The following is a 56654-nucleotide window of genomic DNA, read 5'->3' on the forward strand; positions in this document are numbered from 1 at the left end:
TCAGCCAGCCCAGGCGTGGTTTAAGACATTAGACTCCTACATCTCACAGTTTTTGTGGAAAACCAAGCCACCACGAATTAGTTTAAAAACTCTTCAAAAATCCAGACGCTGCGGCGGCCTAGAACTACCTAACTTCCACCACTATTTTCTTGCCAATAGACTGAACCATGTCCACAAATGGATAAAACCCATGCCAGCAGACTCCTCCTGGATAGACATTGAACAAACATTTTGTGGAAATATCAAAGTTGCAGATCTGCCCTTTATCAGCACCAAAATCAAACATCATAGTTGTTACCAGAACATTAGCATAAAGCATCTCTGCAAGCCTGGTGGGAGTTTCTTAAAATTAATGGGTCTTCGCTTACTCTTTGCCAAAACACACCTCTCTGGAACAATCCAGACATCATACAAAACAAAAAGGCAATACACTTTCCAACTTGGCATATCAAAGGGATAACACATCTGAAACATGTTTTCACAAGAGACAAGTTTACCTCTTTTGAAGAACTAGTGTCTCACTATGAAATCACTAGTGCCAATTTCTTAGAATACCGACAACTAAAGTCAAAACTTAATGTAAAAAGTAAGAATACTGCCATCCACATGCAACCACCACCAGTAATAGAGCGATTTATTGATATATCAGGGAAAAGGACAGTATCCAAAATCTATATCTTAATTTCCAATGTAGACCAGACAGTGAGCCTTCCGATCTCTAAATGGGAAGCTGATCTCAATATCACCACTAATTACACGTTCTGGAATAACATATGTTCTAATTTATTCAGAATGACAAAAAATACAAATTTACAACTACAAAATTCTTCATAGAACTCACTATACAGGACAAAGGATGTTCCAAATGGGTCTCACAAACTCAAATATTTGCCCTCACTGTACAGATAACACAGCAGATAGATTCCTACATGCATTCTGGTCATGTTCACCTGTGCAGCAATTTTGGCAAAGAGTATGTGAACACCTGTCAACCCAGTTAAGCTGTCCAATCCCAGCAGCCCCTGCACTTTGTCTTCTAGGAGATCTAAGTGGGCTTGATCTAGAGACAAACTCATCACACACTTCTTTCTGCCCTCTGTGTCGCAAAGAAAATCATCCTCATGAACTGGAAAACTAAAAAAAAATTAAGCATTACTCAATACCTGAACAGCTTGTTAGATTATACCACCTTAGACACATTGTCTGCTTCATCAAATCAATGACCAAAACTATACTCTGATTGATTCCATTTCCAGGTAAGGATGCGTGGGGCTCGGGTGCTGCGTCATGTCTGGCACAGTGGGGGGGGGGTGACTGGTGGTTGGTGGTGCCTGCCTGCCTAAGGAACCGGGACGGGTTGGTGGACTCAGGGCTGGCCGCATGGGTCCCCTGCGGCGGGGGTGTGGTGGCTGCTGGGACCGGCGGCCCTGTGCCGGGGTGGGACCATTTTGGGGGTTGGCGTGTGCCTGTCTCCGGGGAGCCGGAGGCGGGCCTCCCTGCCGGTGTGCGGGGGCGGACCTGGGGGTGGAGACCTGGGTAACCTGCGTCCGGGGGACTCCCTCTGGGGGTGCCTGCCTGTGCCCGGAGGGGTGTCTCTCCCCTGGGGCGCTGCCCCTGCTCGGGTGGGGCGCTGCCTGCCCTAGCGGTCCGACGCCCTCTGGTAACTGCTCGGGCCTGTTGCAGGGGGGGTTGGCGGACTACTCAGGCTAGAACCTTCATTGGGCCCTGGGCGGAGGCTGGCCCTCAATGCACAACCGCAGAGTATGTGTGTGGGTTTGAGTGTCACACTACACGGGGCGAGCATGGGCATACTTGAGCGAGAGAATGGGTAAGTGTGAAAGAAGGGTGAGGATGGCTCTGGCTGTGCTGCGTGTGGCGCCTGGGCAGTAGTACTGCGGTCCCTGGGTCTCGGCTGTCCCTTCCTGGCTGGGGGTTGTGGGGGGTGGTGGGATAGGTAGCAGAGCCAGTCGGGAACCTGGCTCTGCGGACCCTGGTGCTCTGCTTCCCAACTACATTTCTCCGCATTCATCCACTTAGGTCTGCAAGGGGCGTCCTGCTGATGGAGGGACCAGGGCTACTGGGAAGTGGTTCCGTCCCTTCCAAGTGGGATGCTCTGCAGTTTTAATTGCATTAGTCATACACACTTGTCCAGGAATCTGGGGGCTCCTTCCGGGGGGGCCAGTAGACTTCCCATTGATGGCTCTGTCTGCTGGACCCCCCGGAGAATTGGGTATCTCCCAAAGTTCCTCATACTTAGCTACATACACATACATTTAGGGCCGGGGGTGGGCTCTTTCACTGGGGCCTGGGGCTCAGGCCAGTTGTGGCCTCGGCCACTGGCCCTGATGGAGAGATCACCACCCAGTTTTAACTGCAAAAAGACATTTAGGGCGAGGGGGGGGCACTGTCCCGGGGACACACCGTCAGCCAGCGGTTGTGCTCCTGGAGGTGTCACCCACCTTCAGTGCACTTTAGTTCCACACACTCACGTCCAAGCTGGGTTGCAGGGTTCTGGGGTACCTATTTCTACTGCCCTCTGCCTCCCCCGGGTTGAGGGGGTTGGTCGGGGCTCGGGAGGAGCTGCGGTCCCTGCCTGGGGCCACATGGACGGCAGGCCGGAGACCTACCCTCCCCACGAATGAGATCAAGCGAATGGTGTGGGTGGGAGAATGTATCTGAGAGTGCATTGGTTCACGTATGATTGACTAGTTTGTTGTGAGAGAGTCTATGGTGTGTGTGTGTTGATGTGATGATGTGTGTTGCACATGTGGATGGGTGTATGCGTCTGTGTTTGTGTGAGTTGGTATGCGTGTGGTGCGGTTGAAGTGTGGGGGGTCCGGTTTTTCGCCCGGGGTACGATGATCGTCTGCCTGGGTGGTCTCTTTTCTGCTGACCCCACCAATTGCTGGCCTTGTGCTGCAGGCCGCTGTAGCGCCAGGGGATGAGGTCGGGCCGATGGGGTAGGCCCCGCTCCGCCCGTGTGGGGGTGGTGGACTGGGGGCGGGCCCCACTCTGGGCGCGGGGGCATCTTCTGGCGGGCTCCCTACGGACCGTGGGTCCTCGGGCTCTACTCTTTCAGGCCCGCCCTCCCGCCGGGGGGAGTGTTTGCCCCTGGTTCTCATGGGGACAGCGTTGACCCCCGGTGGCCCACTCTGGCCTCGGGTGCTGTCTCTGTGGCTGCTGCAGCTCTGCCTGGGGGGCTCTGTGTGGGCGGCTTGGGTCGCACACCTGCCCTCCTGGAACTGAAGGTGTGTGGGCTCCCTGGCTGCTAGGATTCCTTCCTCTGCTTGCTGGATGGGTAGTGGCAGAGCCCCTCACATCACCCTGGCTTCCACAAGTGGCATTGTTCATGCACCAACGTCTGCCTCACCCTTTGGGTGAATAATGTTAAGCTACAGCCTTACTAACCTTGTAGTGGGACACTTTCCAAATCCAACTGTAAGTATTATTGATACTTATCACTACCAATATGAATAATGTGTGAATATGGAATTTGTGGTGTTGTATGTCATGACTTTTATTAAGTAGTATGGGATATGTATAATAATGCACATATGTATGTATATTGTATGTACATGTTTGTATTAGTATGTGCACATACCTTAGCACTATTATTGGTATTAGTATTAATCTCTAAGGTAAACCACAGTACAAAAATTGTTTAGTTATGAATGTGTTAGCCTAAGGTAAGCCTAAGGTATCCATGCTTCTTATTTATTTATTTATTTTTTATTATTTTTTTTTGCTCCGATTGTTTACTTAACAGATTTGCTTGGTTTCAGCAGCTGGTTGCACCCCTTATCCTCCCTCCCCCCCACCCTCCCGCATACACACCCTAAGTTTTTTTGGAACGCTTCTTCCTCAAGAACTGTCTCTCAAATCCTTGTCAGGTTTCTGTAGTGTAGTGGTTATCACGTTTGCCTTACACGCAAAAGGCCCCTGGTTCGAAATCAGGCAGAAACTTTCACATAATCTTTTGTCCGATGTAGATAATCAATGTGTGTGACAGTCCATGAGCGTTCAAGATGGCCAGTCGGAACTGCATTTCCTGTGAAAGACTCCCTGGATATGGCAAAGTGCACTGGCAAGTGTATGTTCACTAAAAGATTGTCCTGTCAACATTTTGTCACGTCTTGCTGACAAGGCACGAGCAACACAAAGTCATGTTGTTCAAAAGTGAGTCAAAGATTCTGCTTTAAAGAGGAAGTTCAATGTGCAACATGGTATGGGTTTCTGTCATGTAGTGGTTATCACGTTTGCTTCACACGCAAAAGGTCCCTTGTTTGATGCCAGGCAGAAAAAGGTAAGTTTTACTTTCAACTTTCTCCATGCAGGGGCAATTTTTATGCCACTGTAGCCATGTTCAACATATTTATATAGTAGAAATGCATGGCACATGATCTGTTGGTTCTTTCTAAAAAGCAACAAATCAAACGTTGAGGACATGGTTGCGTTTTGCATCTTAGAGTTTGGACATCTGTTGCTGAAACCTGGGATGGACCGAAGGATGCAGATCTTCAGTCTAACACTTCTCCCGCCTAAGCTACTCTAGCAAAAAAGAGTTACTTTGTGGTAGTCAAAAGCAGCAATCCTCAGCTGTTTTTTTTTTAAAAAGAAAGTAAATTCATGCGCCATGTGGTGGGATGACAAAGAAAAACACTCCCCGTCAGGGAATCGAACTCTGGTCTTCCGCGTGACAAGCGGAGATACTGGCCACTATACTAACGAGGACCAAAGTTCCCATTTTGTGGTCTGTAGGACACCAAGTCACACTTGACACACAATTTTTGTGTGGAATTTAAGCTGCAACAAACCAAGTTTGTGGTTCAAGTATTTTCCAAAGTGACCAAAAACATTTGGAGGCTACACTTTAGCTCCATTGATTCACATGTACCCATGGAAAGCATAGTCGGCACTTGCAACAAGTTTTTTTGGAACGCTCCTTCCTCAAGAACTGTCTCTCAAAGCCTTGTCAGGTTTCTGTAGTGTAGTGGTTATCACGTTTGCCTAACACGCAAAAAGCCCCTTGTTCGAAACAGACAGAAGCTTTCACATAATGTTTTGTCCGATGTAGATAATCAATGTGTGTCACAGTCTATGAGCGTTCACAAGATGGCCAGTCGGAACTGCATTTCCTGTAAAAGAGTCCCAGGATATGGCAAAGTGCACTGGCAAGTCTATGTTCACTAAAGGACTGTCCTGTCAACATTTCAAAAAGACAGGCTATCATTGGTTGCTTTCACTTTTAAACACACCTGAACACAAATTGCTTACCTGGCAGAACTCCAAGCTCCTAGAGACACTGCAGAAGAGGGTTGTCAATGGCTCCACTTTTTGCTAGCATGCTCATGTGCACTAATTTGGACTTGAGAAGAATCTATAATTAAGAGGTCAAAAGGGTCTTGAGAAGAGAGCAGTCAGCTGTTGCAGCCATCCTGGGTGGCTGCCATTGTTGGTGTGTCTGGCCAGAGCAGTGTGTGATGGAATGCAGATCATAGAGCTGTTAGGGTTTAAGGCTGCACTAGACCATTTTCTGTCCAGGAACCTTCACGTCTTGCTGACAAGGCACGAGCAACACAAAGTCATGTTGTTCAAAAAGTGAGTCAAAGATTCTGCTTAAAGAGGAAGTCAATGTGCAACATGGTATGGGTTTCTGTCATGTAGTGGTTTTCACGTTTGCTTCACACGCAAAAGGTCCCCTTGTTTGATGCCAGGCAGAAAAGTGTAAGTTTTTCTTTCAACTTTCTCCATGCAGGGGCAATTTTTATGCCACTGTAGCCATGTTCAAAATTATTTATCTAGTAGAAATGCATGGCACATGATCTGTCGATTCTTCTAAAAAGCAACAAATCAAACGTGAGGACCATGGTTGCGTTTTGCATCTCAGAGTTTGGACATCTGTTGCTGAAACCTGGGATGGACCGAAGGATGCAGATCTTCAGTCTAACACTCTCCCGCCTGAGCTACTCCAGCAAAAAAAAGTTACTTTGTGGTAGTCAAAAGCAGCAATCCTCAGCTGTTTTTTTATAAAAGAAAGTAAATTCATGCGTCATGTGGGATGACAAAGAAAAACAATCCCCGTCAGGGAATCGAACCCTGGTCTTCCGCGATGACAAGCGGAGGATACTGGCCACTATACTAACGAGGACCAGTTTGCCCATTTGTGGTCTGTAGGACACCAAGTCACACTTGACACACAATTTTTGTGTGGAATTTAAGCTGCAAAAAACCAATTTTGTGGTTCAATTATTTTCCAAAGTGACCAAAAATATTTGGAGGCTCCGCTTTAGCTCCCTTGATCACAAATACCCATGAAAAGCATACAAGCAAGTTTGTGGTTCAAGTATTTTCCAAAATATTTTCCAAAGTGACCAAAGACATTTGGAGGCTCCGCTTTAGCTCTATGATTCACATGTAACCCATGGAAAGCATAGTCGGCTAAAAGCAAACAATCAAACATGAGGTCATGTGGTGGGATGACAAAGAAAAACACTCCCCGTCAGGGAATCGAACCCTAGTCTTCCGCGTGTGTTATGGGAAAATTGTCTCTTCCTTATTTTTATGTGTCTTCCTTATTTCTATGCATTTCTATGCAGTTATTATACGAGTTATGACTTATGTTCTGCAATTAATATCTTATGTTTTGTCTTACTGTATGCATTTGACATTTCACCTACATGTTCAATGGTTGTCTCTGCCTGATAGACTCTCAACTCTAGCTCCCAAACCCAAGGTCGGGGAGTTGTGTCTCTGTCTGTTGAGACTCTGTGCTCCTTTCTCACAGATAGTTGGGACGTCAGCAATGCAGGTGTGAGAATGTAAATATCTTCACACACACTGCGACAGGGAGGAGATGGTGCATGTAATTTGATTGGGTTAGAAAGACATTCCACCCTAGTCGGACAGAGAAAGGGGTTAAAAGGCAGAGAAGCAACTTGAGGATCGTGGGCTCTTTGCATCACACCTTCGTGGTGTGTGCACTGATCTCCCCAGCTGGTTTTTGGTTTGTTGATGTGCACGATCAACATCCATGCTTTTATTTGCTTTCCCCCATTATTTTTATTTTCTTTATTATTTCAATAAATCGCACAAAAGGACAACTCTCTCATCTGCTTCTTTATGGAAAATTTCCACCACAGAAATTGGCGTCTACGAACAGGATCCCGCGGCAGGTCGTCTGGACGGTGTGACCAGGGACGATAGTCCTGAGGACTAGGGTCGCTCAGCCTCCAAACCTCTACAGACATTCAGAGCTGGGAGGACTGCTCACCCGTCTGGGTCGCCTCTGACGAGATCCACGAACTCAGATTCAAACTCAAATCCTAATTTGGCTCGGCTCGGTGAGAGAGATTCCTTTTGATTTGGGGAAAAACAAAAAGAAAATATAACTAGAAAAGAGAATAATAATATTCTAAAACGACTATGTGGCTGAAAACATCTAAAATATAATAATTAGGACCAAAAATTTTTTTTTTAAATTAAAAAATTTAATATTCGGGTAAAATATAATTAGGTCAAAAGTCTGCCCTGGTGGCCGAGACGGTGGTTGCTAAGGGTTGGCTCGTGGGACCGAGCTTGTTTTGTCTGTACTGAGGATACAGACCAGTGTGCAGATCTGAGCGCAGTCCAAAGGGTGTGGACAAGGAAATAAAGACGGCTTCTGAAATACGGAGCGCGTTTGCAGGGGGAAGTGGTTTTGAGATACGAGGGACCCGGGTCTTAGAGGGGCCTGACGGTGAGGGACCACTTCCGAGAACCCTGTCGCTGATCTGAGCGGTTCCCTTTCTACGGAGACGTCCGTGGAAGAGAAATTTCGAAAAAAGGTTCCGGCCGGACACATAAAAATCTAAGGCAGGAAACCGCCGGGACTCTGAAAGATGGGGTTCGGGGCGATCTAAGTCTCCCACCACCACTGCAGCATTACAAAAAGTAAAAGTAATTATCAAAGTAAAAAGTAATATGGTTTTAGTGCGTTTCAATGTTTCCATGAGTGGGAAACTGGTTGTGGGGTTCAAAAAGAGAATCACTTAGTGTAAAGGACATACGCACCTTAAAAGAAAAATTAGAGACAAAAGAGAAATACTTGAAAAAGCAAAACTATCAAAACTAAAGCCCTAAAAGAAACAAAAGAGAGATGAGAGTAAACAGAAAAAAAGGAAGATAACAACTCTGGGGAAGAATTGTTTGCACTCTGCCACATCACACACACACATACCACACACACACACACACACAACACACACACACACACACACACAACACACACACACACACACACATATCATGTCAAGAGCAAATGCTCCCATTGTTTCTGCTCTCTATCCTAATGCAGAACTGAGCGCGATGAGGGTTAATCCGGATCTGGACTCCTTTCCCAGCATCAGCAGAAGAACCGAAGGAGAAGAAGCGCCGACCAACAACCAGAACAGGGTGGAAGCTCTGACACCACAGCAGCTGGAGGACACAGACCACAGCATGGACGCCTCAGCGACTCCCACAACGTCTGCAAGCCATCACGTTCTGGGCTCATCAGATGAACCAGCTACTACAAGCGTGTGTGATCTGACACAGACACCTGCTTATGACAATCAGCAAAGGAAAACAAGGACAGAGCAACAGCAGAGTGAGAAGACGTGCTCTGACACAGACACTGGTTGAAACAACAGGAGAGGCTTCAGACGTGAATCGGCCCAATAGAGCTGCATGCGAGGATCCAGGAAAGGTCCTGTCATCGAGGAACAACTGTCCCATTGAAAGGCTTCACCCACTGGCACTCACATGAGACTGATGGTTGGGGAAGGAGGAAGGTGCGGTTCCTTTTCACGTGACGTACAGACGGTACCGGAAACACACACACACCACACACATTCATACACGCAATGAAGAAACACGCTTACAGCTGAGTACCGCTCAAATTCATGTTCATGCTTATCTGCTTGTCAATGAAGAATCGCTTTTTGCTCAAAAAAATCCCAGAGTGATTTTCAAATTATGACAAACAAGCTAATGACAACTGCTGCATGACCTTTACAGTCTGATGGGTTCAAACTATTTAACATTGCAACAAATTCAGTAATAAAGTCCTTCATGTTTCTAAAACTACTTGTGCACCACTATAGGTTTGTCTGGCCAGACTAGAAGACTTTAGGAAAACAAACAGACTATAGAAAAAAAAAAGAAAACTATAGGAAGACTGAAACCGACTGAAACAGACTATTAATGACTATTAAAGGGAAGACGATCTATTAGAGAGAAGTAATAATAATTACTGTACGTACCAACTATTAAAGAAAACTTATTTTTTCACTGTCTTATGCACATCTGACAGCGAGACACCTTGAGATTTATTGTTGCTTTCAAATTTATGCCCAGTTAAATTTTTAGGAAGAGATCTCATGTGTAAATTAGGTATTTGATTGATTTCCACTCCAGACGGAGTGCAGGTACATCTACAGACATTCTAAATAATCCCTCTTTTGTTGGTGTTAACTTCAGCTCAACTGTGCTCTTATCATTGGCTGCTGAGGGGGGGCTGTAACTGAGGCCCTCACACAGGCTGCATCACAGCTTGTTTATGATTTCACACACACACACAAACTGACCTCAACTTCCCTCTTTTGGGATGAACACAGGTCTGCGCTTGCGATTTCTTTTCCTAACGAACAAAAAGATTTTTGATTTTTATTCTACAGTTCCACACGTCCCTCTGTGAAAACATGATGGAGACAGATGACAGGACGTTGGTCCTTTCGTGAACAGATGTCAACGGGGTGGAGACTGGTGAACGACTTCTGACCCCATGTGATGTAGTCAACTACTTTGCATACTTTTAGAAAACTTTTTTTATTCTGCCCGTCATGTGCAGCAAACAGTGAACTGGGTACCTCCACATTCTAATGACACACATTACACGCTTTTGTTTTATTTTTATTTTTCAGAGGACGCTCTGACCCAACACTCAGCCTTACAGGAAGCCCTGCTTCCCTGTGGCTCACACACAGATATGATGTAGGTTCAATCAGAGGATGTGAACCAGTGGTCATCACAACCCAAATCTGACCACAAACATGTAAACAACAACACCCTCTTAAAGGAGCCATAGATGGTGTTACTGCAGACACCACTAAGCTACTGAAACATTGGATGCTACAGGCCACAAAGAGAGCCTGTTTAAATTACACTTTGTTCAGACAAGGTTATTTTCTGGGTCATTGTAATTACAGCTGATGGCAAATCCTCTCACCCACAGGTTAAAAAGCAATTTGAGACCTGCCTAAACCGTGCACGTATAAACAGCTGATGTCTTTTCTAGGTTTTTGTTCTTATTGTAGGACTTTCGTTCCTAACTTTATTGTCTTTGAGGCCCCACTCAGGGTTTCTGATGCAGACGTCTTCATCGTCCACTTCTTGTCTCACGTGGACGTCTGAGGCTGAACAACGTTCACCGACCTCATGCTTGCTCTTCAGTCGACTCTTACTTTGGGTCTTCCTGTTCTGACCCTACGCGACCTTTTACTCAAACAGTGCATGAAGATCAGTTGTACGACTTCTGTTCTTTGTCCTCATACTGTGTCTTTGATTCTTTTGGAATAGATCACATCTTTCTACAGCCAGATGGCTTAGATGCAACACCACTTTGCTCAACATACTAAACATTACTGTCAAGAGGTCGTCTTGAAGTCTGGCACATTGCTAAGACACTACTCTGCTCAGGCTGCAGAGTTGATCACATTGACTGAAGCTAGTAAACTAGCAGAAGGAGAGTCTGTTACCATCTACAGACTCCACAGATGCTTGTCACACGTTGGTTCTCTGTGGAAGCATGGAAAGCTTTGAAGTCTGATTGCAAACCTATCTTACATCATGATAAGGTTCTGCTTTGCTGGATGCTGTCCTGCTGCCTACAGCTAATGCTGTTTGTAACTGTCCAACATCAGTGACGACTTTGTTTGTGCCGACATGCAGCTGCAGACGCTGCTGCGAAGGTCGCCGCCCAACAACCCCTTCCTCTCCTGATCCTTGTTTCCTCTCCTGATCCTGTTCCCTCTCTCCAACTCTCTCTATCCTTTCCTTCCTCTCTCCCTGTGCTTTAAACATTTTGTACCTCACAGGAACTCAGACTCTGGCAGACGAATGGTTCCACCTGTAGCCATGGAGTCTGGTTTGGGCCTGATGGCAGCTGTGCCACCCAAACACTTTTTCCGCACAATTCAGATTTCCCAACAGGTGAAAACAGGCGACAGGACCATTACACCATCCAACCAGGGGACTGGGCGATCGTTAAGGAGTTCAGGAGGAAGCACTGGACCTCCAAACGGTGGCGAGGCCCCTTCCAGGTCCTTCTGACGACCCACACGGCTGTGAAGATCACAGAAAGAGTGACTTGGATCCACTCCATCCAGGAAGGTCCCGGATCCGACAGACGACCCCCCATCTACACCATACGAGAAAACCACCACTGACGAAAAGAACTGAGAAGGACGACCCTCGCTGTGCTCACACACGCACTGCGGCGAGGCTGCGTTGACCGTTCAGCTAAAGGTGTGAGCCAAGCGCCGCCTGAAGCTGCGCCGGTGAATCACACTATCAGACCAATATCTACACACACGCTCCTGAGAAAACACACACACGAGCAGCCTTGAGTTGCCGACGCTGGACGACGTGTAGACTCTTCACATCACGGGAGTGACAGTGACTCAGACGACATTGGGAGGAAACCTGACGGTGATAACGAATCCCAAGTGTCTGTGATCAGCTGATCACAACCTGAAGAACTCCAACGAACTGGCAATACATCAACACACAGGTTGGAAACAATCTAACGCTACTGTTCAACAGGAAGAGGCAGATTGTTACAAGACATCAATTGTAACCTTGTTGTGTTAGACTTCATTTTATGCTACTTGGATTGTTGCCTTTATCATATGATGTTTCTATGTAACTTTACACACTACTTTTGAATGAGAAAATTTCACATAATTCACAACACTGAGTTTAAATATCCTAAAGTTGATTTGGTGTTTAATTTGCTCACAATCACTTATTCACTGCTACAATTAGTTTTTATCCTTCATCTACAGATGACAGAGGTTATGAGACAAAACGCATCATCATTCTGGTTTAATCCCTGAATCTCCTATTCGCTCTAGACGCAAATGTACAATTAAAGATCCGAAAGCATTAAATCTATCTTAAGATTATATGATACAGAACCCCACCGGAAACCTATGGCTATCATACATTAATTATCTTTATTACATTACAATTGAATGGCCGTAGACACGTTGTTAGCAGAGAAAAGAGGCGTTTGTGTTATGTTTGGAGACGCATGTTGTACTTACATCCTGAATAACACTGATTCTAATGGTATTGTGGCGAAGGCGCTACACAGCCTTCAGAATCTCAACTAACTCTGGTATAGGTTCTTCCTCTTGGAATTGGCTAGACGAGATGTCTGGAAAATGGAAATCTGTTCTCATGTCCGCAGCTGTTTCCTTTATCATTGTGATGGCTGTGATTCTCTTGTTTGGTTTTTGCGTTATCCCACTGGTTAGAGGTCTCATCATGCGTGCGACCCCAGCAACACTCTCGTATCAAATGACACAATGCACTATGTTCAAAAACCCCAACTCTAATTTACTTAATGACTTTGACGATGGTCTTAGGCTATCTGACCACAAAATATAATATGATACAAATATGATAATGAGCTTATTTTCTTCACATGCCAATACAGAAGTTATTCTTGTATAACTACCCACCAAAAACAGCTCCCAACCTTTTGTCCCTTAGTTACTTCCATTTTATGTGAAGGTGTATTTTGAATCTTGATGAGTTAATACCCTTATTGTTTCATTTGCAAGGATCTTTTATTATTACAGAATGTGATGTTGACAATTTTTATTCCTTTATGGTTTGATTAATGTGTAATCAAAAGGGGGGAGTGTTATGGGAAAAATTTTCTCTTCCTTATTTTTATGTGTCTTCCTTATTTCTATGCATTTCTATGCAGTTATTATACGAGTTATGACTTATGTTCTGCAATTAATATCTTATGTTTTGTCTTACTGTATGCATTTGACATTTCACCTACATTGTTCAATGGTTGTCTCTGCCCGATAGACTCTCAACTCTAGCTCCCAAACCCAAGGTCGGGGAGTTGTGTCTCTGTCTGTTGAGACTCTGTGCTCCTTTCTCACAGATAGTTGGACGTCAGCAATGCAGGTGTGAGAATGTCAATATCTTCACACACACTGCGACAGGGAGGAGACGGTGCATGTAATTTGATTGGGTTAGAAAGACATTCCACCCTAGTCGGACAGAGAAAGGGGTTAAAAGGCAGAAGCAACTTGAGGATCGTGGGCTCTTTGCATCACACCTTCGTGGTGTGTGCACTGATCTCCCCAGCTGGTTTTTGGTTTGTTGATGTGCACGATCAACATCCATGCTTTTTATTTGCTTTCCACATTATTTTTATTTTCTTTATTATTTCAATAAATCGCACAAAAGGACAACTCTCTCATCTGCTTCTTTATGGAAAATTTCCACCACACGTGACAAGCGGAGATACTGGCCACTATACTAACGAGGACCAAATTTCCCATTTTGTGGTCTGTAGGACAGCAAGTCACACTTGACACACAATTTTTGTGTGGAATTTAAGCTGCAACAAACCAAGTTTGTGGTTCAAGTATTTTCCAAAGTGACCAAAAACATTTGGAGGCTCCGCTTTAGCTCTATTGATTCACATGTACCCATGGAAAGCATAGTCGGCACTTGCAACAAGTTTTTTTTGGAACGCTCCTTCTTTAAGAACTGTCTCTCAAAGCCTTGTCAGGTTTCTGTAGTGTAGTGGTTAATACGTTTGCCTAACACGAAAAAGGCCCCTGCTTCGAAACCAGGCAGAAACTTTCACGTTATGTTTTGTCCGATGTAGATAATCAATGTGTGTGACACACCATGAGCGTTCACAAGATGGCCAGTTGGAACTGCATTTCCTGTGAAAGAGTCCCGGGATATGGCAAAGTGCACTGGCAAGTCTATGTTCACTAGAGGACTGTCCTGTCAACATTTCAAAAAGACAGGCTATCATTGGTTGCTTTTTACTTTTAAACGCACCTGAACACAAATTGCTTACCTGGCAGAACTCCAAAGCTCCTAGAGACACTGCAGAAGAGGGTTGTCAATGGCTCCACTTTTTGCTAGCATGCTCAGGCGCACTAATTTGGACTTGAGAAGAATCTATAATTAAGGGGGCAAAAGGGTCTTGAGAAGAGAGCAGTCAGCTGTTGCAGCCATCCTGGGTGGCTGCCATTGTTGGTGTGTCTGGCCAGAGCAGTGTGTGATGGAATGCAGATGATAGAGCTGTTAGGGTTTAAGGCTGCACTAGACCATTTTCTGTCCAGGAACCTTCACGTCTTGCTGACAAGGCACGAGCAACACAAAGTCATGTTGTTCAAAAAGTGAGTCAAAGATTCTGCTTAAAGAGGGAGTCAATGTGCAACATGGTATGGGTTTCTGTCATGTAGTGGTTATCACGTTTGCTTCACACGCAAAAGGTCCCTTGTTTGATGCCAGGCAGAAGAAGGTAAGTTTTTCTTTCAACTTTCTCCATGCAGGGGCAATTTTCATGCTACTGTAGCCATGTTCAACATATTTATATAGTAGAAATGCATGGCGTATGATCTGTTGATTCTTCTAAAAAGCAACAAATCAAACATGAGGACATGGTTGCCTTTTTCATCTTAGAGTTTGGACATCTGTTGCTGAAACCTGGGATGGACCGAAGGATGCAGATCTTCAGTCTAACACTCTCCCGCCTGAGCTACTCTAGCAAAAAGGAGTTACTTTGTGGTAGTCAAAAGCAGCAATCCTCAGCTGTTTTTTTTTTTTATAAAAGAAAGTAAATTCATGCGCCATGTGGTGGGATGACAAAGAAAAAGAATCCCCGTCAGGGAATCGAGCCCTGGTCTTCCGCGTGACAAGCGGAGATACTGGCCACTATACTAACGAGGACTAAATTTGCCATTTTGTGGTCTCTAGGACACCAAGTCACACTTGACACACAATTTTTGTGTGGAATTTAAGCTGCAACAAAGCAAGTTTGTGGTTCAAGTATTTTCCAAAGTGACCAAAAACATTTGGAGGCTCCGCTTTAGCTCCATTGATTCACATGTACCCATGGAAAGCATAGTCGGCACTTTCAACAAGAAAGTTTTGGGAGACTGGGAAGGCAGTTATGCGCGGTAGAATTATTTCATATTCATCACACAAGAAAAAAAAGGACATGTTACTTGAATTAGAATTAGAGCAAAAAATAAAGCGGCAAAATGGGAGCGGCACGGTGGTGCGGTGGGTAGCACTGTCGCCTCACAGCAAGAAGGTTCTGGGTTCGATTCCCGGAGGCGGCCCTGGCGCCTTTCTGTGTGGAGTTTGCACGTTCTCCCCGTGCTTGCGTGGGTTCTCTCCGGGTTCACCGGCTTCCTCCCCCAGTCCAAAGACGTGCATTAGGTTGATTGGCCTCTCTCCATTGTGTGAGTGTGTTGCCCTGCGATGGACTGGCGACCTGTCCAGGGTGTACCCTGCCTCTCGCCAGTAGCCAGCTGGGATAGGCTCCAGCACCCCGTGACCCCGCACTAGGGAGTAAGCGGTTAAGAAAATGGATGGATGGAATAAAATCTCTAGAGATTAAATATGCAGCCTCTCCAACCAATGATGTCCTAGAAGACCTAAAGAATCTAAAGCTGAAATTAAATAATATAATTGATTGCAAAACTCAGTTTCAGATAGACCAATTACGCTGGGAGAACTTTGACCATGCTAATAAATGTGGTAAATTTCTAGCTAACCAATTAAAAAATAGATAAAGAGAAACAAATCATCCATTCAATAACTAATAAGGAAGGCAACATTACTCGTGATCCCCATGAAATAAATGATACCTTTAAAAACTTTTACCAAGAGTTATATACGTCCCAAATAGATCCACCCACCTCAGCCATAGAGGCGTTTCTGAATAAACTAGAACTGCCAAAGCTAAATGAAGAACAACTCTAGACTCATTGTTATCTTTGGCAGAACTACATGAAGCTCTGCAGGAGATGCCCAATAAAAAAGCTCCAGGACCAGATGGATTCCCAACTGAATTTTATAAAGAGTTCTGGTCCATGCTGGCACCCAGCTTTTACAAAATGTTAGCTGAAATTAAACAACAACATTCATTACCCACAAATATGAATTCTGCCTTCATAAGCCTGCTCCAAAAACCAGGGAAAGACCCTACACTCCCATCGAGTTATAGACCAATTTCACTAATAAATGTAGATCTAAAAATAGTGTGTAAAGCACTTGCTAGAAGATTAGAAAAAATCACTCCATATATAATTCACTCTGATCAAACAGGCTTCATTAAAGGTAGACAGTCAACAAACAATATGAACAGACTAATTAATTTAATTGATTATGTCACCATCCATAAACTAGAGACAGCCATCGTCTCCTTAGATGCAGAAAAAGCTTTCGATAGAGTAAACTGGAAGTTTCTTTTAGCCACTCTGCACAAATTCGGCATTGGGGAAACATTCATAGACTGGATCCAAATATTATACAACTCAGCAAACGCTGCAGTCAGAACAAACAACCAGATCTCACCAAGGTTTAATCTGCATAGAGGGACAAGACAGGGCTGCCCACTGTCCCCATCACTATTTGCAATATTTATTGAACCTCTAGCCGCAGCAGGAAGACAGCATGAAGGAATTACTGGAATATCGACCAAATCAGTAAATCATAAAATAAGTTTATATGCTGACGATGTGTTACTGTTTCTCCTTGAGCCACAGACGTCTCTTCCTACAACTATCAGCCTCATAGATGAATTCTCAGGACTTTTAGAGTACTCTATTAACTGGACCAAATCTATAGTGCTACCACTTAACCTTAAGGTGACTAACATCTCCTCTACCACACTCCATTCAGGAAACATTAAATACTTGGGCATTGAATTGTCGTCTAGGCTATCAGAGCTTATTGATCTAAACTACAATCCATTGTTAAAACAAATAGAAGCCAACCTCAAAAGATGGCAGTCCTTACCCATTTCACTTATGGGAAGAATTGCCACCATAAAAATGATGATCCTGCCAAAAATTAATTACATATTTTCAATGATTCCAACTCAGCCAGCCCAGGCGTGGTTTAAGACATTAGACTCCTACATCTCACAGTTTTTGTGGAAAACCAAGCCACCACGAATTAGTTTAAAAACTCTTCAAAAATCCAGACGCTGCGGCGGCCTAGAACTACCTAACTTCCACCACTATTTTCTTGCCAATAGACTGAACCATGTCCACAAATGGATAAAACCCATGCCAGCAGACTCCTCCTGGATAGACATTGAACAAACATTTTGTGGAAATATCAAAGTTGCAGATCTGCCCTTTATCAGCACCAAAATCAAACATCATAGTTGTTACCAGAACATTAGCATAAAAGCATCTCTGCAAGCCTGGTGGGAGTTTCTTAAAATTAATGGGTCTTCGCTTACTCTTTGCCAAAACACACCTCTCTGGAACAATCCAGACATCATACAAAACAAAAAGGCAATACACTTTCCAACTTGGCATATCAAAGGGATAACACATCTGAAACATGTTTTCACAAGAGACAAGTTTACCTCTTTTGAAGAACTAGTGTCTCACTATGAAATCACTAGTGCCAATTTCTTAGAATACCGACAACTAAAGTCAAAACTTAATGTAAAAAGTAAGAATACTGCCATCCACATGCAACCACCACCAGTAATAGAGCGATTTATTGATATATCAGGGAAAAGGACAGTATCCAAAATCTATATCTTAATTTCCAATGTAGACCAGACAGTGAGCCTTCCGATTTCTAAATGGGAAGCTGATCTCAATATCACCACTAATTACACGTTCTGGAATAACATATGTTCTAATTTATTCAGAATGACAAAAAATACAAATTTACAACTAATACAATACAAAATTCTTCATAGAACTCACTATACAGGACAAAGGATGTTCCAAATGGGTCTCACAAACTCAAATATTTGCCCTCACTGTACAGATAACACAGCAGATAGATTCCTACATGCATTCTGGTCATGCTCACCTGTGCAGCAATTTTGGCAAAGAGTATGTGAACACCTGTCAACCCAGTTAAGCTGTCCAATCCCAGCAGCCCCTGCACTTTGTCTTCTAGGAGATCTATGTGGGCTTGATCTAGAGACAAACTCATCACACACACTTCTTTCTGCCCTCTGTGTCGCAAAGAAAATCATCCTCATGAACTGGAAAACTAAAAAAAAATTAAGCATTACTCAATACCTGAACAGCTTGTTAGATTATACCACCTTAGACACATTGTCTGCTTCATCAAATCAATGACCAAAACTATACTCTGATTGATTCCATTTCCAGGTAAGGATGCGTGGGGCTCGGGTGCTGCGTCATGTCTGGCACAGTGGTGGGGGGGTGACTGGTGGTTGGTGGTGCCTGCCTGCCTAAGGAACCGGGACGGGTTGGTGGACTCAGGGCTGGCCGCATGGGTCCCCTGCGGCGGGGGTGTGGTGGCTGCTGGGACCGGCGGCCCTGTGCCGGGGTGGGACCATTTTGGGGGTTGGCGTGTGCCTGTCTCCGGGGAGCCGGAGGCGGGCCTCCCTGCTGGTGTGCGGGGGCGGACCTGGGGGTGGAGACCTGGGTAACCTGCGTCCGGGGGACTCCCTCTGGGGGTGCCTGCCTGTGCCCGGAGGGGTGTCTCTCCCCTGGGGCGCTGCCCCTGCTCGGGTGGGGCGCTGCCTGCCCTAGCGGTCCGACGCCCTCTGGTAACTGCTCGGGCCTGTTGCAGGGGGGGTTGGCGGACTACTCAGGCTAGAACCTTCATTGGGCCCTGGGCGGAGGCTGGCCCTCAATGCACAACCGCAGAGTATGTGTGTGGGTTTGAGTGTCACACTACACGGGGCGAGCATGGGCATACTTGAGCGAGAGAATGGGTAAGTGTGAAAGAAGGGTGAGGATGGCTCTGGCTGTGCTGCGTGTGGCGCCTGGGCAGTAGTACTGCGGTCCCTGGGTCTCGGCTGTCCCTTCCTGGCTGGGGGTTGTGGGGGGTGGTGGGATAGGTAGCAGAGCCAGTCGGGAACCTGGCTCTGCGGACCCTGGTGCTCTGCTTCCCAACTACATTTCTCCGCATTCATCCACTTAGGTCTGCAAGGGGCGTCCTGCTGATGGAGGGACCAGGGCTACTGGGAAGTGGTTCCGTCCCTTCCAAGTGGGATGCTCTGCAGTTTTAATTGCATTAGTCATACACACTTGTCCAGGAATCTGGGGGCTCCTTCCGGGGGGGCCAGTAGACTTCCCATTGATGGCTCTGTCTGCTGGACCCCCCGGAGAATTGGGTATCTCCCAAAGTTCCTCATACTTAGCTACATACACATACATTTAGGGCCGGGGGTGGGCTCTTTCACTGGGGCCTGGGGCTCAGGCCAGTTGTGGCCTCGGCCACTGGCCCTGATGGAGAGATCACCACCCAGTTTTAACTGCAAAAAGACATTTAGGGCGAGGGGGGGGCACTGTCCCGGGGACACACCGTCAGCCAGCGGTTGTGCTCCTGGAGGTGTCACCCACCTTCAGTGCACTTTAGTTCCACACACTCACGTCCAAGCTGGGTTGCAGGGTTCTGGGGTACCTATTTCTACTGCCCTCTGCCTCCCCCGGGTTGAGGGGGTTGGTCGGGGCTCGGGAGGAGCTGCGGTCCCTGCCTGGGGCCACATGGACGGCAGGCCGGAGACCTACCCTCCCCACGAATGAGATCAAGCGAATGGTGTGGGTGGGAGAATGTATCTGAGAGTGCATTGGTTCACGTATGATTGACTAGTTTGTTGTGAGAGAGTCTATGGTGTGTGTGTGTGTTGATGTGATGATGTGTGTTGCACATGTGGATGGGTGTATGCGTCTGTGTTTGTGTGAGTTGGTATGCGTGTGGTGCGGTTGAAGTGTGGGGGGTCCGGTTTTTCGCCCGGGGTACGATGATCGTCTGCCTGGGTGGTCTCTTTTCTGCTGACCCCACCAATTGCTGGCCTTGTGCTGCAGGCCGCTGTAGCGCCAGGGGATGAGGTCGGGCCGATGGGGTAGGCCCCGCTCCGCCCGTGTGGGGGTGGTGGACTGGGGGCGGGCCCCACTCTGGGCGCGGGGGCATCTTCTGGCGGGCTCCCTACGGACCGTGGGTCCTCGGGCTCTACTCTTTCAGGCCCGCCCTCCCGCCGGGGGGAGTGTTTGCCCCTGGTTCTCATGGGGCGGACAGCGTTGACCCCCGGTGGCCCACTCTGGCCTCGGGTGCTGTCTCTGTGGCTGCTGCAGCTCTGCCTGGGGGGCTCTGTGTGGGCGGCTTGGGTCGCAACACCTGCCCTCCTGGAACTGAAGGTGTGTGGGCTCCCTGGCTGCTAGGATTCCTTCCTCTGCTTGCTGGATGGGCGTAGTGGCAGAGCCCCTCACATCACCCTGGCTTCCACAAGTGGCATTGTTCATGCACCAACGTCTGCCTCACCCTTTGGGTGAATAATGTTAAGCTACAGCCTTACTAACCTTGTAGTGGGACACTTTCCAAATCCAACTGTAAGTATTATTGATACTTATCACTACCAATATGAATAATGTGTGAATATGGAATTTGTGGTGTTGTATGTCATGACTTTTATTAAGTAGTATGGGATATGTATAATAATGCACATATGTATGTATATTGTATGTACATGTTTGTATTAGTATGTGCACATACCTTAGCACTATTATTGGTATTAGTATTAATCTCTAAGGTAAACCACAGTACAAAAATTGTTTAGTTATGAATGTGTTAGCCTAAGGTAAGCCTAAGGTATCCATGCTTCTTATTTATTTATTTATTTTTTATTATTTTTTTTTGCTCCGATTGTTTACTTAACAGATTTGCTTGGTTTCAGCAGCTGGTTGCACCCCTTATCCTCCCTCCCCCCCACCCTCCCGCATACACACCCTAAGTTTTTTTGGAACGCTTCTTCCTCAAGAACTGTCTCTCAAATCCTTGTCAGGTTTCTGTAGTGTAGTGGTTATCACGTTTGCCTTACACGCAAAAGGCCCCTGGTTCGAAATCAGGCAGAAACTTTCACATAATCTTTTGTCCGATGTAGATAATCAATGTGTGTGACAGTCCATGAGCGTTCAAGATGGCCAGTCGGAACTGCATTTCCTGTGAAAGACTCCCTGGATATGGCAAAGTGCACTGGCAAGTGTATGTTCACTAAAAGATTGTCCTGTCAACATTTTGTCACGTCTTGCTGACAAGGCACGAGCAACACAAAGTCATGTTGTTCAAAAAGTGAGTCAAAGATTCTGCTTAAAGAGGAAGTCAATGTGCAACATGGTATGGGTTTCTGTCATGTAGTGGTTATCACGTTTGCTTCACACGCAAAAGGTCCCTTGTTTGATGCCAGGCAGAAAAAGGTAAGTTTTTCTTTCAACTTTCTCCATGCAGGGGCAATTTTTATGCCACTGTAGCCATGTTCAACATATTTATATAGTAGAAATGCATGGCACATGATCTGTCGATTCGTCTAAAAAGCAACAAATCAAACGTGAGGACATGGTTGCGTTTTGCATCTTAGAGTTTGGACATCTGTTGCTGAAACCTGGGATGGACCGAAGGATGCAGATCTTCAGTCTAACACTCTCCCGCCTGAGCTACTCCAGCAAAAAAGAGTTACTTTGTGGTAGTCAAAAGCAGCAATCCTCAGCTTTTTTTTTTTATAAAAGAAAGTAAATTCATGCGCCATGTGGTGGGATGACAAAGAAAAACACTCCCCGTCATGGAATCCAACCCTGGTCTTCCGCATGACAAGCGGAGATACTGGCCACTATACTAACGAGGACCAAATTTCCCATTTTGTGGTCTGTAGGACACAAAGTCACACTTGACACACAATTTTTGTGTGAAATTTAAGCTGCAACAAAGCAAGTTTGTGGTTCAAGTATTTTCCAAAGTGACCAAAAACATTTGGAGGCTCCGCTTTAGCTCCATTGATTCACATGTACCCATGGAAAGCATACAAAGCAAGTTTGTGGTTCAAGTATTTTCCAAAATATTTTCCAAAGTGACCAAAAACATTTGGAGGCTCCGCTTTAGCTCCATTGATTCACTTGTACCCATGGAAAGCATAGTCGGCACTTGCAACAAGTTTTTTTGGAACGCTCCTTCCTCAAGAACTGTCTCTCAAAGCCTTGTCAGGTTTCTGTAGTGTAGTGGTTTTGTCCGATGTAGATAATCAATGTGTGTGACACACCATGAGCGTTCACAAGATGGCCAGTTGGAACTGCATTTCCTGTGAAAGAGTCCCGGGATATGGCAAAGTGCACTGGCAAGTCTATGTTCACTAGAGGACTGTCCTGTCAACATTTCAAAAGACAGGCTATCATTGGTTGCTTTTCACTTTTAAACACACCTGAACACAAATTGCTTACCTGGCAGAACTCCAAAGCTCCTAGAGACACTGCAGAAGAGGGTTGTCAATGGCTCCACTTTTTGCTAGCATGCTCATGTGCACTAATTTGGACTTGAGAAGAATCTATAATTAAGAGGGCAAAAGGGTCTTGAGAAGAGAGCAGTCAGCTGTTGCAGCCATCCTGGGTGGCTGCCATTGTTGGTGTGTCTGGCCAGAGCAGTGTGTGATGGAATGCAGATGATAGAGCTGTTAGGGTTTAAGGCTGCACTAGACCATTTTCTGTCCAGGAACCTTCACGTCTTGCTGACAAGGCACGAGCAACACAAAGTCATGTTGTTCAAAAAGTGAGTCAAAGATTCTGCTTAAAGAGGAAGTCAATGTGCAACATGGTATGGGTTTCTGTCATGTAGTGGTTTTCACGTTTGCTTCACACGCAAAAGGTCCCTTGTTTGATGCCAGGCAGAAAAAGGTAAGTTTTTCTTTCAACTTTCTCCATGCAGGGGCAATTTTTATGCCACTGTAGCCATGTTCAAAATATTTATATAGTAGAAATGCATGGCACATGATCTGTCGATTCTTCTAAAAAGCAACAAATCAAACGTGAGGACATGGTTGCGCTTTGCATCTCAGAGTTTGGACATCTGTTGCTGAAACCTGGGATGGACCGAAGGATGCAGATCTTCAGTCTAACACTCTCCCGCCTGAGCTACTCCAGCAAAAAAAAGTTACTTTGTGGTAGTCAAAAGCAGCAATCCTCAGCTGTTTTTTTATAAAAGAAAGTAAATTCATGCGTCATGTGGGATGACAAAGAAAAACAATCCCCGTCAGGGAATCGAACCCTGGTCTTCCGCATGACAAGCGGAGATACTGGCCACTATACTAACGAGGACCAAATTGCCCATTTTGTGGTCTGTAGGACACCAAGTCACACTTGACACACAATTTTTGTGTGGAATTTAAGCTGCAACAAACCAATTTTGTGGTTCAATTATTTTCCAAAGTGACCAAAAACATTTGGAGGCTCCGCTTTAGCTCCCTTGATTCACAAATACCCATGGAAAGCATACAAAGCAAGTTTGTGGTTCAAGTATTTTCCAAAAAATTTTCCAAAGTGACCAAAGACATTTGGAGGCTCCGCTTTAGCTCTATTGATTCACATGTACCCATGGAAAGCATAGTCGGCTAAAAAGCAACAAATCAAACATGAGGTCATGTGGTGGGATGACAAAGAAAAACACTCCCCGTCAGGGAATCGAACCCTAGTCTTCCGCGTGTGTTATGGGAAAAATTGTCTCTTCCTTATTTTTATGTGTCTTCCTTATTTCTATGCATTTCTATGCAGTTATTATACGAGTTATGACTTATGTTCTGCAATTAATATCTTATGTTTTGTCTTACTGTATGCATTTGACATTTCACCTACATTGTTCAATGGTTGTCTCTGCCTGATAGACTCTCAACTCTAGCTCCCAAACCCAAGGTCGGGGAGTTGTGTCTCTGTCTGTTGAGACTCTGTGCTCCTTTCTCACAGATAGTTGGACGTCAGCAATGCAGGTGTGAGAATGTAAATATCTTCACACACACTGCGACAGGGAGGAGATGGTGCATGTAATTTGATTGGGTTAGAAAGACATTCCACCCTAGTCGGACAGAGAAAGGGGTTAAAAGGCAGAAGCAACTTGAGGATCGTGGGCTCTTGTCACACACCTTCGTGGTGTGTGCACTGATCTCCCCAGCTGGTTTTTGGTTTGTTGATGTGCACGATCAACATCCATGCTTTTTATTTGCTTTCCCCATTATTTTTATTTTCTTTATTATTTCAATAAATCGCACAAAAGGACAACTCTCTCATCTGCTTCTTTATGGAAAATTTCCACCACAGAAATTGGCGTCTACGAACAGGATCCCGCGGCAGGTCGTCTGGACGGTGTGACCAGGGACGATAGTCCTGAGGACTAGGGTCGCTCAGCCTCCAAACCTCTACAGACATTCAGAGCTGGGAGGACTGCTCACCCGTCTGGGTCGCCTCTGACGAGATCCACGAACTCAGATTCAAACTCAAATCCTAATTTGGCTCGGCTCGGTGAGAGAGATTCCTTTTGATTTGGGAAAAACAAAAAGAAAATATAACTAGAAAAAGAGATAATAATATTTCTAAAACGACTATGTGGCTGAAAACATCTAAAATATAATAATTAGGACCAAAATTTTTTTTTTTAAATTAAAAAATTTAATATTCGGGTAAAATTAATTAGGTCAAAGTCTGCCCTGGTGGCCGAGACGGTGGTTGCTAAGGGTTGGCTCGTGGGACCGAGCTTGTTTTGTCTGTACTGAGGATACAGACCAGTGTGCAGATCTGAGCGCAGTCCAAAGGGTGTGGACAAGGAAATAAAGACGGCTTCTGAAATACGGAGCGCGTTTGCAGGGGGAAGTGGTTTTGAGATACGAGGGACCCGGGTCTTAGAGGGGCCTGACGGTGAGGGACCACTTCCGAGAACCCTGTCGCTGATCTGAGCGGTTCCCTTTCTACGGAGACGTCCGTGGAAGAGAAATTTCGAAAAAAGGTTCCGGCCGGAACACATAAAAATCTAAGGCAGGAAACCGCCGGGACTCTGAAAGATGGGTTCGGGGCGATCTAAGTCTCCACCACCAGACTGCAGCATTACAAAAGTAAAAGTAATTATCAAAGTAAAAAGTAAATATGGTTATTAGTGCGTTTCATGTTTCCATGAGTGGGAAACTGGTTGTGGGTTCAAAAAGAGAATCACTTAGTGTAAAGGACATACGCACCTTAAAAGAAAAATTAGAGACAAAAGAAAATACTTGAAAAAGCAAAACTATCAAAACTAAAGCCCTAAAAGAAACAAAAGAGAGATGAGAGTAACAGAAAAAAAGGAGATAACAACTCTGGGGAAGAATTGTTTGCACTCTGCCACATCACACACACACATACACACACACACACACACACACACACACACACACACACACACACACACACACACACACACACATATCATGTCAAGAGCAAATGCTCCCATTGTTTCTGCTCTCTATCCTAATGCAGAACTGAGCGCGATGAGGGTTAATCCGGATCTGGACTCCTTTCCCAGCATCAGCAGAAGAACCGAAGGAGAAGAAGCGCCGACCAACAACCAGAACAGGGTGGAAGCTCTGACACCACAGCAGCTGGAGGACACAGACCACAGCATGGACGCCTCAGCGACTCCCACAACGTCTGCAGCCATCACGTTCTGGGCTCATCAGATGAACCAGCTACTACAAGCGTGTGTATCTGACACAGACACCTGCTTATGACAATCAGCAAAGGAAAACAAGGACAGAGCAACAGCAGAGTGAGAAGACGTGCTCTGACACAGACACTGGTTGAAACAACAGGAGAGGCTTCAGACGTGATCGGCCCAATAGAGCTGCATGCGAGGATCCAGGAAAGGTCTGTCATCGAGGAACAACTGTCCCATTGAAAGGCTTCACCCACTGGCACTCACATGAGACTGATGGTTGGGGAAGGAGGAAGGTGACGGTTCCTTTTCACGTGACGTACAAGACGGTACCGCAAACACACACACACACACATTCATACACGCAATGAAGAAACACGCTTACAGCTGATACACGCTCAAATTCATGTTCATGCTTATCTGCTTGCAATGAAGAATCGCTTTTTGCTCAAAAAAAATCCCAGAGTGATTTTCAAATTATGACAAACAGCTAAATGACAACTGCTGCATGACTTTACAGTCTGATGGGTTCAAACTATTTTAACTTGCAACAAATTCAGTAATAAAGTCCTTCATGTTTCTAAAAATACTTGTGCACACTATAGGTTTGTCTGGCCAGACTAGAAGACTTTAGGAAAACAAAACAGACTATAGAAAAAAAAAGAAAACTATAGGAAGACTGAAACCGACTGAAACAGACTATTAATGACTATTAAAGGGAAGACGACTATTAGAGAGAAGTAATAATAATTACTGTACGTACCAGACTATTAAAGAAAACTTATTTTTTCACTGTCTTATGCAACATCTGACAGCGAGACACCTTGAGATTTATTGTTGCTTTCAAATTTATGCCCAGTTAAATTTTTAGGAAGAGATCTCATGTGTAAATTAGGTATTTGATTGATTTCCACTCCAGACGGAGTGCAGGTTACATCTACAGACATTCTAAATAATCCCTCTTTTGTTGGTGTTAACTTCAGCTCAGCTGTGCTCTTATCATTGGCTGCTGAGGGGGGGCTGTAACTGAGGCCCTCACACAGGCTGCATCACAGCTTGTTTATGATTTCACACACACACACAAACTGACCTCAACTTCCCTCTTTTGGGATGAACACAGGTCTGCGCTTGCGATTTCTTTTCCTAACGAACAAAAAGATTTTTGATTTTTATTCTACAGTTCCACACGTCCCTCTGTGAAAACATGATGGAGACAGATGACAGGACGTGGGTCCTTTCGTGAACAGATGTCAACGGGGTGGAGACTGGTGAACGACTTCTGACCCCATGTGATGTATTCAACTACTTTGCATACTTTTAGAAAACTTTTTTTATTCTGCCCGTCATGTGCAGCAAACAGTGAACTGGGTACCTCCACATTCTAATGACACACATTACACGCTTTTGTTTTTATTTTTATTTTTCAGAGGACGCTCTGACCCAACACTCAGCCTTACAGGAAGCCCTGCTTCCCTGTGGCTCACACACAGATATGATGTAGGTTCAATCAGAGGATGTGAACCAGTGGTCATCACACCTAAATCTGACCACAAACCATGTAAACAACAACACCCTCTTAAAGGAGCCATAGATGGTGTTACTGCAGACACCACTAAGCTACTGAAACATTGGATGCTACAGGCCACAAAGAGAGCCTGTTTAAATTACACTTTGTTCAGACAAAGGTTGTTTTCTGGGTCATTGTAATTACAGCTGATGGCAAATCCATCTCACCCAACAGAGTTAAAGCAATTTGAGACCTGCCTAAACCGTGCACGTATAAACAGCTGATGTCTTTTCTAGGTTTTTGTTCTTATTGTAGGACTTTCGTTCCTAACTTTATTGTCTTTGAGGCCCCACTCAGGGTTCTGATGCAGACGTCTTCATCGTCCACTTCTTGTCTCACGTGGACGTCTGAGGCTGAACAACGTTCACCGACCTCATGCTTGCTCTTCAGTCGACTCTTACTTTGGGTCTTCCTGTTCTGACCCTACGCGACCTTTTACTCAAACAGTGCATGAAAGATCAGGTTGTACGACTTCTGTTCTTTTGTCCTCATACTGTGTCTTTGATTCTTTTGGAATAGATCACATCTTTCTACAGCCAGATGGCTTAGATGCAACACCACTTTGCTCAACATACTAAACATTACTGTCAAGAGGTCGTCTTGAAGTCTGGCACATTGCTAAGACACTACTCTGCTCAGGCTGCAGAGTTGATCACATTGACTGAAGCTAGTAAACTAGCAGAAGGAGAGTCTGTTACCATCTACAGACTCCACAGATGCTTGTCACACGTTGGTTCTCTGTGGAAGCATGGAAAGCTTTGAAGTCTGATTGCAAACCTATCTTACATCATGATAAGGTTCTGCTTTGCTGGATGCTGTCCTGCTGCCTACAGCTAATGCTGTTTGTAACTGTCCAACATCAGTGACGACTTTGTTTGTGCCGACATGCAGCTGCAGACGCTGCTGCGAAGGTCGCTGCCCAACAACCCCTCCCTCTCCTGATCCTTGTTTCCTCTCCTGATCCTTGTTCCCTCTCTCCAACTCTCTCTATCCTTTCCTTCCTCTCTCCCTGTGCTTTAAACATTTTGTACCTCACAGGAACTCAGACTCTGGCAGACGAATGGTTCCACCTGTAGCCATGGAGTCTGGTTTGGGCCTGATGGCAGCTGTGCCACCCAAACACTTTTTCCGCACAATTCAGATTTCCCAACAGGTGAAAACAGGCGACAGGACCATTACACCATCCAACCAGGGGACTGGGCGATCGTTAAGGAGTTCAGGAGGAAGCACTGGACCTCCAAACGGTGGCGAGGCCCCTTCCAGGTCCTTCTGACGACCCACACGGCTGTGAAGATCACAGAAAGAGTGACTTGGATCCACTCCATCCAGGAAGGTCCCGGATCCGACAGACGACCCTCCATCTACACCATACGAGAAAACCACCACTGACGAAAAGAACTGAGAAGGACGACCCTCGCTGTGCTCACACACGCATTGCGGCGAGGCTGCGTTGACCGTTCAGCTAAAGGTGTGAGCCAAGCGCCGCCTGAAGCTGCGCCGGTGAATCACACTATCAGACCAACATCTACACACACGCTCCTGAGAAAACACACACACGAGCAGCCTTGAGTTGCCGACGCTGGACGACGTGTAGACTCTTCACATCACGGGAGTGACAGTGACTCAGACGACATTGGGAGGAAACCTGACGGTGATAACGAATCCCAAGTGTCTGTGATCAGCTGATCACAACCTGAAGAACTCCAACGAACTGGCAATACATCAACACACAGGTTGGAAACAATCTAACGCTACTGTTCAACAGGAAGAAGCAGATTGTTACAAGACATCAATTGTAACCTTGTTGTGTTAGACTTCATTTTATGCTACTTGGATTGTTGCCTTTATCATATGATGTTTCTATGTAACTTTACACACTACTTTTGAATGAGAAAATTTCACATAATTCACAACACTGAGTTTAAATATCCTAAAGTTGATTTGGTGTTTAATTTGCTCACAATCACTTATTCACTGCTACAATTAGTTTTTATCCTTCATCTACAGATGACAGAGGTTATGAGACAAAACGCATCATCATTCTGGTTTAATCCCTGAATCTCCTATTCGCTCTAGACGCAAATGTACAATTAAAGATCCGAAAGCATTAAATCTATCTTAAGATTATATGATACAGAACCCCACCGGAAACCTATGGCTATCATACATTAATTATCTTTATTACATTACAATTGAATGGCCGTAGACACGTTGTTAGCAGAGAAAAGAGGCGTTTGTGTTATGTTTGGAGACGCATGTTGTACTTACATCCTGAATAACACTGATTCTAATGGTATTGTGGCGAAGGCGCTACACAGCCTTCAGAATCTCAACTAACTCTGGTATAGGTTCTTCCTCTTGGAATTGGCTAGACGAGATGTCTGGAAAATGGAAATCTGTTCTCATGTCCGCAGCTGTTTCCTTTATCATTGTGATGGCTGTGATTCTCTTGTTTGGTTTTTGCGTTATCCCACTGGTTAGAGGTCTCATCATGCGTGCGACCCCAGCAACACTCTCGTATCAAATGACACAATGCACTATGTTCAAAAACCCCAACTCTAATTTACTTAATGACTTTGACGATGGTCTTAGGCTATCTGACCACAAAATATAATATGATACAAATATGATAATGAGCTTATTTTCTTCACATGCCAATACAGAAGTTATTCTTGTATAACTACCCACCAAAAACAGCTCCCAACCTTTTGTCCCTTAGTTACTTCCATTTTATGTGAAGGTGTATTTTGAATCTTGATGAGTTAATACCCTTATTGTTTCATTTGCAAGGATCTTTTATTATTACAGAATGTGATGTTGACAATTTTTATTCCTTTATGGTTTGATTAATGTGTAATCAAAAGGGGGGAGTGTTATGGGAAAAATTTTCTCTTCCTTATTTTTATGTGTCTTCCTTATTTCTATGCATTTCTATGCAGTTATTATACGAGTTATGACTTATGTTCTGCAATTAATATCTTATGTTTTGTCTTACTGTATGCATTTGACATTTCACCTACATTGTTCAATGGTTGTCTCTGCCCGATAGACTCTCAACTCTAGCTCCCAAACCCAAGGTCGGGGAGTTGTGTCTCTGTCTGTTGAGACTCTGTGCTCCTTTCTCACAGATAGTTGGACGTCAGCAATGCAGGTGTGAGAATGTAAATATCTTCACACACACTGCGACAGGGAGGAGACGGTGCATGTAATTTGATTGGGTTAGAAAGACATTCCACCCTAGTCGGACAGAGAAAGGGGTTAAAAGGCAGAAGCAACTTGAGGATCGTGGGCTCTTTGCATCACACCTTCGTGGTGTGTGCACTGATCTCCCCAGCTGGTTTTTGGTTTGTTGATGTGCACGATCAACATCCATGCTTTTTATTTGCTTTCCACATTATTTTTATTTTCTTTATTATTTCAATAAATCGCACAAAAGGACAACTCTCTCATCTGCTTCTTTATGGAAAATTTCCACCACACGTGACAAGCGGAGATACTGGCCAAAATAATAACGAGGACCAAACTTGCCATTTTGTGGTCTGTAGGACACCAAGTCACACTTGACACACAATTTTTTTGTGGAATTTAAGCTGCAACAAACCAACTTGGTGGTTTAAGTATTTTCCAAAGTGACCAAAAACATCTGGAGGCTCCGCTTTAGCTCCATTGATTCACATGTACCCAAGGAAAGCATAGTCGGCACTTTCAACAAGTTTTTTTGGAACGCTCCTTCCTCAAGAACTGTCTCTCAAAGCCTTGTCAGGTTTCTGTAGTGAAGTGGTTATCACGTTTGCCCTACACGCAAAAGGCCCCTGGTTCGAAACCAGGCAGAAACTTTCACGTAATGTTTTGTCCGATGTAGATATTCAATGTGTGTGAAAGTCCATGAGCGTTCACAAGATGGCCAGTCGGAACTGCATTTCCTGTGAAAGAGTCCTGGGATATGGCAAAGTGCACTGGCAAGTCTATGTTCACTAAAGGATTGTCCTGTCAACATTTCAAAAAGACAGGCTATCATTGGTTGCTTTTCACTTTTAAACGCACCTGAACACAAATTGCTTACCTGGCAGAACTCCAAAGCTCCTAGAGACACTGCAGAGGAGGGTTTTCAATGGCTCCACTTTTTGCTAGCATGCTCTGGCGCACTAATTTGGACTTGAGAAAAATCTATAATTAAGGAGGGCAAAAGGGTCTTGAGAAGAGAGCAGTCAGCTGTTGCAGCCATCCTGGGTGGCTGCCATTGTTGGTGTGTCTGGCCAGAGCAGTGTGTGATGAAATGCAGATCATAGAGCTGTTGTGGTTTAAGGCTGCACTAGACCATTTTCTGTCCAGGAACCTTCACGTCTTGCTGACAAGGCACGAGCAACACAAAGTCATGTTGTTCAAAAAGTGAGTCAAAGATTCTGCTTAAAGAGGAAGTCAATGTGCAACATGGTATGGGTTTCTGTCATGTAGTGGTTATCACGTTTGCTTCACACGCAAAAGGTCCCTTGTTTGATGCCAGGCAGAAAAAGGTAAGTTTTTCTTTCAACTTTCTCCATGCAGGGGCAATTTTCATGCTACTGTAGCCATGTTCAAAATATTTATATAGTAGAAATGCATGGCACATGATCTCTTGATTCTTCTAAAAAGCAACAAATCAAACGTGAGGACATGGTTGCGTTTTGCATCTTAGAGTTTGGACATCTGTTGCTGAAACCTGGGATGGACCGAAGGATGCAGATCTTCAGTCTAACACTCTCCCGCCTGAGCTACTCCAGCAAAAAAGAGTTACTTTGTGGTAGTCAAAAGCAGCAATCCTCAGCTGTTTTTTTTTTATAAAAGAAAGTAAATTCATGCGCCATGTGGTGGGATGACAAAGAAAAACACTCCCCGTCATGGAATCCAACCCTGGTCTTCCGCATGACAAGCGGAGATACTGGCCACTATACTAACGAGGACCAAATTTCCCATTTTGTGGTCTGTAGGACACAAAGTCACACTTGACACACAATTTTTGTGTGAAATTTAAGCTGCAACAAAGCAAGTTTGTGGTTCAAGTATTTTCCAAAGTGACCAAAAACATTTGGAGGCTCCGCTTTAGCTCCATTGATTCACATGTACCCATGGAAAGCATACAAAGCAAGTTTGTGGTTCAAGTATTTTCCAAAATATTTTCCAGAGTGACCAAAAACATTTGGAGGCTCCGCTTTAGCTCCATTGATTCACTTGTACCCATGGAAAGCATAGTCGGCACTTGCAACAAGTTTTTTTGGAACGCTCCTTCCGCAAGAACTGTCTCTCAAAGCCTTGTCAGGTTTCTGTAGTGTAGTGGTTTTGTCCGATGTAGATAATCAATGTGTGTGACACACCATGAGCGTTCACAAGATGGCCAGTTGGAACTGCATTTCCTGTGAAAGAGTCCCGGGATATGGCAAAGTGCACTGGCAAGTCTATGTTCACTAGAGGACTGTCCTGTCAACATTTCAAAAAGACAGGCTATCATTGGTTGCTTTTCACTTTTAAACACACCTGAACACAAATTGCTTACCTGGCAGAACTCCAAAGCTCCTAGAGACACTGCAGAAGAGGGTTGTCAATGGCTCCACTTTTTGCTAGCATGCTCATGCGCACTAATTTGGACTTGAGAAGAATCTATAATTAAGGGGGCAAAAGGGTCTTGAGAAGAAAGCAGTCAGCTGTTGCAGCCATCCTGGGTGGCTGCCATTGTTGGTGTGTCTGGCCAGAGCAGTGTGTGATGGAATGCAGATGATAGAGCTGTTAGGGTTTAAGGCTGCACTAGACCATTTTCTGTCCAGGAACCTTCACGTCTTGCTGACAAGGCACGAGCAACACAAAGTCATGTTGTTCAAAAAGTGAGTCAAAGATTCTGCTTAAAGAGGAAGTCAATGTGCAACATGGTATGGGTTTCTGTCATGTAGTGGTTATCACGTTTGCTTCACACGCAAAAGGTCCCTTGTTTGATGCCAGGCAGAAGAAGGTAAGTTTTTCTTTCAACTTTCTCCATGCAGGGGCAATTTTTATGCCACTGTAGCCATGTTCAAAATATCTATATAGTAGAAATGCATGGCACATGATCTGTCGATTCTTCTAAAAAGCAACAAATCAAACGTGAGGACATGGTTGCGTTTTGCATCTCAGAGTTTGGACATCTGTTGCTGAAACCTGGGATGGACCGAAGGATGCAGATCTTCAGTCTAACACTCTCCCGCCTGAGCTACTCCAGCAAAAAAGAGTTACTTTGTGGTAGTCAAAAGCAGCAATCCTCAGCTGTTTTTTTTTTATAAAAGAAAGTAAATTCATGCGCCATGTGGTGGGATGACAAAGAAAAACACTCCCCGTCAGGGAATCGAACCCTGGTCTTCCGCGTGACAAGCGGAGATACTGGCCACTATACTAACGAGGACCAAATTTCCCATTTTGTGGTCTGTAGGACACCAAGTCACACTTGACACATAATTTTTGTGTGAAATTTAAGCTGCAACAAACCAAGTTTGTGGTTCAAGTATTTTCCAAAGTGACCAAAAACATTTGGAGGCTCCGCTTTAGCTCCATTGATTCACATGTACCCATGGAAAGCATACAAAGCAAGTTTGTGGTTCAAGTATTTTCCAAAATATTTTCCAAAGTGACCAAAAACATTTGGAGGCTCCGCTTTAGCTCCATTGATTCACTTGTACCCATGGAAAGCATAGTCGGCACTTGCAACAAGTTTTTTTGGAACTCTCCTTCTTTAAGAACTGTCTCTCAAAGCCTTGCCAGGATTCTGTAGTATAGTGGTTTTGTCCGATGTAAATAATCAATGTGTGTGACACACCATGAGCGTTCACAAGATGGCCAGTTGGAACTGCATTTCCTGTGAAAGAGTCCCGGGATATGGCAAAGTGCACTGGCAAGTCTATGTTCACTAGAGGACTGTCCTGTCAACATTTCAAAAAGACAGGCTATCATTGGTTGCTTTTCACTTTTAAACGCACCTGAACACAAAATGCTTACCTGGCAGAACTCCAAAGCTCCTAGAGACACTGCAGAGGAGGGTTGTCAATGGCTCCACTTTTTGCTAGCATGCTCAGGCGCACTAATTTGGACTTGAGAAGAATCTATAATTAAGGGGGTAAAAAGGGTCTTGATAAGAGAGCAGTCAGCTGTTGCAGCCATCCTGGGTGGCTGCCATTGTTGGTGTGTCTGGCCAGAGCAGTGTGTGATGGAATGCAGATCATAGAGCTGTTAGGGTTTAAGGCTGCACTAGACCATTTTCTGTCCAGGAACCTTCACGTCTTGCTGACAAGGCACGAGCAACACAAAGTCATGTTGTTCAAAAAGTGAGTCAAAGATTCTGCTTAAAGAGGAAGTCAATGTGCAACATGGTATGGGTTTCTGTCATGTAGTGGTTATCACGTTTGCTTCACACGCAAAAGGTCCCTTGTTTGATGCCAGGCAGAAGAAGGTAAGTTTTTCTTTCAACTTTCTCCATGCAGGGGCAATTTTTATGCCACTGTAGCCATGTTCAAAATATCTATATAGTAGAAATGCATGGCACATGATCTGTCGATTCTTCTAAAAAGCAACAAATCAAACGTGAGGACACGGTTGCGTTTTGCATCTCAGAGTTTGAACATCTGTTGCTGAAACCTGGGATGGACCGAAGGATGCAGATCTTCAGTCTAACACTCTCCCGCCTGAGCTACTCCAGCAAAAAAGAGTTACTTTGTGGTAGTCAAAAGCAGCAATCCTCAGCTGTTTTTTTTTATAAAAGAAAGTAAATTCATGCGCCATGTGGTGGGATGACAAAGAAAAACACTCCCCGTCAGGGAATCGAACCCTGGTCTTCCGCGTGACAAGCGGAGATACTGGCCACTATACTAACGAGGACCAAATTTCCCATTTTGTGGTCTGTAGGACACCAAGTCACACTTGACACACAATTTTTGTGTGGAATTTAAGCTGCAACAAACCAAGTTTGTGGTTCAAGTATTTTCCAAAGTGACCAAAAACATTTGGAGGCTCCGCTTTAGCTCCATTGATTCACATGTACCCATGGAAAGCATACAAAGCAAGTTTGTGGTTCAAGTATTTTCCAAAATATTTTCCAAAGTGACCAAAAACATTTGGAGGCTCCGCTTTAGCTCCATTGATTCACATGTACCCATGGAAAGCATAGTCGGCACTTTCAACAAGTTTTTTTGGAACGCTTCTTCCTCAAGAACTGTCTCTCAAATCCTTGTCAGGTTCCTGTAGTGTAGTGGTTATCACGTTTGCCTTACACGCAAAAGGCCCCTGGTTCAAAACCAGGCAGAAACTTTCACATAATCTTTTGTCCGATGTAGATAATCAATGTGTGTGACAGTCCATGAGCGTTCAAGATGGCCAGTCGGAACTGCATTTCCTGTGAAAGACTCCCTGGATATGGCAAAGTGCACTGGCAAGTGTATGTTCACTAAAGGATTGTCCTGTCAACATTTCAAAAAGACAGGCTATCATTGGTTGCTTTTCACTTTTAAACGCACCTGAACACAAAATGCTTACCTGGCAGAACTCCAAAGCTCCTAGAGACACTGCAGAGGAGGGTTGTCAATGGCTCCACTTTTTGCTAGCATGCTCTGGCGCACTAATTTGGACTTGAGAAGAATCTATAATTAAGGGGGCAAAAGGGTCTTGAGAAGAGAGCAGTCAGCTGTTGCAGCCATCCTGGGTGGCTGCCATTGTTGGTGTGTCTGGCCAGAGCAGTGTGTGATGGAATGCAGATCATAGAGCTGTTAGGGTTTAAGGCTGCACTAGACCATTTTCTGTCCAGGAACCTTCACGTCTTGCTGACAAGGCACGAGCAACACAAAGTCATGTTGTTCAAAAAGTGAGTCAAAGATTCTGCTTAAAGAGGAAGTCAATGTGCAACATGGTATGGGTTTCTGTCATGTAGTGGTTATCACGTTTGCTTCACACGCAAAAGGTCCCTTGTTTGATGCCAGGCAGAAAAAGGTAAGTTTTTCTTTCAACTTTCTCCATGCAGGGGCAATTTTCATGCTACTGTAGCCATGTTCAAAATATTTATATAGTAGAAATGCATGGCACATGATCTGTCGATTCTTCTAAAAAGCAACAAATCAAACGTGAGGACATGGTTGCGTTTTGCATCTCAGAGTTTGGACATCTGTTGCTGAAACCTGGGATGGACCGAAGGATGCAGATCTTCAGTCTAACACTCTCCCGCCTGAGCTACTCCAGCAAAAAAGAGTTACTTTGTGGTAGTCAAAAGCAGCAATCCTCAGCTGTTTTTTTTATAAAAGAAAGTAAATTCATGTGTCATGTAGTGGGATGACAAAGAAAAACACTCCCCGTCAGGGAATCGAACCCTGGTCTTCCGCGTGAAAAGCGGAGATACTGGCCACTATACTAACGAGGACCAAATTTGTTATTTTGTGGTCTTTGGAACACCAAGTCACACGTGACACACAATTTTTGTGTGGAATTTTAGCTGCAACAAAGCAAGTTTGTGGTTCAAGTATTTTCCAAAGTGACCAAAAACCCTTGGAGGCTCCGCTTTAGCTCCATTGATTCACATGTACCCATGGAAAGCATAGTCGGCACTTGCAACAAGTTTTTTTGGAACGCTCCTTCCTCAAGAACTGTCTCTCATGTCCTTGTCAGGTTTCTGTAGTGTAGTGGTTATCACGTTTGCCTAACACGCAAAAGGCCCCTGGTTCGAAACCAGGCAGAAACTTTCACGTAATGTTTTGTCCGATGTAGATAATCAATGTGTGTGACAGTCCATGAGCGTTCACAAGATGGCCAGTCGGAACTGCATTTCCTGTGAAAGAGTCCCAGGATATGGCAAAGTGCACTGGCAAGTCTATGTTCACTAAAGGACTGTCCTGTCAACATTTCAAAAAGACAGGCTATCATTGGTTGCTTTTCACTTTTAAACGCACCTGAACACAAAATGCTTACCTGGCAGAACTCCAAAGCTCCTAGAGACACTGCAGAGGAGGGTTGTCAATGGCTCCACTTTTTGCTAGCATGCTCTGGCGCACTAATTTGGACTTGAGAAGAATCTATAATTAAGGGGGCAAAAGGGTCTTGGGAAGAGAGCAGTCAGCTGTTGCAGGCATCCGGGGTGGCTGCCATTGTTGGTGTGTCTGGCCAGAGCAGTGTGTGATGGAATGCAGATCATAGAGCTGTTAGGGTTTAAGGCTGCACTAGACCATTTTCTGTCCAGGAACCTTCACGTCTTGCTGACAAGGCACGAGCAACACAAAGTCATGTTGTTCAAAAAGTGAGTCAAAGATTCTGCCTAAAGAGGAAGTCAATGTGCAACATGGTATGGGTTTCTGTCATGTAGTGGTTATCACGTTTGCTTCACACGCAAAAGGTCCCTTGTTTGATGCCAGGCAGAAGAAGGTAAGTTTTTCTTTCAACTTTCTCCATGCAGGGGCAATTTTCATGCTACTGTAGCCATGTTCAACATATCTATATAGTAGAAATGCATGGCACATGATCTGTCGATTCTTCTAAAAAGCAACAAATCAAACGTGAGGACATGGTGGCGTTTTGCATCTCAGAGTTTGGACATCTGTTGCTGAAACCTGGGATGGACCGAAGGATGCAGATCTTCAGTCTAACACTCTCCCGCCTGAGCTACTCCAGCAAAAAAGAGTTACCTTAAGGTAGTCAAAAGCAGCAATCCTCAGCTGTTTTTTTTATAAAAGAAAGTAAATTCATGCGCCATGTGGTGGGATGACAAAGAAAAACACTCCCCGTCATGGAATCCAACCCTGGTCTTCCGCATGACAAGCGGAGATACTGGCCACTATACTAACGAGGACCAAATTTCCCATTTTGTGGTCTGTAGGACACCAAGTCACACTTGACACACAATTTTTGTGTGGAATTTAAGCTGCAACAAAGCAAGTTTGTGGTTCAAGTATTTTCCAAAGTGACCAAAAACATCTTGGAGGCTCCGCTTTAGCTCCATTGATTCACATGTACCCATGGAAAGCATAGTCGGCACTTGCAACAAGTTTTTTTGGAACGCTCCTTCCTCAAGAACTGTCTCTCAATGCCTTTGCAGGTTTCTGTAGTGTAGTGGTTATCACGTTTGCCTAACACGCAAAAGGCCCCTGGTTCGAAACCAGGCAGAAACTTTCACGTAATGTTTTGTCCGATGTAGATAATCAATGTGTGTGACAGTCCATGAGCGTTCACAAGATGGCCAGTCTGGAACTGCATTTCCTGTGAAAGAGTCCCTAGGATATGGCAAAGTGCACTGGCAAGTCTATGTTCACTAAAGGACTGTCCTGTCAACATTTCAAAAAGACAGGCTATCATTGGTTGCTTTTCACTTTTAAACGCACCTGAACACAAAATGCTTACCTGGCAGAACTCCAAAGCTCCTAGAGACACTGCAGAGGAGGGTTGTCAATGGCTCCACTTTTTGCTAGCATGCTCTGGCGCACTAATTTGGACTTGAGAAGAATCTATAATTAAGGGGGCAAAAGGGTCTTGAGAAGAGAGCAGTCAGCTGTTGCAGCCATCCTGGGGTGGCTGCCATTGTTGGTGTGTCTGGCCAGAGCAGTGTGTGATGGAATGCAGATCATAGAGCTGTTAGGGTTTAAGGCTGCACTAGACCATTTTCTGTCCAGGAACCTTCACGTCTTGCTGACAAGGCACGAGCAACACAAAGTCATGTTGTTCAAAAAGTGAGTCAAAGATTCTGCTTAAAGAGGAAGTCAATGTGCAACATGGTATGGGTTTCTGTCATGTAGTGGTTATCACGTTTGCTTCACACGCAAAAGGTCCCTTGTTTGATGCCAGGCAGAAGAAGGTAAGTTTTTCTTTCAACTTTCTCCATGCAGGGGCAATTTTTATGCCACTGTAGCCATGTTCAAAATATCTATATAGTAGAAATGCATGGCACATGATCTGTCGATTCTTCTAAAAAGCAACAAATCAAACGTGAGGACATGGTTGCGTTTTGCATCTCAGAGTTTGGACATCTGTTGCTGAAACCTGGGATGGACCGAAGGATGCAGATCTTCAGTCTAACACTCTCCCGCCTGAGCTACTCCAGCAAAAAAGAGTTACTTTGTGGTAGTCAAAAGCAGCAATCCTCAGCTGTTTTTTTTATAAAAGAAAGTAAATTCATGCGCCATGTGGTGGGATGACAAAGAAAAACACTCCCCGTCAGGGAATCGAACCCTGGTCTTCCGCGTGACAAGCGGAGATACTGGCCACTAATAATAACGAGGACCAAACTTGCCATTTTGTGGTCTGTAGGACACCAAGTCACACTTGACACACAATTTTTTTGTGGAATTTAAGCTGCAACAAACCAACTTTGTGGTTTAAGTATTTTCCAAAGTGACCAAAAACATCTGGAAGCTCCGCTTTAGCTCCATTGATTCACATGTACCCAAGGAAAGCATAGTCGGCACTTTCAACAAGTTTTTTTGGAACGCTCCTTCTTTAAGAACTGTCTCTCAAAGCCTTGCCAGGATTCTGTAGTATAGTGGTTATTACGTTTGCCTTACATGCAAAAGGCCCATGCTTCGAAACCAGGCAGAAACTTTCACGTAATGTTTTGTCTGATGTAGATAATCAATGTGTGTGACAGTCCATGAGCGTTCACAAGATGGCCAGTTGGAACTGCATTTCCTGTGAAGGAGTCCCAGGATATGGCAAAGTGCACTGGCAAGTCTATGTTCACTAAAGGACTGTCCTGTCAAAATTTCAAAAAGACAGACAATCATTGGTTGCTTTTCACTTTTAAACGCACCTGAACACAAAATGCTTACCTGGCAGAACTCCAAAGCTCCTAGAGACACTGCAGAGGAGGGTTGTCAATGGCTCCACTTTTTGCTAGCATGCTCTGGCGCACTAATTTGGACTTGAGAAGAATCTATAATTAAGGGGGCAAAAGGGTCTTGAGAAGAGAGCAGTCAGCTGTTGCAGCCATCCTGGGTGGCTGCCATTGTTGGTGTGTCTGGCCAGAGCAGTGTGTGATGGAATGCAGATCATAGAGCTGTTAGGGTTTAAGGCTGCACTAGACCATTTTCTGTCCAGGAACCTTATTGTCTTGCTGACAAGGCACGAGCAACACAAAGTCATGTTGTTCAAAAAGTGAGTCAAAGATTCTGCTTAAAGAGGAAGTCAATGTGCAACATGGTATGGGTTTCTGTCATGTAGTGGTTATCACGTTTGCTTCACACGCAAAAGGTCCCTTGTTTGATGCCAGGCAGAAAAAGGTAAGTTTTTCTTTCAACTTTCTCCATGCAGGGGCAATTTTTATGCCACTGTAGCCATGTTCAAAATATTTATATAGTAGAAATGCATGGCACATGATCTGTCGATTCTTCTAAAAAGCAACAAATCAAACGTGAGGACATGGTTGCGTTTTGCATCTCAGAGTTTGGACATCTGTTGCTGAAACCTGGGATGGACCGAAGGATGCAGATCTTCAGTCTAACACTCTCCCGCCTGAGCTACTCCAGCAAAAAAAGAGTTACTTTGTGGTAGTCAAAAGCAGCAATCCTCAGCTGTTTTTTTTATAAAAGAAAGTAAATTCATGCGTCATGTGGTGGGATGACAAAGAAAAACAATCCCCGTCAGGGAATCGAACCCTAGTCTTCCGCGTGACAAGCGGAGATACTGGCCAAAATAATAACGAGGACCAACCATTTTGTGGTCTGTAGGACACCAAGTCACACTTGACACACATTTTTTGTGTGGAATTTAAGCTGCAACAAACCAAGTTTGTGGTTCAAGTATTTTCCAAAGTGACCAAAAACATTTGGAGGCTCCGCTTTAGCTCCATTGATTCACATGTACCCATGGAAAGCATAGTCGGCACTTGCAACAAGTTTTTTTGGAACGCTCCTTCCTCAAGAACTGTCTCTCAAAGCCTTGTCAGGTTTCTGTAGTGTAGTGGTTATCACGTTTGCCTAACACGCAAAAGGCCCCTGGTTCGAAACCAGGCAGAAACTTTCACGTAATGTTTTGTCCGATGTAGATAATCAATGTGTGTGACAGTCCATGAGCGTTCACAAGATGGCCAGTCGGAACTGCATTTCCTGTAAAAGAGTCCCAGGATATGGCAAAGTGCACTGGCAAGTCTATGTTCACTAAAGGACTGTCGTGTCAACATTTCAAAAAGACAGGCTATCATTGGTTGCTTCTCACTTTTAAACGCACCTGAACAGAAAATGCTTACCTGGCAGAACTCCAAAGCTCCTAGAGACACTGCAGAGGAGGGTTGTCAATGGCTCCACTTTTTGCTAGCATGCTCTGGCGCACTAATTTGGACTTGAGAAGAATCTATAATTAAGGGGTCAAAAGGGTCTTGAGAAGAGAGCAGTCAGCTGTTGCAGCCATCCGGGGTGGCTGCCATTGTTGGTGTGTCTGGCCAGAGCAGTGTGTGATGGAATGCAGATCATAGAGCTGTTAGGGTTTAAGGCTGCACTAGACCATTTTCTGTCCAGGAACCTCCACGTCTTGCTGACAAGGCACGAGCAACACAAAGTCATGTTGTTCAAAAAGTGAGTCAAAGATTCTGCTTAAAGAGGAAGTCAATGTGCAACATGGTATGGGTTTCTGTCATGTAGTGGTTTTCACGTTTGCTTCACACGCAAAAGGTCCCTTGTTTGATGCCAGGCAGAAGAAGGTAAGTTTTTCTTTCAACTTTCTCCATGCAGGGGCAATTTTTATGCCACTGTAGCCATGTTCAAAATATCTATATAGTAGAAATGCATGGCACATGATCTGTCGATTCTTCTAAAAAGCAACAAATCAAATGTGAGGACATGGTTGCGTTTTGCATCTCAGAGTTTGGACATCTGTTGCTGAAACCTGGGATGAACCGACGGATGCAGATCTTCAGTCTAACACTCTCCCGCCTGAGCTACTCCAGCAAAAAAGAGTGACTTTGTGGTAGTCAAAAGCAGCAATCCTCAGCTGTTTTTTTTATAAAAGAAAGTAAATTCATGCGTCATGTGGTGGGATGACAAAGAAAAACACTCCCCGTCAGGGAATCGAACCCTGGTCTTCCGCGTGACAAGCGGAGATACTGGCCACTATACTAACGAGGACCAAATTTGCCATTTTGTGGTCTGTAGGACACCAAGTCACACTTGACACACAATTTTTGTGTGGAATTTAAGCTGCAACAAACCAAGTTTGTGGTTTAAGTATTTTCCAAAGTGACCAAAAACATTGGAGGCTCCGCTTTAGCTCCATTGATTCACATGTACCCATGGAAAGCATAGTCGGCACTTTCAACAAGTTTTTTTGGAACGCTCCTTCCTCAAGAACTGTCTCTCAAAGCCTTGTCAGGTTTCTGTAGTGTAGTGGTTATCACGTTTGCCTTACAGGCAAAAGGCCCCTGGTTCGAAACCAGGCAGAAACTTTCACGTAATGTTTTGTCCGATGTAGATAATCAATGTGTGTGACAGTCCATGAGCATTCACACAATGGCCAGTCGGAACTGCATTTCCTGTGAAAGAGTCCCAGGATATGGCAAAGTGCACTGGCAAGTCTATGTTTACTAAAGGATTGTCCTGTCAATATTTCAAAAAGACAGGCTATCATTGGTTGCTTTTCACTTTTAAACGCACCTGAACACAAAATGCTTACCTGGCAGAACTCCAAAGCTCCTAGAGACACTGCAGAGGAGGGTTGTCAATGGCTCCACTTTTTGCTAGCATGCTCTGGCGCACTAATTTGGACTTGAGAAGAATCTATAATTAAGGGGGCAAAAGGGTCTTGAGAAGAGAGCAGTCAGCTGTTGCAGCCATCCTGGGTGGCTGCCATTGTTGGTGTGTCTGGCCAGAGCAGTGTGTGATGGAATGCAGATCATAGAGCTGTTAGGGTTTAAGGCTGCACTAGACCATTTTCTGTCCAGGAACCTTCACGTCTTGCTGACAAGGCACGAGCAACACAAAGTCATGTTGTTTAAAAAGTGAGTCAAAGATTCTGCTTAAAGAGGAAGTCAATGTGCAACATGGTATGGGTTTCTGTCATGTAGTGGTTATCACGTTTGCTTCACACGCAAAAGGTCCCATGTTTGATGCCAGGCAAAAAAAGGTAAGTTTTTCTTTCAACTTTCTCCATGCAGGGGCAATTTTTATGCCACTGTAGCCATGTTCAAAATATCTATATAGTAGAAATGCATGGCACATGATCTGTTGATTCTTCTAAAAAGCAACAAATCAAACGTGAGGACATGGTTGCGTTTTGCATCTCAGAGTTTGGACATCTGTTGCTGAAACCTGGGATGGACCGAAGGATGCAGATCTTCAGTCTAACACTCTCCCGCCTGAGCTACTCCAGCAAAAAAGAGTTACTTTGTGGTAGTCAAAAGCAGCAATCCTCAGCTGGATTTTTTTTTATAAAAGAAAGTAAATTCATGCGCCATGTGGTGGGATGACAAAGAAAAACACTCCCCGTCAGGGAATCGAACCCTGGTCTTCCGCGTGACAAGCGGAGATACTGGCCACTATACTAACGAGGACCAAGTTTCCCATTTTGTGGTCTGTAGGACACCAAGTCACACTTGACACATAATTTTTGTGTGAAATTTAAGCTGCAACAAACCAAGTTTGTGGTTTAAGTATTTTCCAAAGTGACCAAAAACATCTGGAGGCTCCGCTTTAGCTCCATTGATTCACATGTACCCAAGGAAAGCATAGTCGGCACTTTCAACAAGTTTTTTTGGAACGCTCCTTCCTCAAGAACTGTATCTCAAAGCCTTGTCAGGTTTCTGTAGTGTAGTGGTTATCACGTTTGCCTAACACGCAAAAGGCCCCTTGTTCGAAACCAGACAGAAACTTTCACGTAATGTTTTGTCCGATGTAGATAATCAATGTGTGTGACAGTCCATGAGCGTTCACAAGATGGCCAGTCGGAACTGCATTTCCTGTGAAAGAGTCCCAGGATATGGCAAAGTGCACTGGCAAGTCTATGTTCACTAAAGGATCGTCCTGTCAACATTTCAAAAAGACAGGCTATCATTGGTTGCTTTTCACTTTTAAACGCACCTGAACACAAAATGCTTACCTGGCAGAACTCCAAAGCTCCTAGAGACACTGCAGAGGAGGGTTGTCAATGGCTCCACTTTTTGCTAGCATGCTCTGGCGCACTAATTTGGACTTGAGAAGAATCTATAATTAAGGGGGCAAAAGGGTCTTGAGAAGAGAGCAGTCAGCTGTTGCAGCCATCCTGGGTGGCTGCCATTGTTGGTGTGTCTGGCCAGAGCAGTGTGTGATGGAATGCAGATCATAGAGCTGTTAGGGTTTAAGGCTGCACTAGACCATTTTCTGTCCAGGAACCTTCACGTCTTGCTGACAAGGCACGAGCAACACAAAGTCATGTTGTTCAAAAAGTGAGTCAAAGATTCTGCCTAAAGAGGAAGTCAATGTGCAACATGGTATGGGTTTCTGTCATGTAGTGGTTATCACGTTTGCTTCACACGCAAAAGGTCCCTTGTTTGATGCCAGGCAGAAGAAGGTAAGTTTTTCTTTCAACTTTCTCCATGCAGGGGCAATTTTCATGCTACTGTAGCCATGTTCAACATATCTATATAGTAGAAATGCATGGCACATGATCTGTCGATTCTTCTAAAAAGCAACAAATCAAACGTGAGGACATGGTGGCGTTTTGCATCTCAGAGTTTGGACATCTGTTGCTGAAACCTGGGATGGACCGAAGGATGCAGATCTTCAGTCTAACACTCTCCCGCCTGAGCTACTCCAGCAAAAAAGAGTTACCTTAAGGTAGTCAAAAGCAGCAATCCTCATCTGTTTTTTTATAAAAGAAAGTAAATTCATGCATCATGTGGTGGGATGACAAAGAAAAACACTCCCCGTCAGGGAATCGAACCCTAGTCTTCCGCGTGACAAGCGTAGATACTGGCCAAAATAATAACGAGGACCAAACTTGCCATTTTGTGGTCTGTAGGACACCAAGTCACACTTGACACACAATTTTTTTGTGGAATTTAAGCTGCAACAAACCAACTTTGTGGTTTAAGTATTTTCCAAAGTGACCAAAAACATCTGGAAGGCTCCGCTTTAGCTCCATTGATTCACATGTACCCAAGGAAAGCATAGTCGGCACTTTCAACAAGTTTTTTTGGAACGCTCCTTCTTTAAGAACTGTCTCTCAAAGCCTTGCCAGGATTCTGTAGTATAGTGGTTATTACGTTTGCCTTACATGCAAAAGGCCCATGCTTCGAAACCAGGCAGAAACTTTCACGTAATGTTTTGTCTGATGTAGATAATCAATGTGTGTGACAGTCCATGAGCGTTCACAAGATGGCCAGTTGGAACTGCATTTCCTGTGAAGGAGTCCCAGGATATGGCAAAGTGCACTGGCAAGTCTATGTTCACTAAAGGACTGTCCTGTCAAAATTTCAAAAAGACAGACAATCATTGGTTGCTTTTCACTTTTAAACGCACCTGAACACAAAATGCTTACCTGGCAGAACTCCAAAGCTCCTAGAGACACTGCAGAGGAGGGTTGTCAATGGCTCCACTTTTTGCTAGCATGCTCTGGCGCACTAATTTGGACTTGAGAAGAATCTATAATTAAGGGGGCAAAAGGGTCTTGAGAAGAGAGCAGTCAGCTGTTGCAGCTATCCGGGGTGGCTGCCATTGTTGGTGTGTCTGGCCAGAGCAGTGTGTGATGGAATGCAGATCATAGAGCTGTTAGGGTTTAAGGCTGCACTAGACCATTTTCTGTCCAGGAACCTTATTGTCTTGCTGACAAGGCACGAGCAACACAAAGTCATGTTGTTCAAAAAGTGAGTCAAAGATTCTGCTTAAAGAGGAAGTCAATGTGCAACATGGTATGGGTTTCTGTCATGTAGTGGTTATCACGTTTGCTTCACACGCAAAAGGTCCCTTGTTTGATGCCAGGCAGAAAAAGGTAAGTTTTTCTTTCAACTTTCTCCATGCAGGGGCAATTTTTATGCCACTGTAGCCATGTTCAAAATATTTATATAGTAGAAATGCATGGTACATGATGTGTCGATTCTTCTAAAAAGCAACAAATCAAACGTGAGGACATTATTGCGTTTTGCATCTCAGAGTTTGGACATCTGTTGCTGAAACCTGGGACGGACCGAAGGATGCAGATCTTCAGTCTAACACTCTCCCGCCTGAGCTACTCCAGCAAAAAATAGTTACTTTGTGGTAGTCAAAAGCAGCAATCCTCAGCTGTTTTTTTTTTTTTATAAAAGAAAGTAAATTCATGCGTCATGTGGTGGGATGACAAAGAAAAACAATCCCCGTCAGGGAATCGAACCCTAGTCTTCCGCGTGACAAGCGGAGATACTGGCCACTATACTAAAGAGGACCAAATTTGCCATTTTGTGGTCTGTAGGACACCAAGTCACACTTGACACACATATTTTTTGTGGAATTTAAGCTGCAACAAAGCAAGTTTGTGGTTCAAGTATTTTCCAAAGTGACCAAAAACATTTGGAGGCTCCGCTTTAGCTCCATTGATTCACTTGTACCCATGGAAAGCATAGTCGGCACTTGCAACAAGTTTTTTTGGAACGCTCCTTCCTCAAGAACTGTCTCTCAAAGCCTTGTCAGGTTTCTGTAGTGTAGTGGTTATCACGTTTGCCTTACACGCAAAAGGACCCTGGTTCGAAACCGGGCAGAAACTTTCACATAATCTTTTGTCCGATGTAGAAAATCAATGTGTGTCACAGTCCATGAGCGTTCACAAGATGGCCAGTCGGAACTGCATTTCCTGTGAAAGACTCCCTGGATATGGCAAAGTGCACTGGCAAGTCTATGTTCACTAAGGGATTGTCCTGTCAACATTTCTAAAAGACAGGCTATCAATGGTTGCTTTTCACTTTTAAACGCACCTGAACACAAAATGCTTACCTGGCAGAACTCCAAAACTCCTAGAGACACTGCAGAGGAGGGTTGTCAATGGCTCCACTTTTTGCTAGCATGCGCAGGGGCACTAATTTGGACTTGAGAAGAATCTATAATTAAGGGGGCAAAACGGTCTTGAGAAGAGAGCAGTCAGCTGTTGCAGCCATCCTGGGTGGCTGCCATTGTTGGTGTGTCTGGCCAGAGCAGTGTGTGATGGAATGCAGATCATAGAGCTGTTAGGGTTTAAGGCTGCACTAGACCATTTTCTGTCCAGGAACCTTCACGTCTTGCTGACAAGGCACGAGCAACACAAAGTCATGTTGTTCAAAAAGTGAGTCAAAGATTCTGCCTAAAGAGGAAGTCAATGTGCAACATGGTATGGGTTTCTGTCATGTAGTGGTTATCACGTTTGCTTCACACGCAAAAGGTCCCTTGTTTGATGCCAGGCAGAAGAAGGTAAGTTTTTCTTTCAACTTTCTCCATGCAGGGGCAATTTTCATGCTACTGTAGCCATGTTCAACATATCTATATAGTAGAAATGCATGGCACATGATCTGTCGATTCTTCTAAAAAGCAACAAATCAAACGTGAGGACATGGTTGCGTTTTGCATCTCAGAGTTTGGACATCTGTTGCTGAAACCTGGGATGGACCGAAGGATGCAGATCTTCAGTCTAACACTCTCCCGCCTGAGCTACTCCAGCAAAAAAGAGTTACCTTGTGGTAGTCAAAAGCAGCAATCCTCATCTGTTTTTTTATAAAAGAAAGTAAATTCATGCGTCATGTGGTGGGATGACAAAGAAAAACACTCCCCGTCAGGGAATCGAACCCTAGTCTTCCGCGTGACAAGCGGAGATACTGGCCACTATACTAACGAGGACCAAACTTGCCATTTTGTGGTCTGTAGGACACCAAGTCACACTTGACACACAATTTTTTTGTGGAATTTAAGCTGCAACAAACCAACTTTGTGGTTTAAGTATTTTCCAAAGTGACCAAAAACATCTGGAGGCTCCGCTTTAGCTCCATTGATTCACATGTACCCAAGGAAAGCATAGTCGGCACTTTCAACAAGTTTTTTTGGAACGCTCCTTCTTTAAGAACTGTCTCTCAAAGCCTTGCCAGGATTCTGTAGTATAGTGGTTATTACGTTTGCCTTACATGCAAAAGGCCCATGCTTCGAAACCAGGCAGAAACTTTCACGTAATGTTTTGTCTGATGTAGATAATCAATGTGTGTGACAGTCCATGAGCGTTCACAAGATGGCCAGTTGGAACTGCATTTCCTGTGAAGGAGTCCCAGGATATGGCAAAGTGCACTGGCAAGTCTATGTTCACTAAAGGACTGTCCTGTCAAAATTTCAAAAAGACAGGCTATCATTGGTTGCTTTTCACTTTTAAACGCACCTGAACACAAAATGCTTACCTGGCAGAACTCCAAAGCTCCTAGAGACACTGCAGAGGAGGGTTGTCAATGGCTCCACTTTTTGCTAGCATGCTCTGGCGCACTAATTTGGACTTGAGAAGAATCTATAATTAAGGGGGCAAAAGGGTCTTGAGAAGAGAGCAGTCAGCTGTTGCAGCCATCCTGGGTGGCTGCCATTGTTGGTGTGTCTGGCCAGAGCAGTGTGTGTTGGAATGCAGATCATAGAGCTGTTAGGGTTTAAGGCTGCACTAGACCATTTTCTGTCCAGGAACCTCCACGTCTTGCTGACAAGGCAAGAGCAACACAAAGTCATGTTGTTCAAAAAGTGAGTCGAAGATTCTGCTTAAAGAGGAAGTCAATGTGCAACATGGTATGGGTTTCTGTCATGTAGTGGTTATCACGTTTGCTTCACACGCAAAAGGTCCCTTGTTTGATGCCAGGCAGAAAAAGGTAAGTTTTTCTTTCAACTTTCTCCATGCAGGGGCAATTTTTATGCCACTGTAGCCATGTTCAAAATATCTATATAGTAGAAATGCATGGCACATGATCTGTCGATTCTTCTAAAAAGCAACAAATCAAACGTGAGGACATGGTTGCGTTTTGCATCTCAGAGTTTGGACATCTGTTGCTGAAACCTGGGATGGACCGAAGGATGCAGATCTTCAGTCTAACACTCTCCCGCCTGAGCTACTCCAGCAAAAAAGAGTTACTTTGTGGTAGTCAAAAGCAGCAATCCTCAGCTGTTTTTTTTTTATAAAAGAAAGTAAATTCATGCGTCATGTGGTGGGATGACAAAGAAAAACAATCCCCGTCAGGGAATCGAACCCTAGTCTTCCGCGTGACAAGCGGAGATACTGGCCAAAATAATAACGAGGACCAAACTTGCCATTTTGTGGTCTGTAGGACACCAAGTCACACTTGACACACAATTTTTTTGTGGAATTTAAGCTGCAACAAACCAACTTTGTGGTTTAAGTATTTTCCAAAGTGACCAAAAACATCTGGAAGCTCCGCTTTAGCTCCATTGATTCACATGTACCCAAGGAAAGCATAGTCGGCACTTTCAACAAGTTTTTTTGGAACGCTCCTTCCTCAAGAACTGTCTCTCAAAGCCTTGTTAGGTTTCTGTAGTGTAGTGGTTATCACGTTTGCCTTACACGCAAAAGGCCCCTGGTTCGAAACCAGGCAGAAACTTTCACATAATCTTTTGTCCGATGTAGATAATCAATGTGTGTGACAGTCCATGAGCGTTCACAAGATGGCCAGTCGGAACTGCATTTCCTGTGAAAGACTCCCTGGATATGGCAAAGTGCACTGGCAAGTCTATGTTCACTAAAGGATTGTCCTGTCAATATTTCAAAAAGACAGGCTATCATTGGTTGCTTTTCACTTTTAAACGCACCTGAACACAAAATGCTTACCTGGCAGAACTCCAAAGCTCCTAGAGACACTGCAGAGGAGGGTTGTCAATGGCTCCACTTTTTGCTAGCATGCTCAGGCGCACTAATTTGGACTTGAGAAGAATCTATAATTAAGGGGGCAAAAGGGTCTTGAGAAGAGAGCAGTCAGCTGTTGCAGCCATCCTGGGTGGCTGCCATTGTTGGTGTGTCTGGCCAGAGCAGTGTGTGATGGAATGCAGATCATAGAGCTGTTAGGGTTTAAGGCTGCACTAGACCATTTTCTGTCCAGGAACCTTCACGTCTTGCTGACAAGGCACGAGCAACACAAAGTCATGTTGTTCAAAAAGTGAGTCAAAGATTCTGCTTAAAGAGGAAGTCAATGTGCAACATGGTATGGGTTTCTGTCATGTAGTGGTTATCACGTTTGCTTCACACGCAAAAGGTCCCTTGTTTGATGCCAGGCAGAAAAAGGTAAGTTTTTCTTTCAACTTTCTCCATGCAGGGGCAATTTTTATGCCACTGTAGCCATGTTCAAAATATTTATATAGTAGAAATGCATGGCACATGATCTGTCGATTCTTCTAAAAAGCAACAAATCAAACGTGAGGACATGGTTGCGTTTTGCATCTTAGAGTTTGGACGTCTGTTGCTGAAACCTGGGATGGACCGAAAGATGCAGATCTTCAGTCTAACACTCTCCCGCCTGAGCTACTCCAGCAAAAAAGAGTTACTTTGTGGTAGTCAAAAGCAGCAATCCTCAGCTGTTTTTTTTATAAAAGAAAGTAAATTCATGCGCCATGTGGTGGGATGACAAAGAAAAACACTCCCCGTCAGGGAATCGAACCTGGTCTTCCGCGTGACAAGCGGAGATACTGGCCACTATACTAACGACGACCAAACTTCCCATTTTGTGGTCTGTAGGACACCAAGTCACACTTTACACACAATTTTTGTGTGGAATTTAAGCTGCAACAAACCAAGTTTGTGGTTCAAGTATTTTCCAAAGTGACTAAAATTATTTGGAGGCTCCGCTTTAGCTCCATTGATTCACATGTACCCATGGAAAGCATAGTCGGCACTTGCAACAAGTTTTTTTGGAACGCTCCTTTCTCAAGAACTGTCTCTTAAAGCCTTGTCAGGTTTCTGTAGTGTAGTGGTTATCACGTTTGCCTAACAAGCAAAAGGTCCCGGGTTCGAAACCAGGCAGAAACTTTCACGTAATGTTTTGTCCGATGTAGATAATCAATGTGTGTGACAGTCCATGAGCGTTCACAAGATGGCCAGTCGGAACTGCATATCCTGTGAAAGAGTCCCAGGATATGGCAAAGTACACTGGCAAGTCTATGTTCACTAAAGGACTGTCCTGTCAACATTTCAAAAAGACAGGCTATCATTGGTTGCTTTTCACTTTTAAACGCACCTGAACACAAAATGCTTACCTGGCAGAACTCCAAAGCTCCTAGAGACACTGCAGAGGAGGGTTGTCAATGGCTCCACTTTTTGCTAGCATGCTCTGGCGCATTAATTTGGACTTGAGAAGAATCTATAATTAAGGGGTCAAAAGGGTCTTGAGAAGAGAGCAGTCAGCTGTTGCAGCCATCGTGGGTGGCTGCCATTGTTGGTGTGTCTGGCCAGAGCAGTGTGTGATGGAATGCAGATCATAGAGCTGTTAGGGTTTAAGGCTGCACTAGACCATTTTCTGTCCAGGAACCTTCACGTCTTGCTGACAAGGCACGAGCAACACAAAGTCATGTTGTTCAAAAAGTGAGTCAAAGATTCTGCTTAAAGAGGGAGTCAATGTGCAACATGGTATGGGTTTCTGTCATGTAGTGGTTATCACGTTTGCTTCACACGCAAAAGGTCCCTTGTTTGATGCCAGGCAGAAGAAGGTAAGTTTTTCTTTCAACTTTCTCCATGCAGGGGCAATTTTTATGCCACTGTAGCCATGTTCAAAATATCTATATAGTAGAAATGCATGGCACATGATCTGTCGATTCTTCTAAAAAGCAACAAATCAAACGTGAGGACATGGTTGCGTTTTGCATCTTAGAGTTTGGACATCTGTTGCTGAAACCTGGGATGGACCGAAGGATGCAGATCTTCAGTCTAACACTCTCCCGCCTGAGCTACTCCAGCAAAAAAGAGTTACTTTGTGGTAGTCAAAAGCAGCAATCCTCAGCTGTTTTTTTTATAAAAGAAAGTAAATTCATGCGCCATGTGGTGGGATGACAAAGAAAAACACTCCCCGTCAGGGAATCGAACCTGGTCTTCCGCGTGACAAGCGGAGATACTGGCCACTATACTAACGAGGACCAAACTTCCCATTTTGTGGTCTGTAGGACACCAAGTCACACTTTACACACAATTTTTGTGTGGAATTTAAGCTGCAACAAACCAAGTTTGTGGTTCAAGTATTTTCCAAAGTGACCAAAAACATTTGGAGGCTACGCTTTAGCTCCATTGATTCACTTGTACCCATGGAAAGCATAGTCGGCACTTGCAAGAAGTTTTTTTGGAACGCTCCTTTCTCAAGAACTGTCTCTCAAAGCCTTGTCAGGTTTCTGTAGTGTAGTGGTTATCACGTTTGCCTTACACGCAAAAGGACCCTAGTTCGAAACCAGGCAGAAACTTTCGCATAATCTTTTGTCCGATGTAGAAAATCAATGTGTGTCACAGTCCATGAGCGTTCACAAGATGGCCAGTCGGAACTGCATTTCCTGTGAAAGACTCCCTGGATATGGCAAAGTGCACTGGCAAGTCTATGTTCACTAAGGGATTGTCCTGTCAACATTTCTAAAAGACAGGCTATCAATGGTTGCTTTTCACTTTTAAACGCACCTGAACACAAAATGCTTACCTGGCAGAACTCCAAAACTCCTAGAGACACTGCAGAGGAGGGTTGTCAATGGCTCCACTTTTTGCTAGCATGCTCAGGGGCACTATTTGGACTTGAGAAGAATCTATAATTAAGGGGGCAAAACGGTCTTGAGAAGAGAACAGTCAGCTGTTGCAGCCATCCTGGGTGGCTGCCATTGTTGGTGTGTCTGGCCAGAGCAGTGTGTGATGGAATGCAGATCATAGAGCTGTTAGGGTTTAAGGCTGCACTAGACCATTTTCTGTCCAGGAACCTTCACGTCTTGCTGACAAGGCACGAGCAACACAAAGTCATGTTGTTCAAAAAGTGAGTCAAAGATTCTGCTTAAAGAGGAAGTCAATGTGCAACATGGTATGGGTTTCTGTCATGTAGTGGTTATCACGTTTGCTTCACACGCAAAAGGTCCCTTGTTTGATGCCAGGCAGAAGAAGGTAAGTTTTTCTTTCAACTTTCTCCATGCAGGGGCAATTTTTATGCCACTGTAGCCATGTTCAAAATATCTATATAGTAGAAATGCATGGCACATGATCTGTCGATTCTTCTAAAAAGCAACAAATCAAACGTGAGGACATGGTTGCGTTTTGCATCTTAGCGTTTGGACATCTGTTGCTGAAACCTGGGATGGACCAAAGGATGCAGATCTTCAGTCTAACACTCTCCCGCCTAAGCTTCTCCAGCAAAAAAGAGTTACTTTGTGGTAGTCAAAAGCAGCAATCCTCAGCTGTTTTTTTTTATAAAAGAAAGTAAATTCATGCGCCATGTGGTGGGATGACAAAGAAAAACACTCCCCGTCAGGGAATCGAACCTGGTCTTCCGCGTGACAAGCGGAGATACTGGCCACTATACTAACGAGGACCAAACTTCCCATTTTGTGGTCTGTAGGACACCAAGTCACACTTTACACACAATTTTTGTGTGGAATTTAAGCTGCAACAAACCAAGTTTGTGGTTCAAGTATTTTCCAAAGTGACCAAAAACATTTGGAGGCTACGCTTTAGCTCCATTGATTCACTTGTACCCATGGAAAGCATAGTCGGCACTTGCAACAAGTTTTTTTGGAACGCTCCTTTCTCAAGAACTGTCTCTCAAAGCCTTGTCAGGTTTCTGTAGTTTAGTGGTTATCACGTTTGCCTTACACGCAAAAGGACCCTAGTTCGAAACCAGGCAGAAACTTTCGCATAATCTTTTGTCCGATGTAGAAAATCAATGTGTGTCACAGTCCATGAGCGTTCACAAGATGGCCAGTCGGAACTGCATTTCCTGTGAAAGACTCCCTGGATATGGCAAAGTGCACTGGCAAGTCTATGTTCACTAAGGGATTGTCCTGTCAACATTTCTAAAAGACAGGCTATCAATGGTTGCTTTTCACTTTTAAACGCACCTGAACACAAAATGCTTACCTGGCAGAACTCCAAAACTCCTAGAGACACTGCAGAGGAGGGTTGTCAATGGCTCCACTTTTTGCTAGCATGCTCAGGGGCACTATTTGGACTTGAGAAGAATCTATAATTAAGGGGGCAAAACGGTCTTGAGAAGAGAACAGTCAGCTGTTGCAGCCATCCTGGGTGGCTGCCATTGTTGGTGTGTCTGGCCAGAGCAGTGTGTGATGGAATGCAGATCATAGAGCTGTTAGGGTTTAAGGCTGCACTAGACCATTTTCTGTCCAGGAACCTTCACGTCTTGCTGACAAGGCACGAGCAACACAAAGTCATGTTGTTCAAAAAGTGAGTCAAAGATTCTGCTTAAAGAGGAAGTCAATGTGCAACATGGTATGGGTTTCTGTCATGTAGTGGTTATCACGTTTGCTTCACACGCAAAAGGTCCCTTGTTTGATGCCAGGCAGAAAAAGGTAAGTTTTTCTTTCAACTTTCTCCATGCAGGGGCAATTTTTATGCCACTGTAGCCATTTTCAAAATATTTATATAGTAGAAATGCATGGCACATGATCTGTCGATTCTTCTAAAAAGCAACAAATCAAACGTGAGGACATGGTTGCGTTTTGCATCTCAGAGTTTGGACATCTGTTGCTGAAACCTGGGATGGACCGAAGGATGCAGATCTTCAGTCTGACACTCTCCCGCCTGAGCTACTCCAGCAAAAAAGAGTTACTTTGTGGTAGTCAAAAGCAGCAATCCTCATCTGTTTTTTATAAAAGAAAGTAAATTCATGCGTCATGTGGTGGGATGACAAAGAAAAACACTCCCGGTCAGGGAATCGAACCCTGGTCTGCCGCATGACAAGCGGAGATACTGGCCACTATACTAACGAGGAATAAATTTCCCATTTTGTGGTCTGTAGGACACCAAGTCACACTTGACACACAATTTTTGTGTGGAAATTAAGCTGCAACAAACCAAGTTTGTGGTTCAAGTATTTTCCAAAGTGACCAAAAACATTTGGAGGCTCCGCTTCAGCTCTATTGATTCACATGTACCCATGGAAAGCATAGTCGACATATGCAACAAGTTTTTTTGGAACGCTCCTTCCTCAAGAACTGTCTCTCAAAGCCCTGTCAGGTTTATGAAGTATAGTGGGTATCACGTTTGCCTTACACGCAAAACGCCGCTTGTTCGAAACCAGGCAGAAACTTTCACATAATGTTTTGTCCGATGTAAATAATCAATGTTTGTGACAGTCCATGAGCGTTCACAAGATGGCCGGTCGGACCTGCATTTCCTGTGAAAGAGTCCCAGGATATGGCAAAGTGCACTGGCAAGTCTATGTTCACTAAAGGATTGTCCTGTCAACATTTCAAAAAGACAGGGTATCATTGGTTGCTTTTCACTTTTAAACGCACCTGAACAAAAAATGCTTACCTGGCAGAACTCCAAAGCTCCTAGAGACACTGCAGAGGAGGGTTGTCAATGGCTCCACTTTTTGCTAGCATGCTCTGGCGCACTAATTTGGACTTGAGAAGAATCTATAATTAACCCTCACGCAGCTCTCATTTTTAGACCCCACGAGGGCAACGGAGGAGGGTTTTACATCTGACCCCACAAGTGGGTGAGGATGTGCAGTGGGGGGGTGGTGGTCGGGGTCATGCTGGACCCCACAAGGACACCGAAAGTGCAGGTTGGGAGGAGGGAGGAGGGGGTCACGCCAGACCCCACAAGGACACAGAAAGTGCAGGTTGGGAGGAGGGAAGAGGGGGTCACGCTAGACCCCACGAGGACACAGAAAGTGCAGGTTAGGAGGAGAGAGGTGGGGGTCACGCTCGACCCCACGAGGACACAGAAAGTGCAGGTTGGGAGGAGGGAGGAGGGGGTCATGCCAGACCCCACGAGGACACAGAACGTGCAGGTTTGGAGGAGGGAGGTGGGGGTCACGCTGGACCCCACGAGGACACCGAAAGTGCAGGTTAGGAAGAGGGAGGTGGGGGTCACGCTGGACCCCATGAGGACACCGAAAGTGCAGGTTAGGAGGAGAGAGGTGTGGGTCACGCTGGACCCCACAAGGACACAGAAAGTGCAGGTTAGGAGGATCCACAGGTTGGAGGATGGAGAATCTCTGTCTGGAGAATCTGTGTGTGTGTGTGTGTGTGTGTGTGTGTGTGTGTGTGTGTGTGTAGGTGTGTGTGTGTGGGAATACAAGGAGGGCCGTGACGTTGTGTGTTTCCAAGTTGGAGACTTGTTGTCTCCAGGTTGGAGAAAATCCCAGGTTGGAAGAAAAAAAAACCCAAATTCAAATGCTTTTGCTTTATTTTATTGATTATTTTTCTTTTACATATTACACTTTGTTTGTAAATGACACTGACAACAACAAAAACATCAACAA

The 56654-nt window shown here is 44.6% G+C and overlaps 20 non-coding genes across 20 annotated transcripts; 14 read left to right on the forward strand and 6 right to left on the reverse strand.

The window, feature by feature from the left end:
* Positions 1 to 3890: 3890 nt before the first annotated feature.
* trnav-uac (transfer RNA valine (anticodon UAC)) lies at positions 3891 to 3963 on the forward strand. The gene has a single exon. It is a non-coding gene; the product is annotated as a tRNA-Val (tRNA).
* Positions 3964 to 21085: 17122 nt separating this feature from the next.
* Positions 21086 to 21158, forward strand: trnav-uac (transfer RNA valine (anticodon UAC)). The gene has a single exon. It is a non-coding gene; the product is annotated as a tRNA-Val (tRNA).
* A 2151-nt stretch (positions 21159 to 23309) lies between these two features.
* On the reverse strand, positions 23310 to 23381 carry trnad-guc (transfer RNA aspartic acid (anticodon GUC)). The gene has a single exon. It is a non-coding gene; the product is annotated as a tRNA-Asp (tRNA).
* Positions 23382 to 31064: 7683 nt separating this feature from the next.
* trnav-uac (transfer RNA valine (anticodon UAC)) lies at positions 31065 to 31137 on the forward strand. Its single transcript has one exon. It is a non-coding gene; the product is annotated as a tRNA-Val (tRNA).
* Positions 31138 to 33635: 2498 nt separating this feature from the next.
* On the reverse strand, positions 33636 to 33707 carry trnad-guc (transfer RNA aspartic acid (anticodon GUC)). The gene has a single exon. It is a non-coding gene; the product is annotated as a tRNA-Asp (tRNA).
* Positions 33708 to 35101: 1394 nt separating this feature from the next.
* trnad-guc (transfer RNA aspartic acid (anticodon GUC)) lies at positions 35102 to 35173 on the reverse strand. The gene has a single exon. It is a non-coding gene; the product is annotated as a tRNA-Asp (tRNA).
* A 356-nt stretch (positions 35174 to 35529) lies between these two features.
* On the forward strand, positions 35530 to 35602 carry trnav-uac (transfer RNA valine (anticodon UAC)). Its single transcript has one exon. It is a non-coding gene; the product is annotated as a tRNA-Val (tRNA).
* Positions 35603 to 36629: 1027 nt separating this feature from the next.
* On the reverse strand, positions 36630 to 36701 carry trnae-uuc (transfer RNA glutamic acid (anticodon UUC)). The gene has a single exon. It is a non-coding gene; the product is annotated as a tRNA-Glu (tRNA).
* Positions 36702 to 36946: 245 nt separating this feature from the next.
* On the forward strand, positions 36947 to 37019 carry trnav-aac (transfer RNA valine (anticodon AAC)). The gene has a single exon. It is a non-coding gene; the product is annotated as a tRNA-Val (tRNA).
* Positions 37020 to 38366: 1347 nt separating this feature from the next.
* trnav-aac (transfer RNA valine (anticodon AAC)) lies at positions 38367 to 38439 on the forward strand. The gene has a single exon. It is a non-coding gene; the product is annotated as a tRNA-Val (tRNA).
* A 2765-nt stretch (positions 38440 to 41204) lies between these two features.
* Positions 41205 to 41277, forward strand: trnav-aac (transfer RNA valine (anticodon AAC)). The gene has a single exon. It is a non-coding gene; the product is annotated as a tRNA-Val (tRNA).
* A 1029-nt stretch (positions 41278 to 42306) lies between these two features.
* Positions 42307 to 42378, reverse strand: trnad-guc (transfer RNA aspartic acid (anticodon GUC)). The gene has a single exon. It is a non-coding gene; the product is annotated as a tRNA-Asp (tRNA).
* A 244-nt stretch (positions 42379 to 42622) lies between these two features.
* On the forward strand, positions 42623 to 42695 carry trnav-uac (transfer RNA valine (anticodon UAC)). Its single transcript has one exon. It is a non-coding gene; the product is annotated as a tRNA-Val (tRNA).
* A 1032-nt stretch (positions 42696 to 43727) lies between these two features.
* trnad-guc (transfer RNA aspartic acid (anticodon GUC)) lies at positions 43728 to 43799 on the reverse strand. Its single transcript has one exon. It is a non-coding gene; the product is annotated as a tRNA-Asp (tRNA).
* A 245-nt stretch (positions 43800 to 44044) lies between these two features.
* trnav-aac (transfer RNA valine (anticodon AAC)) lies at positions 44045 to 44117 on the forward strand. Its single transcript has one exon. It is a non-coding gene; the product is annotated as a tRNA-Val (tRNA).
* A 2770-nt stretch (positions 44118 to 46887) lies between these two features.
* trnav-uac (transfer RNA valine (anticodon UAC)) lies at positions 46888 to 46960 on the forward strand. The gene has a single exon. It is a non-coding gene; the product is annotated as a tRNA-Val (tRNA).
* Positions 46961 to 49726: 2766 nt separating this feature from the next.
* On the forward strand, positions 49727 to 49799 carry trnav-uac (transfer RNA valine (anticodon UAC)). Its single transcript has one exon. It is a non-coding gene; the product is annotated as a tRNA-Val (tRNA).
* A 1345-nt stretch (positions 49800 to 51144) lies between these two features.
* On the forward strand, positions 51145 to 51217 carry trnav-aac (transfer RNA valine (anticodon AAC)). Its single transcript has one exon. It is a non-coding gene; the product is annotated as a tRNA-Val (tRNA).
* Positions 51218 to 52562: 1345 nt separating this feature from the next.
* trnav-uac (transfer RNA valine (anticodon UAC)) lies at positions 52563 to 52635 on the forward strand. Its single transcript has one exon. It is a non-coding gene; the product is annotated as a tRNA-Val (tRNA).
* A 1345-nt stretch (positions 52636 to 53980) lies between these two features.
* On the forward strand, positions 53981 to 54053 carry trnav-aac (transfer RNA valine (anticodon AAC)). Its single transcript has one exon. It is a non-coding gene; the product is annotated as a tRNA-Val (tRNA).
* Positions 54054 to 56654: the final 2601 nt, after the last annotated feature.

This window comes from Betta splendens, chromosome 9 (genome assembly GCF_900634795.4).
Source record: "Betta splendens chromosome 9, fBetSpl5.4, whole genome shotgun sequence".
Lineage (NCBI taxonomy): Eukaryota > Metazoa > Chordata > Actinopteri > Anabantiformes > Osphronemidae > Betta > Betta splendens.